This window comes from Muscardinus avellanarius, assembly GCF_963383645.1.
Source record: "Muscardinus avellanarius genome assembly, chromosome: 9".
Classification (NCBI taxonomy): Eukaryota; Metazoa; Chordata; class Mammalia; order Rodentia; family Gliridae; genus Muscardinus; species Muscardinus avellanarius.
The window spans coordinates 28504380-28576468 of record NC_137795.1 but is presented as its reverse complement, the minus strand read 5'-3'; the positions used below and the strand labels follow the sequence as shown (position 1 = coordinate 28576468).

The 72089-nt window shown below is 42.5% G+C and overlaps 1 protein-coding gene and 1 pseudogene across 2 annotated transcripts; both read right to left on the bottom strand.

Moving 5' to 3' along the window:
* Positions 1 to 40303: 40303 nt before the first annotated feature.
* Positions 40304 to 49465, bottom strand: TOMM7 (translocase of outer mitochondrial membrane 7; the record flags this gene model as incomplete). The annotated part of the gene is made up of 3 exons (XM_080701415.1): positions 40304 to 40478; positions 46100 to 46148; positions 49363 to 49465. The coding sequence occupies 3 exons, from the start codon at positions 49463 to 49465 to the stop codon at positions 40463 to 40465; spliced, it is 168 nt and encodes a 55-aa protein (XP_080557541.1). The 3' UTR covers positions 40304 to 40462.
* A 2423-nt stretch (positions 49466 to 51888) lies between these two features.
* LOC308266761 (lysosomal dipeptide transporter MFSD1-like) lies at positions 51889 to 68617 on the bottom strand (annotated as a pseudogene). The gene is made up of 5 exons: positions 68530 to 68617; positions 58387 to 58511; positions 56130 to 56221; positions 54703 to 54816; positions 51889 to 53190 (listed from the first exon to the last, which is right to left on the bottom strand). The product of its transcript is annotated as a lysosomal dipeptide transporter MFSD1-like (transcript).
* Positions 68618 to 72089: the final 3472 nt, after the last annotated feature.

Here is a 72089-nt window from a genome sequence, read left to right as displayed (position 1 = left end):
CTAATAAATCATAATCATGAGTATGGCTACATGCTGAGTACTATGAGCCCTTTGGTGAATTGCGACTCTGAGGGGGGACGTCCTGGGATTTCCAAAAGTGGTTACATTTTCACCAATGAAATGTGAGCAGTGAGCTGGGCGTGGTGGTGCAAGATCGTAACCCCAGTATCTGGGAGGCTGAGACAGGAGGATCACGGTAGACAGCCTCAGCTACTACTTAGTGAGGCCCTTTGCAACTCATTGAGACCCTATTTCAAAATAAAGAATTAAAAAATAGGGCTGGGGGTGTAGCTTGGAGGTAGACTGCCCCTGGGTTTCATCCCCTGCTTGCCTAAGAAGCTATTTGCACTCTATTTACAGTCTTTCATCTTTCTGTGGATTAGAGCAAAATGTGGTGATGAACCAGCTTCAATCATGTAAAAGAAAGCAATACCCAGAGATGCAATGTTTATATAGTACACAGTAGCCACACATGTCCATTTAAATTGTGTGTGTGTGTGTGTGTGTGTGTGTGTGTGTGTGTGTGTGTGTGTGCGCACATGCATTGGGAGCTGAACTCAGGAGCATTCTACTTCCAAGCTACACCTCTAGACCTGTTTTATTTTTTTATTTGGAGATAAGGTCTCACTAAGTTGCTAAAGCTGGCCTCAAACCTGCGTTTCCCCTGTCTCAGCCTCCAAGTACTGGGATTACAGGTATGTGCCATCACGTCCCATGCCTGTAATCCCGTTGACACCTGTAGCTAGTGGCTAACATACTGCACAGTGCAGTCACAGTGCATCTCCATCATTCTGGGATGTTCTACTGGGCAGCCTGTGCGAGTAGAGCAGAGATGAGTGGAGCTCTGAGCACTGACCGGCCTCGTGGAGCTGAATGGACTCCAGCCTGGACATGAACAATCACTGCACCGTGAGATGAAAAAAATATATTTCAATCTTAGGTAACAACTATATTTAGAGATAGTTTTGTTAAAGCAGTTAAACCGATATCCTAAAACTAACATAGTTTCCAAATTATTCTTAACTAATGACAAGAAACACAGAGAAAGCAATCATGCAGAACAGAAACAGAATGCATACCTGAACAGGACACCCCTGACGCACAGGCACTAGCCTGTTGGTAATACTGTCCACACGGCTAGGGTTTCCCTGCAGCCATCAGGCTCCATTCTTACTGTAACCATGCCCTTTTACAGGCACAGCCTGCATGCTCACTCAGGAAAAGCTTAAAAATGTATGTGCTTCCCTACAATTAAGAATGTATAATGCCACAAATTCCCCTGCCAGTACTGATTTAACTTTAGCGAGATATACTTTTGAATTCATTGAGACTTCTTTGGTACATACTTTAAAAGTGTGATGTTTAGTTTCCCGTTATCTAGAAGTTTTTCTGTTACGCCATTTTTAAAACTTTTGATCTCTCTGTATTTTTGTTTCTCTATTTTTCACTGTCCTGCTTTAAGCAGGTTACTTGGACATCTTTTAGAAATCTCCTTTATCTGTAGTGCTTTTGGGTGTTTGTACATCTCTATTAATGGTTCCTCTAGGCGTTACACTATAGGTGTATAGCTTATCACAGTCCACTGATGTCAGCACTGTGTCAGTTGAAGTGATGAAGAGAAACTTTCTATCCCTTTACTTTTCCCACTTATAATGTAGTTTTCTTACTTTCACTTTTTTGTTTAAGGATCATTTTATTATAAAATTCATAACAATTTATTGATAACAATTTAATTTATAAAATTCATAACAATTTATTAAAATGATCTCAGGAAAAAGGAGAGTTTCCTGGGAAAAATAACCTCTGGTTTCTCCCAGGCAGGGGCCTCTCCACTGGAATCTGTGTGGAGAAGCCCAGGGCAGTTGGCCATTGGAGCACGATATCCTGCAGATGAGTCTACTCTGGCTGACGTCAGGATCCAGGGAGTTGGTTTCCTCCACTTCTTCTGTCTAGTTTCTCTAAAGCAATTCTGTTACTCAGTAGTCTGGGGCACGTCTGCCCCCCTCTCTGGAGTAACTCCTGACTCTGGAGTATGTTGTGCGCTCCAGGGGCCAGCACAAAACAGCAAAACTGATGTGGGTAACAATTCTCCTGGTGACCCACCTCCAACCTGCCCTGTCATCCCAGGTCCTAAAGGCAGGCTCACGATGGGGTTTCTGGGTGCTGGCCTGGAGGGGAGCCTCAGGGCAACGTTGAGGGGGATGCTCTGGGAGTGGGTGTCCTCTTCGGGAGGCAGCTTAGGGGAATGGCAGGCTTGCTGGCTCTCTTCTTGTGCAGTAAAACGAAGGCAGAAAGATCTTCTGGGGATGGAGGTGGCATGACACACCAAACCTCCCGGTGGTCCCAGTGAGTAGGACACAGCCAAGAGTGTAGAGGATGACCCCCAGGCTCCAGAGGTCTACCTGGGGCCATATCCTTGGACCTCTAGGGTGCGGTAGCAGGGAGTGCCACAGAAGGTGGTCAGCTCATGCCTGGCCTTGAAGTGGCAGCTCAGCCCAAAGTCAACAACTTTGACATTTCCTTCCTAGTCCAGGAGGATGTTATGTGGCATCAGGTCCCTGTGCGGGATGCCTCTTGTGGAAGTAACACACCACACTCACAACCTACTGGAACATCCTCCAGCCCTCCTCCTCCTCCAAGCTACCGGGTGCAGCAGTAGCCCCCCTCACATGCTTCATCTCCAAGTAGACAAAGTTGGCTGTGTCTATGATCTCAAACAGCTGGACAATGGTCAGGGGCTCCACTGCCCCCATGATAGTGATTTCAGATCAAAGACATGGGTTGTCCCTAAACAAAGGCAAGACCTTCACAGCCACCTCAGTCCCAGTGAGGATACGGTGGGCCAGTTTGACCCGGGCACAATCACCCTTGTCTATGTCCCTCCAGACCAATAACTTCCCATGAGGACATCTTCACAGGGAGAGCTGGCTGCGAGGCCTGGCCAGGCCTCTCCACTCTCTCCTAGCACTGTCCATCAAAAACTACAATAGTAACTTAAAATGTTAGCTAAAAAAAAAAGTACAACAAAATAACAAACTCAAACAAATGCACACACAAAACAACAAAGCCAAAAGCCCAAACCAGTAAATCAGATCTAAAGCCACCAGTCCACCAAAAGCACTGTCTTAAAGTCTGACAGGTCACCATCAAGAGCTCCCTGTACTGATGGACAAAAACCAGCCACAGTGAGAGCTTTATATAGCCCATTCTGGAGACTCCTTCTCCATGGCTCCTTGTGAGGTCAGATGCCTGGGTCAATAGTCTGGGCACGTCTCAATAGTCTGGGCACGTCTGCCCCCCTCTCGCTGGAGTAACTCCTGACTCTGGAGTATGCTGTGTGCTCCAGGGGCCAGCACAAAACAGCAAAACTGTGGATGATGTGGGTAACCATGGGCTGGGTGGACCCATTGTGACCGTCTCACTTTGGGTCTCCAGGACTTTTCCACTTTAATAAGAAGAATTAGGCATATTCTAAAATCTTTTTTGCATTAGTGGGTTGTGGGGGCTGATATTTACTTGTTTAGAAATTAAAAGTTGTAGTATACTTCAATGATTTCATTTATTTATTTATTTGCAGTACTGGGGATGGAACCTAGGGGTGTTCAACTGATGAGCTATTCTTTATTTTTTTTTTTGCTTTTTTTGTTTTTTTTATTGAAAGTAAATGTTATACATTTAATCTGTATTTGATGCCCTCTCCCCCCTCTCATTTTCCCTTCCCACCTCCCGTCAATCAATACCCTGGCTAACCTTGCTATATTCATACTTTTACACCTATTTGGAAGTAGCCCCTCATCAATCAAGTTCAGTCTCCTTCCTGTATTCTTTATTTTGAAACAGGGTCTCACTGAATTGCAAAGGGCCTCACTAAGTAGCTGAGGCTGGCAGGGAACCGTGATTCTCCTGCCTCGGCCTCCCAAATGCTGGGATTACAAGCATGTGCCCCCATGCCCAGCTTAATGTTTTTTTTTATTTCAAGTTAAAAAAAATCTAATAATTTTTGGATTTTAAAGACTTCATTATATACACTCAAGGCACTCAATTTCTTTATCTTTCAACTTGAAATGACTGATGTCAAAATAATGGTAGTACATCACTCAGATTATGATAACAAAACGTTCTGTTCCCTAAGACACCATAAGAACATGATTAACATCTATGGAGCTGAGTAAAAGGGACCTTACATGCTAATTACCCCATAAGCTCCTCATTACATTTTTCATTTAGTTGTTTAAAATTTTTATTGGTGGCTGGGCGTGGTGGCGCACGCTTGTAATCCCCGCTCTTGGGAGACTGAGACGGGAGGATCGTGCAGGTTCGAAGCCAGCCTCAGCTACTCAGTGAGGCTTCCAGAAATTTAGTGAGACCCTGTTTCCAAATAAAATAGAAAATGGGTCTGGGAGCGTAGCCCAGAGGTAGAAAAGACCCTGGGTTCCATTTCCCCCCCAAAAAAATTATTGGTGCACTGTAATTATACATCACAGTAAGGTTCAAAGTGATACACACAGCACTTGGTGTTTTCCTTCAGCCTCCCTCCAGTGCCCCTTCCTCCCTCCCTGTTCATGTTAGATTGTTAGTGATACCTTAATGTATAGACATAGCATTATTTGTTTTAATGTACTTTTATTGGTGCATCATAATGTAATTATGTTATAGTGACATACATGCACATAGCACTTGGTGGGTTTTCTCCCAGCTCCCTCCCCTCCCCCCTGCCCCATATAGGGTATTGAGATTGACATTGGTATTTTCACATATTTAAGCAATCGTAGTAATTCCTTTATTGATCCTCACTCTTCCCCCTACCCTCTATTTTCTTTTTATAGTTTTTGTTTTGTTTTGTTTTGGGTATGGGGGATTGAACCCAAGGGCATTCTACCTTCAAGCTACACCCCTAGCCCTTTTATAATTTTTTTTTAATTAGAAACAGTCTTATGAGTAAGGCTGATATAAACATTGATGTGCAGATGTTTGTGTGGACATAAGTTTCCAACTCCTTTAAATAAATACCAAAGAGCACCACTGCTAGATCCTATGGTAAGAGGATGTTTAGGTTTCTAATAAATCATCAAGTTTCCTCCATAGTGGAATATGTAACATTTTCTATTCCCACCAGCAACGAATGAGAGAGTTCTGGTTGTTCCTCAACCTGGCAAGCAGAGAGAGTGGCGTCACATTCTGGCTCTGGGCCATCCTAGTAAGTGTACAGTGATATCTAATTGTTGTTTTAATTTGTATTTCCCTGATGACATGTGATATTTGATGTGAAACATATTTTCATATGCTAGCATTTTCCATATGTAAATCTTAAGTAAAATATCTGCTAAGGTCTTTGGCTCATGTTAGGAGGGCTGTTTGTCTTCTTATTGAAATTTTTGGGGTGTTTGTTATGGTACGGGGATTGACCCAGGGGCATTTTACCTCTGAGTTACATTCCCACCCCTTTTTATTTTTTTTTTAAACAGGGTTTCACTAGGTTGTTGAGAGTTTTGCTGCTGTCTTCCAACCTGTGATCCTCCTGTTTCAGTCTCCCAAGTACTGGTATTATAGGCATGCACCACCATGCCCAACTCTTACTGAATTTTAAGAGTATTTTGTATATTTTGGGGAACAAAAATGGTATGATTCCATTTATTTGAGGTATCGAGAGTAGTCAGAATTATAGAGACAGAAAGCAGAATGGACTGGGGAGAGATGAAAATGGGAAGTTGTTTTATAATAGGTACAGAGAAGCAGGGTGCTGAGGTACATACCTATAATCCCAGTACTATAATCCACAAAATGATCCACTATACTCCACCTATAAACCACAAGAAGAAAAGAAAAAGAAAATGAAAAAAATGGTTTAAGAGGTTCAGTTTCACAAAGTGAAGAGTTATGGAGACAGCTGGCAATAATAGTTGCACAATGTCATAAATGTTGCTATACTGCTATCAAACATATACTTAAAATAAGATAGTCAATTTTATGTAATATTCATTTATCACATAAAAATGGAGATAAAATAAGATGTAATGAATCAATGTCTTCAACATTCCTCTCAATTCAGCTAGACAATCAAGTATGAAAACAGAATAAAGATATTTTTAGAAATTCAAAAATCCACATCCCCTGTAGTCTTTTGGAAGTAACTAGTGAGTGCTGAGCTTCACCACAACAAGAGGATAAAACAAGAAAAAGGTAGTTGTGAAGTAATGAGGAATTGAAAGTGATCTGAAGGTAAATGATATAGAGATCCCAGGTCGATAACTGCACCCACGTTAGCAGATAACAGCCCAGATTACAGCAGAGTGACCTAAAGACAGTGCTGCTCTACAGGGTCTCTTTAAAAGAGGACTAGAATACCTGGGTGAGCCCAGGTGCTTTATTTTCTACCCTCAGCCTATCTTGACTTTACACTCTGAGCTCTTGCTCTCCCTCCACATCCTGTAACCATACTGGGGATATGTGAAATATGCTTTTAACCTGTATTTATCAATTTTTGGCATACATGGAAACCACAGGAGAGCCTGTTAAAACATAGGTTGTTGACTCCAACCTAAGATTCAGATAAAGTTGTTCTGAAATAGACCTTAGGTATTTTTTTTTCCTTTGGGGAGGGTGGGTGTCTGGGGATGGAACCCAGGGGCATTTGACCTCCGAGCCACACCCCCTGCCCTATTTTTATTCTTTATTTTGAAACAGGGTCTCACTAAGTTGCGGAGGGCCTCACTAAGTAGCTGAGGCTGTCCGCAAACCGCGATCCTCTGGTCTCAGCCTCCCGAATGCTGGGATTACAAGCGTGCACCACCACGCCCGGCGTGACCTTAAACATTTCTTTTTTTTCTTTCTTTCTTTTCCTTTTTTTTTTTTTTTTTTTTTTTTTTTGGTGGTACTGGGGTTCCTGGAAGCCCTTCTACCTCCGGGCTACACTTCCAGACCTATTTTTATATATTTCAAACAGGGTCTCTTACACCAGCACGGCTGGCTTCAGACCTGCGCGATCCTCCTGTCTCCGCCTCCCAAGCGCGGGGATTACAAGCGTGCGCCACCACGCCCGGCTGACCTTAGACATTCCTAACATATTCCCAGATGACGATGGTGGTGATGGTGGTGGTGGTGGTACTGGCCAAAGAACCATCCTTTAATAACCACTGTTTTTACCCACTCCTGGGTGGTAGGATTCGTCATGGTAAGGAAGAAAGCCAAACCAGCAGAGCACCGATTGTCTTCAGTTTTCCTCTGGACATCCCTGGCCCACATTCCTGGCCCGCCTGGCATTTTGACTTCCCCAGGACTCATTTCAGCCTTCGTCCACAGGACAAAAAGGTCTTAGGGTCTTTGGCGAACTATGTCTAAGAGACTTTGTTCAGCCTTCTGTCTGCAGGAAGACTTCTTCTAAAAGAAAAAACAAAACACTGAGTACCTGAGGAGGCTCTGTCAATAGAGCTGTGACTTGTGGTGACCTGGGGGGCTCTGCAGAGGACAAAAGGACACCCCTGAAAATGGCCTTGGAGGATGTAGCTGTGGACTTCACCCAGGAGGACTAGGCTCTGTCGGATCCTTCTCAGAAGAAAATTTACAGAGATGTGATGTGAGAAATCTACAGCAACTGAGCTTCTCTGGGGAAAAAAGTGGAAAGATGAGGACTTTGAGGAAAATTACAAATATTGGAGAGGAAATTTAAGCAATTATGATGTAGAGAGAGTGTGTGTGTGTAAAAAGCATCATCATGATGGAGAAATCTTTAGCCACGTTTCAAATCATAATCTGAGGAAGACAAGTATGCCTGGAGTAAACTACACGCTTACAGTACGTCTAGATTAGTCTCCACGTGACACTGATCTCCTAATTGGTTCCTGACACCAAATACAAGCTTTGTGAGACTCAGGAATATGAAAAGAACATAAAACTCTAAGCACTGTAGGAAATTGTTCAGCAATCACTACTTACAAAGACATGAAAGGATTCAGACTGCGGGGAAACCCTGTGTTTGTAAGGAAGGAGGGTGCTCGTTCACGTCTCATCAAAGCCGTAGAAGGCACATGCTGTTGCACATCCGAGTTGGTCGTGATCAATGTAAATTTTATGAGAAAGCATTTGACTGTCTCAGTTAGTTCTCAATCATGAAAGGACTCACACTGGAGAAAACTCTTATGAATGTAAAAATGTGGCAAAGCCTTCACCAAATCTTGTTATTTGCAGAAACATGAAAGGGCTCACACTGGAGAGAAGCCCTATGAATGTAAGAAATGTGGAAAGGCCTTCATAACATCTCGTTCTTTGTGGGAACATGAAAAAAATTCACACTGGAGAAAAACCCTATTTATGTAAGGAATGTGGCAAAGCCTCCCAAGCTACTAATTTGCAGAAACATGAAAGGACTCACACTGGAGAAAAACCTTATAAGTATAAGCTATGTGGAAAATCTTTCATATCTTTTGCTTCTCTCCAAGTCCATGGGAGGATTCACAGTGGAAAGAAACTGTATGAATGTGAGGAATGTGGGAACATCCTCAGGAAACTGAGTTATGTGTGGAAATATGAAAGGACCCACACTGGAGAGAAACCCTATGAATGTAAGAAATGTGAGGAAGCCTTCACGAGAGCCACTTCTTGGATGGGGAGGGAGCCGGGGGAAAGCCCACCAAGTGTTGTGTGCGTGTACATCACTATTAACATGATCTACATTATGATGTAAGACTATCATGTACCAATAAAAATATAAAAATTACTTCTTTGGGAAATTTTTAAAATAGAGTTGACAGAGACTATATGAATTTAAAGGAATATGTCAGAGTCTTCAAACATCTAGTTAATTGTGAAAACATGAAGGTATTCACAGTGCAATGAGAGCTTTTGAAGGTCAGGAAATGTGGAATTGTTGTGGGAATGCTTTTACAATATATTTTAATTTGCAAATACATGAAGAGACTCGCACTAGAGAGACAGCCCATAAAAGTAAAAACAGTGGAAATGCCTTACAAAATCTAGTAATATGCTGATCCTTGAGAGATAACACACCAGAGAGAAACCCTAGGAATGTAAGAAGTGTGGGAGAGCTTTCCCAAAATATAGTTATTGTGTGATACACGAAAAGACTTACTAGAGTGAATCTCTATTTACTTATGGAAGGAAATCTTCAGAAGTCCAGTTTTTGAGTCCATGAAAGAAAGGACACACTTTGCTTAGAAACCTGAGTAAGCAATATGAGAAACCTTTTAGGGGGGTTCATTTTTTTCAGGCACAATAAGAAGATTCACACTGGAGAGAATCCTTATCACTGTATGCTGTGTGGGAAAGCTTTCATCCACCCTAGTTGTTTATTTTTAGTAGTTCTACACCCAGTTGAATCCAGAGCATTCTACCTCTGAGCTACACCCTTAGTCCTATTTTATTCTCAAATGACCTTGCTCAAAGTTTGTGGTTGTTGTTCTTGTTTTGGTTTGGTTGGGGGGGGGGGAGATTTTGTTGTTGCTGTTGTTTTTGTTGTTGTTCTTTTTTTTCTGGCATTGGTTCTTGAACTCAGAGGCATTCGACCCCCAAGCTACACCCCAGCCCTACTTTACTTGTTATTTTGAGATAGGGTCTTGCTATGTTACTGAGAGTCGCTAAATTGTTGAGGCTGGCTTTGAACTTGTGATCCTTGTGTCGCAGCCTCACAAGTATTGGAAGTACAGACGTGCACCATCATGCCCAGTGTCTTAGTCACCGTTCTCACTGTTACGTCCTAAGTGACTAACCACACAACTTGGACGAGTATTTATTTGCTCACTGTTTCCTTGGAGTTCCTGGGTTCCATCAGGTGAGGCGGGGGATCGCAGGACATGGTGGCAGGAAGCAGAGAGAAGGAGAGCAGAGGCTCTGCTCCCCACATCATGGAGGCTGGGAGCAAGAGAGAGCAAGCGAGGAGAGGAGGATTGTAGTCCTCAAGGCCACACCCAGGGGCCCAGCTCCTCCAGCCACACCCACCAGCCCTGGCCACCACCCAGCTAAATCCATCATAGGTCAACCCCGAGCCTAATACACGAGCTCTATATCTAACCATGACATTCCTCCCCAACGCCTGAAGAGCTCATGACCAATTCAGAATGCAAACTGCATTTAGTCCATCTCCAAGAATCCCCAAAGTTCGAACTGTAAGTTTAATGTACATTTGAAGTGCACTTACATTCTAGTAGGGAAAGGCTGGGGGATAAGGGAGGAGTGGAAGGTTTAACATGCACTCGTCTCTCAGTCCTTCTCAGTCCTTGGTGAGTGTGGGCACTTACAGCAAAGAGTTCACCGTGAGTCTCAGAGGAGACTTTGAACTTTGGGACTTTTGAGCATTGCTGGAACTGTTAAAACTTTGGGAATTCTTGGAGATGGACTTAATGCTGGGTGTGTTGGTGCACACTTATAATCCCAGTGCTGAGAAGCTGAGACAGGAGGTTTATTTTTTTTATTATTTTATTTTATTTTATTTTTGGTGGTACTGGGGGTAGAACCAGAGGCTTTCTACCTCCGGGCTATACTCCCAGACCCATTTTATATTTTATTTGGACACAGGGTCTCACTAAGTTGCTGAGAGCCTCACTCAGTAGCTGAGGCTGGCTTTGAACCTGTGTGATCCTCCTGTCTCAGCCTCCCAAGTGTGGGGATTACAAGCCTGCTCCACCACGCCCGGCTGAGACAGGAGGTTTATAGCCAGCCTCAGCAACTTAGTGAGGCCCTCTGCAATTTAGTGAGAACCTGTTTCAAAATTAAAAATGAAATAGGGTTGAGGGTGTAGATGAGAGCTAGAATGCCCTGGTTTAATCCCCACTATACTCCCCCACACTGTGTGTGTGTGTGTGTGTATTATAGAATATATATTATATATGTTATATATAGTGTGTATATAATATATTATGTGTGCATATATTATGTATGTATATACATGTGTATATTATATATATAGGGAAAATAATACAAAAACTACTTTATCTTCTCACTCTTCTAAGTGTTACTTCTCAGAATGAGATCCCAAAACAGGCAGTTGAAGGCAATCTAGGATCAAATAATAACAGATGATGTTTCATGGGCGCTCATTCTCAAGTCTAGCACCATGCTAAACATTTGTCATTTATTATTTAATCCTTCCAATAATTAAGAGACAATTAACACATGTTTGCCATTTCAAAGGTGAAGAAAACTGAAACTTAATGAAGTTCAAACCTAGAGTAAGTGGCTCATATCTGTAATCCCAGTACTTGGGAGGCTGAGACAGGAGGATTGCAGGTTCGAGGACAGCCTCAGCAATGTAGCAAGACTCTCAGAAACCTAGCTAGACTCTATTACAAAATGAATTTTTTTAAGAGCTGAGGGTGTACCCTGGAGGTAGACTGCCTTTAGGTTCAATCCCCAGCACCACAAGAGAGAAAAGAGTCAGTAACTTGCCCTAGTCACAAAGCCCATAAGTGGTAGAGTTGCACCTCAAGCCCAGGTGAGCAGAGCTGGAGTTCATTTGGTCTCTGTTATGGTTCCAAAGTCACCTCTTTTCCTGCCACAGGATTAGCCACTCCCAGGATGAGAACCATGAGACAGGCATGGTTGCACACCTGTGATCCCAGTACTTGGAAGGCCAAGATAGGAGGACCATAGGTTCACAACTTAGTGAGACCCTCCGCAACTTAGCAAGACCCTGCTCAAACAAACAAACAAAAAAAAATTCATGCCAGGCTGGAGGTGTAATTCCCCTGTTTTAAAGTACAGAGAGAAAGAGAGAGAGAAAGAGAGAGACAGAGAGACAGAGAGAGACAGAGACAGAGACAGACAGAGAGAGAACACCCGTTTCCTTCAAAGAAAATGGAACCCATCCCTTTAAAAATCCACCAGAGGCTGGGAGTATGGTTCTGTAGTAAAGTACATGCCTAGCGTGCACAAGACCACAAGCTGATCCTCAGCAAGACAAGAAAGAAAAGAAGATTTCTCTCATTCTCATTCTTTAAGCTAACACTCTTTGTTCTTGATGTTGGAAGATTATAATGCTATTGTGTTGATAAAGTTAGCAACCATGTATGTCCTCTCACAAAAGATTCAAAAACACTTTTGAATGGAGTGTTTTTGAATCTCTTCTTTTGAAAAGATTTTTGAACTCCAAACACTTGGTGTCCGGAGGCCCTTGCCAGCGCCTCCCACTCCCGCACTCTTGCAGTCAGTTCAGCAGGACTAACATGCTCAGAACCACCCGAGCCAGGTCCTCGGCTCTGTCGCCCAGCACAGCTGGAGAGCCGGTGACGCATCCAGGTCTGAAGACCTGAGTCCCAGCTCTCACCCAAGAAACCAAAATCCTACAGCTTGTTTTATGACTCTATAAAACACATATTTATGATTTATATATGCAGAGGAGACTTAGTATAGTTATACATCACATGCAGTTATGACAGCAATCATCCCAAGACACGCGCCAGTAGGCAATTTTATCCTTCATGCAAACATCATGGAGTATAATTATACAAATCTATGTGGTATAGAGTAAACCACTCAACATGGCCATTTGCTCCTAAAGGGTTAACATGGCATTATTTATTTGGAAACAGAGTCTTACTAGGTTGATGTGAGTCTCACTACTTGCTGAGGCTGTCCTCGAACCTGCAATCCTCCTGTCTCATCCTCCCAACAGATGTTAGCCTCCATGCCTGGCTATACTGAACTTTAGAAGCTGCCAAATTATGTGGAGGAAAATAAAGCAGGGAAGAGAGGTAAAGAGTGGAAGGAGGGGTTGCGATTATCAACAGTGTCAGGAAACACATCGCCAGCAGTGTGAGTGAAGGAGACACAGGAGCAAGCCTGGCTAAGGAAAGAGCACTCGAGGCGGCTGGAGCAGGGATGGAGGGGAGAAGTAAGAGGCCAGGCGCTGCGGGGAGGGCGCAGTGGAGGAGCATGAGCGCTACCTACGGCTGTGTGAGTTCTTCACGGTGCAAAGGCACAGTGCCAAGGGGACAGGAGGTGCTAAAATCCAGCCCATGTCTGCTTGCATCCGGGTGCAAGGCTGATTCTTCCAAGAAAGTGGAGCCTTTTTTTTAATTCATAAAAAGACATACATGACCGGGTGTGGTGGCGCAGGCTTGTAATCCCAGCATTTGGGAGGCTGAGACAGGATCGTGGTGAGCGGCCAGCCTCAGCTACTTAGTGAGACCCTGTTTCAAAATAAGGAATAAAAAGTAGGGCTATGGGTATGGCTCAGAGGTAGAATGCCCCTGGTTTCCATCCCCAGTGCCACACACACACACAAAAGGCATGCATGGCTTAGGGTTGGACCTTAGAGGAGGAAAGTCAAAGAGCACGAAAGCTTTTGAGTAAAAGAAAGACATCTGACGCGTTTTAAGAGTATCACTTTGCTTCTATTGAAGAATACGTTGTGTGGGGAGTAGTGATGGCAAAGTGGAAGCACAGAGGCCAGCGTGGAGGTCAAGCTAGTAGAGTAAATGAAAGGTCAGGATCACAGTGGTGGGGAGGAGGGAGCGGCTGGACATCATGCATGTGCACATGTGTTATCTATACTTTTATTGGCGTGTTGTAATTATATAACACAGATTCAGCGTGACACGTTCATACATGCTCACATCACTTGGTGTTTTTTTTTATATTAAATTTATTTATTTTTTTTCAAAAGTTACCAAATTACATTTTATTTTTATTTTTTATAACAATTTTTTATTGAACATAAATAGTATATATTTACACTATATTTGGTGCCCTCTCCCCCCCGCCCCCATTTTCCCTTCCCCCCTCCCACCAATGGTTGTCCAGGTTAACCATGTCTTATTCATAATTTTACACATGTTCAAGTGTAGACCCTTATTAATCAAGACCGGCCTTCCTCCTCTCCTATCTTACCATCCAAACTTAGCTAGTATTTCCCCTTCAATATCTGGAGTCCCACTGATGTTCTATGTGTTTCCTAGTTTGGGCATATTAGAGGAAACATATGTATCTTCTTCTTCTGTGCTTGGCTGATCTCACTTAACATAATGTTCTCCAGGGCTTTCCATCTTCTTTCAAATGATATAATTTTGTTCTTCTTTATGGCTGAATAGAATTCCATTGTGTGTATTTCCCACAGTTTTGCTATCCTTTCATCAACCCAATCAAGAAATGGGCAAATGAACTAAATAGACACTTCACAAAAGAAGAAATACAAAGGGCTAATAGATACATGAAAAGATGTTCTTCATCACTGGCCATCAGGGAGATGCAAATCAAAACTACACTGAGATTCCATCTAACCCCAGTCAGAGTAGCAAGCATAAAGAAATCAAATAACAATAAATGCTGGCGAGGATGTGGGGAAAGAGGAACTCTTTTACACTGTTGGTGGGAATGCAAACTAGTTCAACCACTATGGAGATCTGTGTGGAGATTCCTAAGAAAGGTGGGAATAGATCCACCATATGATCCAGCTATACCACTCCTGGGTATCTTTCCAAAGGGGTTGAATTCAGAGAACTACAGCAACATATGCATACCTATGTTCATAGCAGCACAATTTGTAATAGCCAAAATATGGAACCAACCCAGATCACCACTTGGTGTTTTTAAAGGATAGTCATCAGAATCTATTGACAAACTGATGTCGAATAAACAAGAAGTTAAGGATGAATCCACAGTTTGGGGCAGGAGCAATGGGGAAGGATGAAGTTGCCACTAAGTGAAAGATGAAATATCCAGCTTTAATTTGATGAACTTGAATTGCCGGATGGATATCGTGGTGTGTGTGTGTGTGTGTGTGTGTGTGTGTGTGTGTGTGGTACGGGGGTGGAACCCAGGGGCTTTCTACCTCCGGGCTATACTCCCACACCTATTTTATATTTTGTTTGGAAACAGGGTTTCACTAGGTTGCTGAGAGCCTCACTCAGTAGCCGAGGTTGGCTTTGAACCTGTGTGATCCTCCAGTTTCAGCCTCCCACACGCTGAGATTACAAGCGTGCGTCACCACGCCCAGCTGCGGGATGGTTATCTCTGTGGTCATACAGAGTTGCTGAGTGGTATATGAGACTGTCATTCGGCGTAGAAGAACAGACTGCAGAAATAAGTGTGAGCATTGCAAACCTCATAGATGGTAAGTCAAGCCCAAGGTGGGGAGAAGTCACCAACAGAGAAAAGGAAGCAGAGGACCAAGGCCAAGGCTCTGCCGCTCTCCAGAACCAAGATGGCGGGGGAAGAACTCAGCAAGGGGCCGAGCTGGAGCAGCCAGCCTGACAGGCTGAAAGCACAGGTTTGCGCGGAAGCCCAGAAAAGGAAATATTTCGAGGAGAAAAGAGTGATCGACCCTCAATGTGCAGCAGGAAATGGTCTGAGAAGAGAGCTCCACGCTAGGAATGAGAATGAGTGTGTTTTCAGAGAAATATTCAGAACCTTAAGGCCTTTATTGTAAAGAAATATCAGAAACAAACATCCAGCTAGAGAAACTAGAAAAACTTTTTTTTTTAATGTGACTTTTTTTAGCCGGGCGTGGTGGCGCACGCTTGTAATCCCCGAGCTTGGGAGGCAGAGACAGGAGGATCGCACTGGTTCGGAGCCAGCCGCGCTGGTTTAAGAGACCCGTTTCCACATAGAAGATTTTAAAAAATAGGTCTGGGAGTGTAGCCCGTGAATGAATGAATGAATGAATGAATAAATAAATAAATAAATAAATAAATAAATAAATAAGAAAAAAAGAAAAAAAGAAATGTGACTTTTTTCCTCAAAAATCATAAACTAACAACTCTGAAAGGAAAAAAATCCTACACTCCTAGAATTGATAATTCCAAAAGTAGGTTATATAAAAGTGCTAATACATCAATAAAGAAACCTCTGGTAAGACTAAACAAAAACCAGAAAACACACGTACAATTAATGTTGAGAAAGTGGATGTCACCTAGTGTCAAAGGGTTAAGCATTAAAAGAAAATATGTCACGTACAACTTTAAGCTAATAATATTTTATTGATAAAATGGATTATATTTTGGGAAATTAAGTATTACTAAAACTAATACAAGGAAAAAGAAAAAAAGAACAGCTTAACACCCACTAAATCATTTTAAAAGACTGATAAAAAGTCTGTGTAAATGCTAAGCCTAGGTAGTCTTAAAACAAAGTTATTTTTATTAAAACTGAAAGAACACATAATTCTTATTTAACTTATTGCCAAAAAAAGAAAGTTAGAATAATCTAGGTACAAAGCTTGATAAAAATAGTACAAAAAGAAAATATTGTCATTTAAGAATAAAGATCAAATCTTAGCAAAATAAATTTAACAGATTAATAAGATACATTATTAAACAAATAGGATTTATGCCAAAACTGCATGGATGATGAAATACTACGAAACCTATCAATAAAACTCCTTGACATTCAAGAAATATCATATAATCGCCCTAATGGATTCCAAAAAGTCATTTGTGATAAAAAATGAGGCTATTTTTGTTTAAAATGTGTGTTCCTGACGAACAGAGAAAAAAGCACTTAAAAGGCTAAATACTAAACCATCTCTGTGGGGGATATACTTATTTTCTCTATTTTGTTTATTTAATCAACAAATATTTATTGAAAGCTTACCTTGAACCACACAGTGAATAATATTTCTGTTATCCAATTTTTATTGCATAACTTTAGAGCTGGTGGAAAGTATTTTATTTCATTTTTTTTAAAGTAATAGACACATGGTACAAAATTCAAGCCATGAGGGTCTAAAGAGTGAAGTGGTGAAGTGTCCAGAGGGAGGAAATTATATAGGTTTGTTAGAGCTTCCATCTTAACTCTGAAATTCATTTACTTATGTATGCATGTAGTATGTATGTATGTATGTAGTATGTATGTATGTATGTATGTATTGTGTGGTACTGGAATTGAACTCAGGAACATTCTACCTCTGAACTACTTTATTATTATTATTATTATTTTTTTTTTGGTGGTACTGGGGGTGGAACCCAGGGGCTTTCTACCTCCGGGCTATACTCCCAGACCTATTTTTTTTTTAATTTGGAAACAGGGTCTCACTAAGTTGCTGAGAGCCTCACTAAGTAGCTAAGGCTGGCTTTGAACCTGTACAATCCTCCTGTCTCAGCCTCCCAATGCTAGAATTAAAAGCGTGCACCACCACGTCCGGCTTATTTCTTATTTTTGAAACAGGGTTGTGGATGGCCTCACTTAAGTTGCTGAGGCTGACCTTGAACCTGCTATCTTCCTGTCTCAGTCTCCCAAGTACTGGGATGACAAGCGTGCACCGCTACACCCAGCCTGAAATTCATTCTTAAAAATAAATAATCTGGGCATGGTAGCACTTACTTGTAATCCCAGTACTTGGGAGGCTGAGACAGGAGTGTCACAGGTTCAACCTCAGCTACTTGTTGAGGCCCGCGGAAAATCAGTGAGACCCAGTTTTAAAATAAGAAGCCGGGCGTGGTGGTGCACGCTTGTAATCCCCGCACTTGGGAGGCTGAGACAGGAGAATCGCACAGGTTTGAAGCCAGCCTCAGCTACTTAGTGAGGCTCTTAGCAGTTTAGTGTGACCCTGTTTCCAAATAAAGTATAAAATAGGTCTGGGAGTATAGCACAGTGGTAGAAAAGCTCCTGTGTTCCACCCCCAATACCACAAAACTATAAATAAATAAATAAATAAATAAATAAATAAATAAATAAATAATAAATGGCTGGGGGTGTAGCTCAGATATAGACTTCCCTTGAGTTCAATCCCCAGGACCACGAAAAAAGAAAAAATAAATTAATATAAAGTAAACCCAGGGAAACTCTCCAATTGCTGTGTGCATGTATGTCACTATCACTACTTACTCCATTGTGATGTAAGACTCTAAGATTATAATGCACCAGTAAAAGTATAAAAATAAAATAAAACTATTCTTAAAATAGTCCAATCGGGCTGGGATATAGCTCAGTGGTAGGGCACTTGCCTGGCATGAACAAGGCCTTGGGTTCAATCTCTACTGATATGAAAATAAACAAAATAAAATAGTTCAACAGCTTGTAAAAACTCAATTCAAAATTGGGCAAAAAAAACTGGAATAAACATCCCCCCCAAAAAAAAAAATACAAGTAGCCAGTAAGCACAGGAAAAGATGGCTGTTCAATATCAGGAGCCATTAGGGAAATGACAGTCAACACACAAGGAGACGCTGCTCCTCACCCTTTAGGATGGCTGCTATGTGTGAGGATGTGGTGAGATGAAAGCCCTTGTGGGTTACTGGTAGGAACGCACACGGTGCAGCCATGGTGGAACGCAGCTTGCCAAATCCTCAGTTCAACTCAAGTAAATGCCCCAGAGACTTGAAAGCAGGGACTCAACAGATACTTGTCCACCACGGTTCACAGTAGTACACTCACAACAGCAAAGTGTGGGAACAACCTAAATGTCCACCAGTAGACGAGTGAATAATCACAGTGTGTACGTGTTCAATGGAATGGTACTGAGCTTTGAAAAGGAATGATGTTCTGATACGTGCTCTGACATGAATGAATCTGAAAGACTCAAAAGGCAATTACTGTATGATTCCACTTGTATGATTCCACTTGTATGAGGTATTAGAATAGGCAAATTCTTAGAGATGGATAGTAGAAAAGAGATTACTAGAGGCTGAGGTGAGAGGAGGATGGACAATTAATATTCAAGGAGTACAAAGTTTCTGTTAGGGCGTGAAAAAGTTCTGAGCTGGGTGTGGAAATGCACACTTGTAGTCCCCACGCTTGGGAGGCTGAGACAGGAGGATCGCACAGGTTCGAAGCCAGCCTCAGCTACTTAGTGAGGCTCTCAGCAACTTAGTGAGACCCTGTTTCCAAATAAAGTATAAAATAGGTCTGGGAGTACAGCCTGGAGGTAGAAAAGCCCCTAGGTTCCACTACCAGTACCCTCCAAAATTAAAAAGTTTTGAAAAATGGACACTGGTAAGGCTTGCACAACAGTGAGAATGCAATTAATGACACTGAACTGCAGTCCCAGTACTTAGGAGGCTGAGACAGGAGGATCACAGGTTCAGGAACAGCTTCAGTGAGACTCTCAGCAAACTAGTGAGATCTTTTTAAAAAGCAGTAAAAAAAAAAAAAGGCTGGAGTATAGCTTGGAAGTAAAACGCCCCTGGATTCAATCCTCAGAACCAAAAAAAAAATGGCCAGGTGTGGTGGTGCACACTCATAATTCTAGCATTTGGGAGGCTGAGACAGGAGGATCGCGGTTCGTGGACAGCCTTGGCTACTTAGTGAGGCCCTCTGTAACTTAGTGAGACCCTGTTTCAAAATAAAGACTAAAAAATAGGGCTGGGGTGTAGCTTGGAGGTAGAATGCCCCTGGGTTCCATCCCAGGACTACAAAAAAAAAATTTAAATGGTCAATTTTGTTATAAATATATATATATATACATATACATATACACACACACATATATATATATGTGCATATTGTGGTAATACATATTATATATTTAATTACAATAAAAACGATTTTTAAGGAGATGCTTGTATGTCTTTGGATGATTAAATGATCTACTATACTCTTCAAGGATGCGGCATTTGGACATAATATCAATCAACAATTTGGATTGTTGAACTTGAAAGCTTGCAAAATATGGTACATGCAGGATGGTAGTTATGTTGCTGTGAAAACTATAGGGTCAAAGCCTTATAGCAAAAGAAAAATTTTATATTTGCTCAGAAGTGTACAGCAACCATGTGGTTGGTTGGATTACATGAAGTCCCTACATAGTCAGTTATCAAAGTAAAATATTATATATATAAGTATATATATATATATATATACACATACACACACACACACACACACACACACACACACACACGCATATATTGTGGGTCTGGGGATGGAACCCAGAGGCATTCAACCTCCAAGCTACACTCTCTGCCCTATTTTTCATTCTTTTTCATTTGAAACAGGGTCTCACCAAGTGGCGGAGGGCTTCACTAAGTAGCTCAGGCTGTCCCTGAACCACGATCCTCCTGTCTCAGCCTCCCGAATGCTGGGATTACAAGTGTGCGCCACCATGCCCGGCTTAAATATTTTTTATTTATATGATAAACAGTAACTATTTAGGTCCTATGAAAATATAGTACTTGTCCTTAATAGAGCTTATATTCATGTGCCACTTCAACATGAATGAAGAAAATTCACTTATGGAAGTTAGTGACAGCTGGCAAGTTGTCCACCAAACTACTCAGACTAGTTTGTACTAGAAGAGTTTTGTTTCTATTTTTATTTTTATTAATTTTATTTTTAATACATATTTTCAGTGAGAGGTTTTTTCAACCCATTGGTTCTATTTTTTCTTGTATTTTTTCATTTTAATTTGCTTCATAACTTAAACCAAGTCTTTTCTAGTCTTAGTATCATTTCTCAATTTTGTGCTGATGGGCATGTTTATAAGAATGGAAGAGGAAATTTATTGGAATGAACTGACTTTCTGCATCCCCCCTTTCCTTTTTGACATGAATTTATGACTTCCCAAATGAAGAATGATGTTGCAAAGTACCATGCCGTGGCGAAGTTGACAGATACCACTAAAATGATATGATTGACTTTCTCCTGCTGCTCTGATCTGATAAAAGGTTACTCTATGGTGTTTTCCGACGTGGCCTTCTGTTCTTCTTTGGCGCCATTCTTGTTCGCCTCTTATTTTTGCCGGTGTACTACACCTCAGCCTTATAGAAATACAGAAATCTGAGCAGAAATAAGTCATAAAAACAAGAAGTAAAATGATGTTGTATAAGTTACCTTCCATGTCCAGTTTGGTTGGCTTGTTATGCAATATAAGTGAAATATCAGGTTTTTACTCTTGAGCCTTTTTATCCTAAAATTAACTCAAAATGTGCATTCTCTTATTTCACACTAACCAGGATATTGAGTGCGTTGAGGTTATGATTGAAAATTAAGTTATTTTACCATTCTTTAGAGTCACTACATCTTGATATAGTCTTTCTAGTCACCATGAAATCTTACAAATAAAATATTGAGAAGCTTTAAAAATATTTTTAATAGGCTACACATCTCCAACACCAGTAACTGGCGTAAAATACTCTGTAAACTAAACTTCCTGGCGGCATTAGGTTGAGCAGGAAACCCTTAATTTCAAATCTGTTAAAAACCTTTCTTAAACGTACAGCCTCATTTTCCTCCTAAAGAGCCTTGGTGGCTGAGAACCTTCAGCTACACAACAGTGATCTTGGCACAAGCCAGCAGCAGAGATTAGCTGACAGCTCCGCCTGCCTATACCTGGGTTTTATTGGATTGTATCACATTTCAAAATATTTTAATTTGCTATCTAGTAGGTTGGGTGGGACGATGGTAAGCGGCCCCAGGACATGCTGTTTAAAACAACCTTGCAGCTCTTAGAACTTGAGTTCATTGTGTTCACATGTGACTGTGAGCGCAGAGGCTGTGGCTCCTCTGACTTCTAAAAAGTGTTGGTCTAGATATTTATTGAAAGTTTTTATTTTATTAAAGTGACAATGGATGTACCTTCCTAATTGTATCGTAAGCTAACAATAAATTTGGAAAGCAAGATGGATTCTAGTTCTTTGTATGTGATCACAGATAAAATCAACTCAAATCTATTTAGCAAATGAGTTGTCAAAAAGAGATTAATTACTCATCCATCCAGAACTAACTTGTTACATTAAATAGCTGGGAAGACGTAATAGCAAATATGTATTCTCTTGGTACTTGGATATTGTGTAGGAGTTGAGGAAATGAGAGGAGACACAGAACACTGAACCTAGTAGGGGTGTGAACACCTGTAGATTTTAAGTCTTTGCTGCTACTTCTTAGCTGTGGGAAATTTGATAGCAGAATGAGAAAAATAATCCCTTTGAATTACACTGGTAAAAACAGGATGCACGTGACAACCCTCTGGGAGCAACATCCAACTGGGAGCTAGTACGTCTCTACAGTTTTTTTTTATAGTTCCCATTAGCTGAATGCTACTCAAAATGTGGTCTGTGAGCTGGTGCTGCTCTGTGAACTCTCTTATAGGCCCCCAATAAGATACATCAAAGCTGATGGAGCAAACCCTTTGAAACAGTGATCCGATATTGCCTCAACACTGGAGCATGTGATCAGTGGCTCCTTTCACTGAGCAAATTCAGGTTAACTCACAAGTTATATGTGGCATGAATTATAAACAGTTCATAGGGAACAGAATCACTCAAGGTTAAGCTGTCAAAAACCCTAAGATAGGAAAACCTAAAAAAGTAAGCATTTTTAATAAATAACTTATTTTTACAAGAAATTTAAACGTTAGTCAAGTGTTGTTTTTTTTTTAAAGTACAATGCCAGCCGGTACGTGGTGGCACACGCTTCTAATCCCAGCATTCGGGAGGCTGAGACAAAAGGATTGCGGTTCGCGGACAGCCTCAGCTACATAGTGAGGCCCTCCGCAACTCAGTGAGACCCTGTTTCAAAATAAAGAATAAAAAATAGGGCAGAGGGTATAGCTCAGAGGTCAAATGCCTCTGGGTTCCATCCCCAGACCCGCAAAAAATAAAAATAAAAAGTATAATGGCAAAATAAGTTTCCCAGAACACATTTGCCCCAACTCAGTCTGTGTGTGTGTGTGTGTGTGTGTGTGTGTGTGTGTGTGTGTTAAGGATGGAACCCAGGGGCATTCTACCTCCGAGTTACACATCAGCCCAATTTTTTATTCTTTATTTTGAAACAGGGTCTCCCTGAGTTGCAAAGAGCCTCACTAAGTAGCTGAGGCTGTCCGCAAACCACATCCTCCTGTCTCAGCCTCCCAAATGCTGGGATTACAAGCGTGTGCCACCGTGCCCTGCTTAAACTTAGTCGTGTGTGTGTGTGTGTGTGTGTGGTACCGGGGATGGAACCCAGGGCATTGTACCTCTGAGCTACACCAGCAGCCCTATGTTTTTAGTCTTTTTTTTTTTTTTTTTTGGAAACGGGTCTCACTGAGTTGCAGAAGGCCTAAGTAGCTGAGGCTGTCTGCAAACTGCGATCCTCCCGTGTCCGCCTCCCATATGCTGGAATTACAAGCGTGCGCCACCACATCCGGCTTCAGTCTTTATTAGAATATGAAAATAGCCGGCATGGTGGTGCACTCTTGTAATCCCCGCGCTTGGGAGACTGAGAAAAGAGGGTCGCACAGGTTCAAAGCCAGCCTCAGCTACTGAGTGAGGCTCTTAGCAACTTAGTGAGACCCTGTGGAAGGATGGAAAGCCTTCCAAGGGTGGAAAGCCTCTGGATTCCATCCCCAGTACCACCAAAAAAAAAAAAAAAAAAAGGAATATGCAAATAGTAGTTTACCAAATGATGATGGTGGAAGTGATTTTTTAAAAATTAAAAAACAGATTGAAAGAGTTTGCACCTGCTTTGCGTAGAATATGACCCCTCAAACTGAATCTGTTTGGCTTCGTAGCTGTAAAGGATGGTCAGTTGATAAACCACATTGCATTACTTGTAGAAACTAAGAAATCAATGAAGCCACCTAAACTCAACTTCAGTACTATTTGCATGAAAAATAAACAAATAAGTCTAAAATCACACACACACACACACACACACACACACTCCAACACTTCGTACACAGTACTTTGAAAGTTTCTTTTTATGCTTTTTAATGCATTATAATAATCATATCATAGTGAAGTGAATAGCGATACAAACATACATGCACACAGCATTGCTGTTTCCCTCCTTGCACTTGAGCTTGCTGAGACCAACAAACCATACACACCTGACATGAGTCAAGAAGAGTGAAAGACTGAATCTAAGATATTTACTCCCAACTGATGAGTGTACCTCAAAACATATAGCTCAGAGCCAGGCGTGGTGGCGCACACTTGTCATCCCAGCAGTTGGGAGGCTGAGTCAGGAGGATCATGGTTCATGGACAGCCTCAGTTACTTAGTGAGGCTCTTTGCAACTCAGTGAGACCCTGTTTCAAAATAAAGAATAAAAATAGGGCTGGGGGTATTGCTCAGATATAGCATACCCCTGGGCTCTATTCCCCCCCCCAAAAAATACCATAGCTCAGGTGTGACTTCTAGTGTACCACAGATTGATATATTCAGAAATTGGCTAATGAAATAAACTAATGTAATAAAAAATAAAGCTAGCAAAAAATCAGTGTTTTGCAGTACTAGGGATTGAACTCAGAGGCGCTCCACCAATGAGCCATATCCCCAGCCTGTTGTTTTTTTTTAAGACAATGTCTACTAGGTTGCAGAGACAAGCCTTAAACTTGAATCTTCTGCTTCAATCTCTTGAGTAGTTGGAATTACAAATGTTTGACAAGCAAAATATTTTTTATTGCAACTTGATGTAATTAACATTTAAAAATCTTTTTGCCGGGCATGGTGGCGCATGCTTGTAATCCCCGCACTTGGAAGGGGGAGACAGGAGGATCGCACAGGTTTGAAGCCAGCTGCGTGCGCTGACTTAAGAGACCCTGTTTCCAAATTTAAAAAGTATAAAAATAGGTCTGGGTGTGTAGCCTGGAGATAGAAGGGTTTCCAGGAACCCCAGTACCACTAAAAAATAAATAAATAAAAAATAAACAAAAATAAAAATCTTTTTTATGCATATGTATTCTGAGCATACTGGCAATATAAGAGAAGAATCTTTTTCTCAGCTTCACTGCTAACAAATGTAACTTGTTCTGGACTGAATAAAATGGTGAAAGGTAGCCAGGTGTGGTGGCGCACACTTGTTTTTTTTTTTTTTTTTTTTTGGTTTTTTTTTTTTTTTTTTTTGGTGGTACTGGGGTTCCTGGAAGCCCTGCTACCTCCGGGCTACACTCCCAGACCTATTTTTACATTTTTATTTGAAACAGGGTCTCCTAAGCCAGCGCGCGCGGCTGGCTTCGAACCTGCGCGATCCTCCTGTCTCTGCCTCCCAAGCGCGGGGATTACAAGCGTGCGCCACCACGCCCGGCAAGTGGCGCACACTTGTAATCCCAGCATTCAGGAGGCTGAGGACGGAGGATCACGGTTTACAGCCTCGGCTACTTAGTGCAGCCCTTTGCAACTTAGTGAGACCTTGTTTCAAAATAAAGAATAAAATACAGGGCTGGGGGTGCAGCTTGGAATTAGAATGCCCCTAGGTTCCACCCCCAGTATAGCAAAAGTAAAATAAAATAAAATAAAATGGTGAACGTTTACATTGTCTACAAACATGACTGGGAGTCTAGTTTCTGGGCACAGATTATTCCGATGGCATAGCTGCACGGGTAGAAACTTCCTCAACAAAACCTGCAGAGCTCGGAAAATTACGACAAGAATTAATAAGTAGGGTGGTATTAAACTAAAAAGCTTCTGCTCGTCAAAGGAAATCATTAAGAGTCTAAAGAAAAAGCCTGCAGCATGGGAGAAGATCTATGCCACCTACCCCTCTGATACAGAGGGGTAATAGCTAGAATACATAAAGTACTTAAAAGACTCAACACTAAAATAGAATAATCCAGTCAGGACATGGGCAACTGAACTAAATAGACACTTCACAAAAGGATTGTGAATTATTTTGGAGGCACATAAGATTGAAGGCAAAAAGGAAAGTTTGAATCTTTTAATTTTTTTTTGTTTGTTTTGGTTGTTTTTTGCTTTTTTTGTGTGTGTGTAGTACTGGGGGTGGAACCCAGGGGCTTTTCTACCTCCGGGCTATACTCTCAGGCCTATTTTATATTTTATTTGGAAACAGGGTCTCACTAAGTTGCTGAGAACCTCACTAAGTAGCTGAGGCTGGCTTCAAACCTGTGCGATCCTCCTGTCTCAGCCTCCCAAGCGCGGGGATTACAAGTGTGTGTCACCATGACTGGCAGTTTGAATCTTTTAAAATACAGAGTTTTTATAAGTTAACAACAGTTATCAGTGAAAAGAATAATGATCTTGATGTTCTGCATACATGAAAAATTATTATCTAATGTCTTATTAATTATATACAATATTTTTATTTTTGTTTTTCATCAAAAAAGTATAAGAGCTGGGCATGGTGATGTATACCTGTAATCTTAGCACTTGGGAGGCTGAGACAGGAGGATTGTAAGTTTGAGGCCAGTCTCAGAAACTTAATGAGACCCTCAATAAGTTAGTGAACCCTTATTTCAAAATAAAAATAAAAATAAAAAGGTCTAGAGATATAACTTGAAGGTAAAACAGCCTTGGGTTCTACAAAAAAAAAAAATGTGTAAGAAGTTCATGGATCCAGAAACCATTTATCAATAATGTTACAGAGTGGGTAATTGAGAAAACAAATTATACCTGTTCCAGTGACGGGAGGGAAGCCTTATGACCTGGATCTTAACGTTCCCCAAAGCTCATGCACTACGGATTTGTCCCGCTGACGGTTCTGTTGGGAAGTGAGGGAACCCTAAGAGTGGGTCATGGCTGGAGAAGTGGGGCCTCTCCCTTCTCTCCCCCTCCTGCTGCTCTTCCCCTCCTCTTTCTCCTTCTCTCTCTCTTTCCTTCCTGGCTTTCATGGGGTAAGCAGCTTTCTTCCAGGATGGAAGGCCTCACTAGTGGCCAGAAGTCACTGGGTAGAAACCTCTGAAACCATGGGCCAAAGTCAGCCCGTCTCCTGCTAAGGTTTTATCTCGGTATTTTGGGACATGTGACAGAAAACCAACACAGCAAGGCTATGTAAAATACACACTTTTTCAGCTTAAAAAAGTAAATCCAGCTAGGCACGCTTGCAATCCCAGTACTTGGGAGGCTGAGACAGGAGGATCGCACAGGTTCAAAGCCAGCCTCAGCTACTTAGTGAGGCTCTTGGCAACTTGTGAGACCCTGTTTCCAAATAAAATATAAAATAGGTCTGTGAGCCGGGCATGGTGGCGCACGCTTGTAATCCCCGTGCTTGGGAGGCAGCGACAGGAGGATCGCGCAGGTTCAAAGCCAGCCTTGCTGGCTTAAGAGACCCTGTTTCCAAATTTAAAAAATATAAAAATAGGTTTGGGAGTGTAACCCGAGGTAGAAGGGTTTCCAGGAGCCCCAGTACCACAAAAGAAAAAAGAAAAGAAAAAAAAAAAGAATAGGTCTCTGAGTGTAGCCAAGAAATAGAAAGCCCCTGGGTTCCACTCCCAATACCACACACACACACACACACAAAAAAAAAAAGGGTTGGGGGGGGGGTGTGACTCGGAGGTAGAATGCCCCTGGGTTCAATCCTCAGTACCACACACACACGCACACAAAGTAAATCTACCAGGCATGGTGGCACACATCTGTAACCCAGTACTTGGAAGGTTGAGATAGGAAGATCACAAATTTGAGGACAGCCTCCACAACTCAAAGAGGCCCTTCACAACTTAATAAGACCCTGTTTCAAAATAAAAAATAAAATAAGCCTGGGGTATAGCTCAAAGGTAGAATGCTCCTGGGTTCAGTCCTCAGTAACACACACACACACACACACACACACACACACACACACACACACACAAAGGGAACCCTCAGTTCCTCAAAGAATTCATCCATTTAGACAATTTTATTGCCAAGTATATTAAGGAATTTCTACATAGCACCAGAGCACAAAATTTACACAATTAATATATTACGGTTAGACAGACCAAGCACTATTTAAAACAACATACAAGCCAGAAATGGTGGTGCACAGCTGTATTACAAGTACTTTGGAGACTGACACAGAAGGATTACAAGTTTGAGGCCCGCCTCAGCAACTTAGCAAGACCCTGTTTCAAAATAAAAATTTTTAAATGGCTGGAGGTATAGCTCATAGGCAGAACGCCCTTGTGTACAGATTCTCTCCCACAAATCACTGGTATAACATAATCACACCTAGCAGTGTCCCTTCTATTCAGATTTTGCTTCCAAAAGGACCAGAGATGTTAAACAAGGTTCTGAATAATTGCCTTGCTAGGACCTGGTTAAACTTGGTCAAAATAGTCAGACATCCATTCATTCATTTGTAACTTCTTCAGCATGTCCTTGACATGAGAAAACATGAAGATGTAGTTTGCTATAATTAAATGAAATATTACTGTGAGGGGTAAATACCCAGGCACCATCTGTACAAAATCTACCTTGAGTGGCCAACTGAGAACAGCTCCTCTAACCCAGGTCCCAGGTGGGTAGGCTGTTGACCTGGATCCAGTTTATTCTGGACACTGCATAGGAAAAGAATGGGATTAGAATGAGGTACAAGATTGGACAGGCAGGTGCAATAACTCAGGCAATTCAGAAAAAAGACCATACTGCAATAGTTTAAGGAATCAGAGTTTTCAGAAAGTAAAAATTACACTCTGGGGTAATTTTGGGGGTATTCTTGACTCTCAAGTTTTCCAACAGTGAGCATCTACTTTTTTTAAAAAGTTAGGAACTGTATTATTTTGAAAATACAACATAGCCGGGCGTGGTGGTGCACGCTTGTAATCCCCGCGCTTGGGAGGCGGAGACAGGAGGATCACGCAGGTTCAAAGCCAGACGCGCTGGCTTAAGAGACCCTGTTTCCAAAAATAAAATAGGTCTGGGAGTGTAGCCCGGAGGTAGAAGGGCTTCCAGGAACCCCAGTACCACCAAAAAGAAAGAAAGAAAGAAAGAAAGAAAGAAAGAAAGAAAGAAAGAAAGGGAAAATATGACATAAGTTTTGTTCCACAAAAATTCATTTAGATATATTTCTTCTATTTGGTTTTAATGAATAACATTTCTTGATACTTTAACTTTTCAAAACTGATTTACTAAGCTAACAATGATAAGTCTTGGTTTATGTGAGTTTCTAAATTTAACATCAGTAACCAAATGTGCCTAATTTTTTCATTATTTGGAGATGAATTCTTGGCAGTATACCCTCCTAAATCCCGTGGAACTCTTATGTCGAAAGAGTTGCTTCATTTCCACTAAATAATTAGACCTACCCCCTGAGTCAGTGGAGACGCTCAAGCCTGAGTCCGCCTGGATGCCAACCCAGAGCAGAAGGAACAGGGATCTAATCATTTCTCCTTAGCCCATAGCAAATCAAAAGGAAAAATGTGTTGGTTTCAGAGACCAGAAAACAGAAAAGAGAGCAGATCTTCTTGGGAGATGAGTTCAATTGGCCACGAGATATCTTGGACTTCTCTGCCTCAGACGACAATCTTCTGAGTAATCAGGATATTTAGCAATGCATATTTACAGGCGTGTAAAGCACAGGTCCCTATCCCAAAATATCTCCTCTGTGAGTGCATGTTATACCACGTGTCTGCTCCTTCTATCCAGGCACTAGCCAGAAAAGCTGTATTCCCCTAACTCTACCAGAATTTAAATTCTAAAACTCACTGCGCCCACTCCTGCCTGGAGTGTCATCTGCTAATATTTCACTCAGCAGTTAATTCCCAAGTGAGACTAGCTGAGGGACAACTAGAGAAAAATCACTTTGGAGAGCTGGAATTCAGGAGGCACTGTGGACCACAGCTGGAAAAGAGAGTGCAAAACTCCAGCATCGAGTTCTTCCCGGCTGTGTCTCCCTCGTGCCCCTCCTTCAGGCGCCCACTCCTGCCTGCTTGGGCAGGGTCAGCCAGCCTTCTTGAGGATATGACATTGCCCCTCCTCCATTCTGACAAGCTCAATGCCAGGCCCCAGTTCATAGCTCCAGACTTCAGCCACAGTTCTGAGCTCCATTCATCTTTACATCCCACGCTAGTCTTAGCTTTCAGTCACAGTTGCATTCCTGCTATCTGTCCAAATGTCACCTCTGCAGCCCAAACCTATCTCCCCGCTCCCAAGGTGTACAAGTCAGTTGCTCAGCCGTTGGGCTTCTTGAGACCCTCGTGGCCTCACCAGCCTCCTGATCTGCGGCACCTCTCCCTGTCCACCTCTGCCATCTACTCTCCATCCACCATGTGTAACATGCCAGGAAAGGCCTGGTTTTTACTGCCTACCATTTTCTCTTTCTATTTATGACTGGTCACATTCCAGAAAAGACTTCAGATAACACATACTCTGATCTAGTTATGTTTTCAGGGGTGCAGTTCTTGACCTCTGCCACTTCTCACTCCATCTGCCCTGTGAAAAACCATGGGGGTTCAAAGAGTGTTTCTCTGTGACTTCAATTTCTGCCCCAAATGAGACAGGACTACAGTAGTGACAGAAGCCATTGTTTTTGTAGGAAAACAAAGAAATGCCCTGGTCCTGAACCACAGGTCAGAGGGCAAGTAACATCCTAAGACTCAAATAGCACCATGACGTCATGGTGCCTGGAGCTCAGACCTTTTCACTGGACAGATGCTGTTCTCCCATGCCCCCTGCTGGACACCCAGTTTCTGCTGAGACATTCAATACCTAGAGGGCCAGGGTGATGAGACACCCATTTATGCCTCTAAATATATAGACTAAGCATTGAAAAGAAGCCAGACTTGATAATGAAATTTTATCATCTTCAATGTTATATTATAAAAAGAGAGTACTCTCAGTGGAAAAGGGCATGAGCCACTTGCCAGACTGGTGCTACTTATTATTAGAAAAGTTATTCTTTGTGGCACATGCTTGTAATCCCAGTACCTGGGAGGCTGAGACAGGAGGATCACAGGTACAAAGCCAGCCTCAGCTCTTTAGTGAGGCTCTCAGCAACCTGGTGAGACCCTGCTTCCAAATAAGAAATAAAATCAGCCTGGGGGTGTATCCTGGAGGTACCTCTGGGTTCAATCCCTAGTACAGGAAGAAGAAGAAGAAGAAGAAGAAGAAGAAGAAGAAGAAGAAGAAGAAGAAGAAGGAGGAGGAGGAGGAGGAGGAGGAGGAGGAGGAGGAGGAGGAGGAGGAGGAGGAGGAGGAGAGGAGGAGGAGAGGAGGAGGAGAAGGAGAAGAAGGAGAAGAAGAAGAAGAAGAAGGAGGAGGAGGAGGAGGAAGGGGGAGGGGGAGGGGAGGAGGAGGAGGAGGAAGAGGAAGAAGAATTCTGAGTGCTTTTGGGTGCTATGATTTGAATAGCGTTTGTCCTTCCAAATGTCCAAGTGTTCAAAGGCTGATTCCTGGTGTGGTGATCTGGGAGGCAGTGGGATCTTTAAGAGATAGGGTCTAGTGGAGGTCTTTAAGTCATGAGGGCACCAGCCCTGGAAGGGATTAAGGTATTTCCCATGGGGCCCTGCTTACTTCTTGTGTTATGGACTGGGCCCACCTAGTCTCCGGGGCGTCCATTTTTGCGTTGTGATCTCTTCTCATACATGCATTCCCACCATGATGTGGAACAGCCAAGGGGATTCTCATCAGAGTTGAGCCAACACCGGCAACATGCCATTAAACCTTCAAAACTGTGAGCTAAATAAACCTCTTTCCTTACAAAGTTAGCCTGCCTTGAGTAATGCAAAATTAACCGATATCCTGGGCTCCAATTTCCCCAACTGTATTATGCAGATGGTAATACCCACCCCATGTAATTGCTGTGATAATTATATGAGAGTCCTTGCGATGGTGCCCAGCCTGGCTCAGGAACCCAATTGTTATTGTCTCTCCTGACCCCACTGGCTGACACCTAACCTCTCAGCACCCCCAGTGACTTCATCCTACTTGTAAGGGCTGGTTGAGCCAAATGGCAGAATGGATATGTGTCAAAGTACTCTATAAATCATAAATATCATGCTAATTAAGTTCATTAATAACTCCGGGTATGATGGCACATGCCTCTAATCCTAGCCACTTGGGAGGCTGAGGCAGGAGGATTGCAAGTTCCAGGCCAACCTGGGAAAATTATAGAGACCTTATCTCAAAATAAAAAGTAAAAAAAAGGCTGGGAGGCTGGGGATGTAGCCCAGTGTTAGAGCATCCCCTGGTTCAATCCTCAGTACCATCAAAAAAGAAAAAAATAACTGATGACAACACCTGTGTGACACTTTGAAGAGACAAAGATGACAACAGAAGTTTGGGTTCTTGTGGAGATTTACAGATTTTTTTTTTTTTTTTTTTTTTTTTTTTTTTTAGTAGTACTGGAGATGGAATCCAGGGGGCATTCTACCTCTATCCTACACCCCCAGCTCTTTTTTTATTCTTTATTTTATTTTATTTTTGTGGTCCTGGGGATGAGACCCAGGGGTTTCTACCTCCAGGCTATATCCCCGACCTATTTTATATTTTATTTGGAAATGGGGTCTAAGTTGCTGAGAGCCTCACTAAGTAGCTGAGGCTGGCTTCAAACCTGTGTGATCCTCCTGTCTCAGACTCCCAAGTGCTGGGATTACAAGTGTGCACCACCACGCCCGGCTTATTCTTTCTCTCCTTTCTTTCTTTCTTTCTTTCTTTCTTTCTTTCTTTCTTTCTTTATTTTTGGTGGAACTGGGGGTGGAACCCAGGGGCTTTTCTACCTCTGGGCTATATTCCCAGACCTATTTTATATTTTATTTGAAAAGAGGGGCTCACTAAGTTGCTGAGAGCCTCACTAAGCAGTTAAGGCTGACTTTGAACCTGTGCAATCCTCCTGTCTCAGCCTCCCAAGCGCGGGGATTACAAGCGTGCGCCACCACGCCTGGCTTTATTCTTTATTTTGAAGCAGGGTCTCGATGAGTTGCAAAGGGCCTCACTAAGTAGCTGAAGCTGGCCGCAAAACACGATCCTCCTGTCTCAGCTTCCCAAATGCTGGGATTACAAGCGTGCGCCACCATGCCCAGCCCCAATTTACAGATTTTTAAATGAAACGTACATGCCTAAGAAACATATTAATTATACAGAAAAAAACAATGGACATACCAAGGGGGAAAAGTTGATTTGTCTGAGGCAGAGAGTAAGACAAGAATCACAAATGGCTTTGTGACCAGGTCCTAAAGACAAGTAAGATTTCAGTCAGTAGAAATGATGGGAGGGGCTCCCAGACCCAGAAAAGAATAAGAATAAAGCTGTGAGGAAGGGTGGTTCTGAGGATACTGAGATCTCATTGCCTGCAGCCTGGAGCAAGAGGGGACTTAGAAAGACAAGTGGGTAATCCCAGCATTCAGGAAGCTGACCAGGAGGATCACGATTCACATACAGCCTCAGCTACTTAATGAGGCCCTTTGCAACTCAGTGAACACTGTTTCAAAAATGAAGAATTAAAAATAGGGCTGGGGCATAGCTCAGAGGTAGAATGCCCCTGGGTTCCATCCCCAGTACAGGAAAAAAAAAAAAAAAGACAGGTGGGACACTATCGTGTTCTGTGTTGCTGAGGTGAGGAAGAGCCCTCTAGGGCTGTGAGCAGCATGTCTGGGGAAGTTTACCAAAGACAAGAGGAAGGATGGCACGAAATGGAGAGTTAAGGCAAACACACACAGGAAGGACTAGTGATTGTCAAAGAGAGATGAGGGCCCGAGGTGATTCAGAAAATACAAGGGAAAGAATTGACAGGAAGGGATAAATGTAAGGTATTACAATCATAGAATTGAAGACATAGAGCTACATACTCATTCTATATGTACCAAAAAATCAGAATATCATGAGCTCATATTAATCTAGTTCTTTAGCAATCTACAAAAAGAAACTGTAAAATGAAGTTATAAAAAATGCTTCTCTTACAGACTAAAATTAATAGGGCACAAAGAGAAGGAGGGATAGTGGAGTTACTTAGTGTCTGAGTAGGTAAGTTTCAGGGGGGAAAATCAGCAATCTGCATTCAGTCAACATATACCTTGGTATCTGCTTTGACTGAAAGGTTAATAATGTTTTACAAATTGTGTTATGCTAAAAACATATGAGAGCAGCAGCATATCAAGTCTTGCTTAGGACCCATTCACAACCACTTCGCACAATGGGAATTTTACTTGCTGCTATTTCCGGTAGATTTGAAAATAGCCAGTGAAAATAACCCTTGTGGCTTCATTATTCACTAAACTGCCTACATTGAGAAAACAGAGATGCACCAAGTGGAATGGCCAACTTGAAACAAGGATGAGACTCTTATTTCCTCAGTATACTATCTGTTAACAATAATTAACTGATATTAAAATAAGCAATCCTCTTATGCATATGTCCCCTCATTAAATGCCTACTTGCTTATTTCATGATAATTCATAAAAAGTATTTTTTCAATTTTTGCAATCTTCAAAGTCATACATGCTCATCTGGTTATTGAAAATACTGCAATAGAACCTTCCCATACTAAAAATCAAAGTTAAAGAATGAACCGAATTATCGAAGGATTGTAGAATATTACAAAACACAAAAATGTTGATACTAGAAGGAAAAGAGAGAATGGACAAAATAAATATTTGAATTAATAATGACTGAGTTTTTTTCAATTATAACATACACCAAACCTCGGATCCAGGAAACTCAGAACACCAGCAGGTTAAATACCAAAATACCCCTATACTTATGCATGTCATTCAAACTGTAGAAAACTAAAGAGAAAATCTTGAAAGAAGAGGGAAAAGTATCTTACCTATAGAGAAGGATAAGAATCACATCAGGCTTCTCTTCAATAAGCATGCAAGAACACAGTGCATAACTTACTAAAGGGAATCACAGAATTCAAACCACTGTCTTCTCATGGTTATATCTTATTAGTGTGAAAGGATACAGTTTTATATCAGCCCAGGACAAAGACACATAGGGTGTAGGCCAGGGGAAACCAGGTACAAGTTTCTAGTGCCCTCTCTCCCCCAGGGTTACGCAGACCATGCTTTATCCTGTGATGATATGAGCGTGTGTGAAGGTTGCCTCCTGGGAAAGCTCCCCTAAGGGTTGGCGTCCAGGGCTTTTATTGAGTGCCACACGACTGAGCTTAGCCAGGTTCTGGAACCACCCACCAGAAGTCCATCCAGCCCCAAATCCCTGGGGAGGGGAAGGTGTTCTTCTAGAATCACATTATCTGTTATGACCTTTCATCCCAAGCATACAAATACACTCTTATTAAGTAGGCTATTCCAAGATCTTAAAGGTAATCTCCTGACAAGTGGTCAAGGAACAGTCCTAAAACCTTTGGGCTTAGACCCGGGCTGTGTTAACCTGCACTGCACAGGAAGCCATCAGGGAAAGTCAACTAAATAGGAAGAGGCTCACCAGGTGGTATGGATGGGTGCTGTGTGCCCCTTTCTCATGCAGGCAACACACCCTCAATAAAACATGTACTGGGACATGGCCATCCAAGCGGGAAGGCACCCATGTTCCTACCACCTCTCTGAAAGGTCTGTCAGGGAGAAGAGGACCTCAAAGGAGCTTCAAGCCCTTTGAAGCTAAGCTAAGCTAAGGAGCTAGGTAGAATGTGAGTCTACTAACATAGAAAGGAATCGTAGCCTCTGAATGAGGACTTCTGACCTGCCTGTCATTTTGTCTAACTGATAAGATCCTTATCTGAAAATTTGTTCTGCCCATAGGCAGGATGCAGTATTGCATGGCAAAGCAGAGTGGGGGTCAAGGCAGGCTCAATGGGCGCCACCTGCGCAGCCAGACAGACACAGCACTTGGGAGAGCCCTGACCAGCCCACGTGGTACACCTGTGATCCCAGAAGCTGAGGCAGGAGGATCAAAAGTTCAAGGCCAGCTTCAGTAATTTAACAAGATCCTGTTTAAAATGAAAAATGAAAAGGGCTGGGGGTATAGCTCAGAGGTAGGATGCCCTAGGTACAAAAAGAAGAAAGAAAGAAGAAAGAAAGAAAGAAAGAAAGAAAGAAAGAAAGAAAGCAAGAAAGAAAGAAAGCCCTAACCTTTGTCTAACGCTCTTCTGTCGCCCTCTTGACATTTTTTTTTTTTTTTCTATACCAGGGATGGAACCCAGGGGCATTCTCCCTCCAAGCTACACCCCCAGCCCTATTTTTTGGTCTTTTTATTTTTGAAACAGGGTCTCACTGAGTTGCAAAGGGCCTCACTAAGTAGCTATGGCTGTCCACCAACCGTAATCCTCTGGTCACTGCAATCCTCTTGTCTCTACCTCCCGAATGCTGGGATTACAAGCGTGTGCCACCATGCCCAGCCTCTTGACAACTTTTAGATAAGAGGCCCATTTTCTTTCAGGGAACTCACAAATTATATCTCCTGGTGCCAGGTCTGGAGTCATCCTCTGGGATCAGTTCCTGCTCCATCATTTTTTAGGTTATGACCTAGGGCATATGATCTAATTTCTTTTAAATCCATTTCCTTTTCTGTAATCTTAGGATAAAAATAGATTGTTGTGAGAATTAAAGGAGATGATTTATGGGAAAATGGCTTTGTACTACACATAAAGTCTTAAGTGGTAACTATTATTTGTTCTCAACAATAATAAACTGAGGATATATTAGTTATCTATCCTTGTAACAAATTACTACAAAACTCAGCGGCTATTTCCTCATAGTCCCTATTGGTCAGAAATCCAAGAGCTTAGCTGGGTCCTCTGGCTCAGTCTCTTCCAAACTGCAATCAGGTGTCAGCCAAGACTGCTGTTATTTCAAGGCTCAACTGGGGAAAAATCTGATTCCGAGTCCACTCATGTGACTGTTGGCCCAACTGAGTCCCCTGTGGGCCATTAGGCTCACAGCCTCAGTTTCTTGCTGGCTGCTGGCTGAAGAGCTCTGTTTCTTGCCACGTGGCCTCTCCATGAGCCAATTCAGAGTATCACAGCATGCTTTCCTCCAAACAAGCAAGAAGAGCCAGGAAGAGAGGGAGATTTGATGAAGACAAGTCATAGTCTTTTGCATGGTGACACCAAAATTGGCATATCGTTTTTACCATATTTTACTATGAGTGTAGACCCAAGAGAAGATTACAAGAGGGTGTTGTTGTGGGCTGAACTGAGTCACCCTAAATTTCATATGTTGAAACCTAGCCCTCAGTGCCTTCGAATGTGACTATATTTGGAGATAAAACCTCTAAAGAGATAATGAAGTTAAGTAATGTCATATGGATGTGTCTTTCTCTAATGTAAGTGGTCTCTTAAGAAGAGAAAAACGGGACGCACATGTACACAGGAAGAGAGATGAAAAGACATTTGCCACCAAGCCAAGGAGAGAAGCCTTAGGAGGAAGCAAAGCTGCCAACACATTGATGGTGGACTTCTAGTGTCCACATTAAGCCACTCAGTCTCTAAGACTTTGTTGTGGTGGTCCTAGAAAATTAATATGGGCAGGAGTATCAGGAGGGATACCAGGGACCCCTGGTAATCATCTCAGAGGCTGCCAAGTTTAGCATCAGGGCACACTAAGAGATTCTTTTGCTTTTGTAGAAAAAGGCATGTTTGGCACTTTCCAAAATGCAAAAGTAGACGGAGGCCCTTTGAACCATCTTAAATGAATCTGTCCTTCAAAATTGAAGTTCTGAAATTTACTGTCACCTGAAAAGGAGTCAACTGCTGGAATTAACACTTATAAATTCAAAGCTTTAGTATATGCCAGGTGTGGTGGTGCACGCTTGTAATCCCAGCATTCGGGAGGTGGAGACTGGAGGATCACGGTTCACGGACAGCCTCAGCTACTTGGTGAAGCCCTTCGCAACTCAGCAAGACCCTGTTTCAAAAAAATAAAGACTAAAAGTTAGGAGCAGGGGTGTAGCTAGGAGGTAGAATGCCCCTGGGTTCCATTCCCAGTACCACAAAAATAAAAAAAAAACTTTAGTATAAAATTGCAGAGCATTAAGATGTGTATAATCCCCGCGCTTGGGAGGCAGAGACAGGGGGATCGCCCAGGTTCGAAGCCAGCCTCACTAGCTTGAGACCCTGTTTCTAAATAAAACCATAAGATAGGTCTGGGGGTGTAGCCTGGAGGTAGAAGGGTTCCTCCCCAGTACCACCAAAAAAAAAAAAAAAAAAAAAGTTTAGATTCACCATCATGGGTCCTCAGTTCAAAAGCCTGTTTTAAACCTGTTATTATTTTTACATTATGCATATCCTAGGCATTATCTAATCAGATAGAAAGGCACAGTAATGTGTAATGCACTTTCACCCTCCCCCTCAGCAAAAAGAAAAGAACTAGTACTAACACAGGATTGTCATATGCTAAGTTTCCTACAGGTACAGCCTTTCAAAGAGAAATCTAAGAAAGGCTAATTATTTATAGACCTTTTGAATGTAAAGTAATTCATAGGAGTTCTCTCTAAAACATTTTTAAATTTTAATAATGTAGCTACCCACCCAAATCAACAGTTAAAAGGGGTGTGTGTGTGTGTGTGTGTGTGTGTGCGCGCGCGTGTTACTGATTGAACTCAGGGGCATTCTACCTCTGAGCTCCATCCCAGCCCTTTTTACTTTTTGTTTTGAAACAGGTTTTGGCTAGATTGCTGAGTTACACCAAGATCCTGGGGCTGATTTCAATCTGTGATCCTGTCTCATCCTCCCAAATAAGGGAAGTACAGGTGTATGCCACCACATCCAGTTAGAGCCTCTTTTTACTTATAAGGAAGTAAATGCCAAAAGAGAAATATAACATGGAAAGCATATAAGCCAACTCCATCTCTCATCGACAACTGTTAATTAAAAAAAAAAAAAAAAAAAAAGTTGTCTGAGCCAGGCACAGGCACATGGGGTATGCCTGTAGTTCTAGTAGTTAGGAGGCTGAAATAGGATTGTAGGTTTGAGGCCAGTCTCAGGAACTCAGACCATTAAAATAAAAACAAAGGTTGGGGGTGTAGTTCAGAGGTAGAATATCCTGTGGGTTCAACCCCTGATATCAAAACTAAAAAAATAAAAGTTGTCTTAAACTTTCAGTTCATAACATAATTAGGTCCTATCAGCTTGATGGTTTTCCCTGAGCAAATCCAGGTTGGGAATAATCTTAGTCATAAGTATTCTAGTGTCTAGCACAAAACACAGAACCTAGATGTTTGTCTAATTGGATTGCATTGCCCTAAAACCTAAAATTGAGTAAAATGTAGAAATTTAGTTTCAAACATTTCAAAAACTTTTAAGACACACACACACTAGCGTGTGGTATTTCAGCTCCTATTCTGTGCCTTTTCAACAAGTACTTAAACTTTGTTCTTTAGCTTCTTCACATGACACTCTCTGAATTACTTGCTTTAAAATCCAGACAGCTCCACAGTAATCCTCAAAGAACACAAAACTTTTAAGTTATGCTTACTATCTGTGTTACTATCTTGCCAAAGTGGACATTTGCCACTGCTTTACTTTTTTTTTTTTTTTTTTTTTTTCAGTACTGAGGATGGACCCGAGGCATTCTACCTCCAAGCTACACCCCCATCCCTACCTTTTTAGTATTTTTATTTTTTGAAACAGGGTCTCACTGAGTTGCGATGGGCCTAAGTAGCTGAGGTTGTCCGCAAACCACGACCCTCCTATCTCTCCTTCTCATATGCTGGGATTACAAGTGTGCACCACTGCGGCCGGCTTACTCGATTTCTAGAAACCCTGAGTGAAAAGGGGAGGAAAAGGGTACACCAAAATACTGTTAAACAAGAATTCACTGACAATACACTTAGAAATGAAAAAGCACAAGCTTAATCAACTCTGGGATTTAACTGTATTTTTAGCAAAATCATACGTGCCTAGATTCAGAGATGGTAAAGCAACTTACAGTAAATGCTTGCCAAAAATGTCCTCTTGTAGTTCTTAAGAACTCCATTTAAAACAAAACCCCCTTATGCAACAAGCCTCCAGTCTCCTCCATCTCCATGGTAAAGTAACAAAACTTGAGGAAGTGGACTTAAATAGCAAAGAGGCCTTTACCTTAGAAAAGAGAAAAACTTTTTTGGTAATGACACATCCAGACACCTGAGAGATTACATTCACAAATGATCATTCTGTGCTTCAAGAATGGATGCTTGAAACATCTAACCATCAGGCCCTTCCAAACTAGCCTATCTTCTTTTAGGTTCTACTTTTGTTCATCTCCCAAACTAAAAAAACACAGCTATTTTGCTCAAAAAGTAGAAAACACTAAATAGCAAAGTAGGCTTCAAGTACAAGTAAAGGTTCCAACAAACTAGTGCCTAGAACTGAAAACTCACTCTCATTAATGGCCTCGTCTGCCTCTAGAAGATCAAGTGCCATGATGCTGCGTCCTCACCTGGGGCTCTTGTCTGGCCAGCTACCACCACTGGGGAAAATCTGACTCATATTTAACCTACAAATAAATCACACAATCCCCCAATGTCAATCCTATCACTGATCAACAGAGATGCCAAAACCCTTATTACCTCTGGTCAGGACTTTATTTCAATAGGATCCAACTGCCCAGTTTGTCACAAACTCAAAGTTCTCTCCATTCTGACTACCTCAGAACATCCTGAGTAAACATCCTCACTGCAAAGAGAAACTGGAATCCCTTTATTTGTTCAGTGAGTGGCCAGGAATTAACTTGGGAATATTTTTATTTTTAAAGGCAGCATGTAGGCACATACATAGATTCCCTGTTTTGAAAAGGTAACAAAATATTAATTTTTACATAATAGTCCTAGTATGATCAATTAAAAAAGACTGAAGACATACATTGTTAAAAATATTTATTTTGATAGTCTATCATAAATAAGTCAGTAAAAGTTCCACTCGGCCTCTGATGCATCTGAGAAGAGCTCTGTGTCATTCATCCAGCGGGTGACCATCTGAATGAAGTCCCATTTCTTATCCCAGCCACAGCACCCTCGGTCCGTGTTGTCACTGTTCGATGGCTGCTTCCAAATGAAGATGATCACATGGTCCTTTATCCCCAAAGTAGGCTAAAGTGTTTGTGAAGAAGAGAAATAAATTTAACTGTAAAACAAAAATTTCTATGCACAGCTTAAAACCTAGATTTTATAGAAGACCAAGGATCAATCTCATGGAGAAAAAAAAAAAAAAAACATACAGAACTATAAAGAAGTAAGTTTTGTCATTTTTGAATATGGATACCTATTATAAACTATTGTAGCCAGGCATGGTGGTGCACACTTGTAATCCCAGCATTCAGGAGGCTGACAGGAGGATCGCGGTATGCAGACAGCCTCAGCTACTTAGTGAGACCATCTGCAACTCAGTGAGACCCTGTTTCAAAAGTAAGAATAAAAAATAGGGCTGGGGGTATAACTCAGTGGTAGAATGCCCTTAAGTTCCATCTCCAGTACTAGAAAAAAAAAATATATATATATATATAATATTAAATTTAATATAATATTAATTTAATATTAAAAAATTGGGCTGGGGGTATAGCATGGAGGTTGAATGGCCCTGGGCTCCATCTCCAGGACTGCAATAAATAAATACAAATAAACTATTGTAAACAAAAAGGGAAATATAAGTTAATCCTATAAAGTGAAGCCAAAAAAAAAAAAAAAAAAAGAATAGACTTTAACAGGACATGGTGGCACATGCCTGTAATCCCAGTACTTAGGATGACGAGACAGGAAGATTGCAGGTTCAAAAGCCAGCCTCAGCAACTTAGTAGGACCCTCATCATCTTAGCCACACCAGGTTTTAAAGTAAAAGTAAAAAGGGTTGAGGATGTAGCTGGGTGGTAGAATGTCCCTGGGGTTCAATCTTCAATACAAAAAAAAAAACAGGCTTTATATTAAAAACAGTAAATTTTTATATTAACAAAAATCATGGCATATACAATTGTATTCATTTCAGGGTACAAAGTAGATAACTCAGAAGACTAGGTGCAGCCAGCACAGCACATGAGATTCTGTAACTAGATAACCCTTTTCAGGCAATCAGATTTTTCCTAAGACACAAATATACCTATGAAATAAAATAGAACACACTTCTAATGAGAAAATATTGAGAGTCAGTACAAAAAAGGAGAGAAGCATTACAAAGACATTAAAACAAAGTAAAAAAAAAAAAAAAAGTGGGCCAAGCATGGTGGCACACACTTGTAATCCCAGCATTTGGGAGGCTGAGACAGGAGGGTCATGGTTTGCAGTCAGCAAGAGCTACTTAGTGAGGCCCTCCGCAACTTAGTGAGACCCTGTTTCAAAATAAAGAATAAAAAAATAGGGGTGTAGCTCGGAGGTTGAACGCCCCTGGGTTCCATCCCCAAACCCTCAAGGTGGGTGGCGGGATTTAGTGAAGAGGCAACGTTTGAGATTGGATTTTTCTGGAGCAGGTTTTCATCAGGTCAAAACTGAGGGGAAAGCATTCCATGCGGGGGAAGCACAAGCACAGGGCAACGGAAGGAAGACCCGGCTCGCTCCAGGACCAGCGTGTAGTATGCTGTGACTAGAGCATGTTCTCATACGAGAAGGCAGAGATAGTAGGAAACGACAAAAAAAAGTAAGAATTACTATTAAGTTTGCTGATCACATTACCTGATAAGTACTGTCAATGCTTTCCATACAGTACCCTTACTCAATCCTCATGGTGCCTTATGAGGTAGGCATTATTAATGCCCAATTTATAAAAGGAGAGTACAGCTTAAAAAGGTTAACGGCCTCCTGTGGAAGGTGCTTGAGAATGTTCACACAGCTCAGCCCAGTAGTCCCATCTATGGCATGTGCCCTGAGTCATGTTTCCCTAAGGAAGTATTGTTCTGTGGTCACTCAGCTAGCCAGGAGCAGATATGTGACCTCAACCAATTTTACAGAAAAGGAAATCAATAGTTTAAAGAACAAGGGCTAGGAAAAACTGAAGTTCCTGGGAGCTCTGAAAGCAGTTTTAAGAAGCCATGTCATAAACATTAAAAGAAAGGGAGATGAGCTGGGCGTGGTGGCGCACACTTGTAATCCCAGCACTTGGGAGGCTGAGACAGGAGGATCACAGATTTGTAGCCAGCCTTAGCTACTTAGTGAGGCTCTTCGCAATTTAGTGAGACCCCGTTTCAAAATAAATAATAATAAAATAGGGCTGGGGATATAACTCGGAGGTAAAATGCCCCTGGGTTCCATCCCCAGTGCCACAAAAAAAAAAAGAAAGAAAGAAAAAGAAAGGCAGATGAAGAAAGAATGCGTGAGTGAAGGCCATTTGTTGAAGAACTTGATCAGGGAAGACAGGGTAACTACAAGAGAGGACCAGTTAAAGGCACATATGGCGGTACTCTCTAAAGAGGCCAGTGAGGCAGAGGGGGCCGAGGAAAATCATATCAGATGGCGCTGTGCTAAGACATAAGACTACTTGCAGGAAGTCTGGGTGAACCAGCGGAAACGATACGGGCTTTGGAGACAGACGCGCCACCACCTACCAACTGTGCAACCTGCTCTGAAGGACTGAAGTGAGAACAACACATATGTATGAATCACCTAAAACTATAACCGAAACGCTGGCTGTAACTGAATATTGCTACAGGTTAAGCATCCCTAATTAAAAACTCTGAAACCTAGAACATTTCTGGATCCACACTTTTTTTTTTTTTTTTTTTGGTGGTACTGGGGTTCCTGGAAGCCCTTGTACCTCCGGGCTACACTCCCAGACCTCTTTTTACATTTTTTTATTTGGAAACAGGGTCTCCTAAGCCAGCGCGCGGGGCTGGCTTCGAACCTGCGCGATCCTCCTGTTTCTGCCTCCCAAGCGCGGGGATTACAAGCGTGCGCCACCACGCCCGGCCCACACATTTTAAAAAAGGAAACTCAGCCTGAATCTTCTGCTCACTCTGAGAAAAGAAAATAAAAAAGAAGAAGACTTAGAAAAGGACTTTAAAGAAACTGAAGACAAGTCTATTAGGACAAATGATCAGAGATGTCTGTGAGGCTCAAGCTAAAATCCACAGCACCAGCATACAGTGAACATCATCAGCGCAGTGCCACAAGTTTCAGCTATTCTTCCATAATAAGCCGTTTGTTTGGTACATGTATACATACATACTGTTAGAGCTTAGGTTTTGAATGTTCCCCAAAGGCCTATGTGTTCAAGACCTGGACACCAATCTATGAAACTACTGGGAGGTGGTTCAACCTTTAAAGACAGAGTCTAGGGGAAGCAGGGTCACTGGGGGTTGCCCCTGAAGAGGATATTGGGATTCCAGCCCCTTCCTTCTTTGTTTCCCAGCCACCATGAGGTGAACAGACCTCCCTTTAAATGTATTATGCCACCACAGGCTGAAGGCAACAGGAACAAGTGATCATGGACTAAAAACTCCAAAATTTGAGAGCTAAAAACAAACCTTCTTCCTCCTTATAAGTTGCATACCTCAGAAATTTTGTCACAGTAATGGAAAGCTGACCAACATATGAATATATTATCTATGTGTATATATTAGTATGAAGTGTGTATATATGTGTCTGTGTGTGTCAATGTGAAAGAGAAAGGTTTTTATAAAGTGTTTATCCAATACCAACAAAGTTGTTTTAGAAAAAGAAAAATGACAGTCCATTTTCAGAGCCATAAATATTCATATACTTTGACTTACTAATCCTGTAAGAATTATCATAAAGAAGCTGGGTGTGGTGGCACATACTTGTAATCCCAGCATTCGGGAGGCTGAGACAGGAGGATTGGGATTCACAGACAGCCTCAGCTACTTAGTGAGGCCCTCTGCAACTCAGTGAGACCTGGTTTCAAAATAAAGAATAAAAAATAGGGCAGGGGGTGTAGCTCAGAGGTAGAATGTCCCTGGATTCCATCCCCAGACCCGCCAAAAAAAAGAACTTATCATAAAGAAATAAATCAAAACCTATAAGAGCTATGTGCATAAAAATATTAGATTATGTAAAATAATGAAAAATTGAAAAACATAAGAAATCTACAACTGGAAAATACATATCAACTCTAAGTTTAGTAAATAAAATATAATCCTATGTACCCTTGTTAGAATAATGATGTCAAAGATTTTATAGTTATCTGAATAAGGAACATATAAAATCAAAATTCTCAAATTTTTTTTTTTTTTTGGTGGTACTGGAGGTGGAACCCAGGGGCTTTCTACCTCCAGGCTATACTCCCAGACCTCTATTATATTTTATTTGGAATCAGGGTCTCGTTGAGTTACTGAGAGCCTAAGTAGCTGAGGCTGGCTTCGAACCTGTGTGATCCTATCTCAGCCTCCCAAGTACTGGGATTACAAGTGTGGGCCACTTGTAGCAGGATAATTAATTAGGTTTGTTTTCCCTTTTTCTTTTCACTCTGAAGTATGTGGGGTGGGGTGTACTAGGGACTGAACCCAGGGGCATTCTACCTGAGCCACACTCCCAGCTCTATTTTTTTTTAATGGTACTGGGGATGGGACCAGGGGCATTCTAACCTCTGAGCTACACCCCCAGCCTTATTATTTATTCTTTTATTTTGAAACAGGGTCTCACCGAGTTGCAAAGGGCCTAAGTAGCTGAGGCTATTCAGCCTCCCAAATCCTGAGATTACAAGTGTGTGCCACCATGCCCAGCTGTTTGTTTGTTTGTTTGTGGGTCTGGGGATGAAACCCAGGGGCATTCGACCTCCAAGCTACATCCCCTGTCCTATTTTTTATTCTTTATTTTGAAACAGGGTCTCACTAAGTTGAGGAGGGCCTCACTAAGTAGCTGAGGCTGTCTGCAAACCACGAATCTCTAGTGTCGGCCTCCCAAATGCTGGGATTACAAGCGTGGGCCACCATGCCCGGCTTAATTGTGTGTGTGTGGGAGGGGGTACTGGGGTTCCTGGAAGCCCTTCTACCTCAGGGCTACACTCCCAATCTATTTTTTGTACTTCTTTTTATTTGGAAACAGGGTCTCTTAAGCCAGCTGGCTTCGAACCTGTGCGATCCTCCTGTCTCCACCTCCCAAGCGCGGGGATTACAAGCGTGCGCCACCATGCCTGGCCTTAATTTTTGTTTTGAAATAGGAACTCGCTGAGTTGTTGAGGCTGGTCTTAAATCTGCAATCTTCCTGTCTTAGCCTCCCAAATACTGGGATTACAGGCATGTAATACCACACCCAACTGTTTAATTTTTTCTTTTTAAAATATATTTCATTATAACATGATATAGTAAATAAAAATTTGGAAGGGGAGAGAAAGTAGAGAACCAGGAGACTGGCCCAAAAGCTGCCACCATTTTCCAACAACTCAAGACAGTGACTAGTTAAGTGTCACGTCAATACCTACTACTATTAACATGTTATATATGTTAATACACACACACACTGGGCGTGGTGGCACACACCTGTAATCCCCACGCTTGAGAGGCAGAGACAGGAGGATTGCACAGGTTCGAAGCCAGCCGCGCTGGCTTAAGAGACCCTGTTTCCAAAAATAAAAAAATTGGCCTGGGAGTGTAGCCCGGAGGTAGAAGGGCTTCCAGGAACCCCAGTACAACACACACACACAAAATACACACACACACACACACACACACACACACACATAGCGCTATCCAATACCCAATGCAAAAGCTTCCCAGTGACTCAAAACTAATATATAAGCATTTGACCTGAAATGTTTATTTATAAAACAGTACCTCAAAACTGTTGGCTCAGGCATTCCAGGATCAGCACCCCTTTTAAATCCTGAAAGGGGAATGGAGAGAAAATAAAATTAAAACTACAGTGGACAAAAAAAGAGATAATCAAAACTTTCGTTTTATCATTATTATTTTTGGTGGTACTGGGATGGAACCCAGGGGACTTTCTACCGCTAGACTATACTCCCAGACCTATTTTATATTTTATTTGCAAACAGGGTCTCACTAAGTTGCTGAGAGCCCCACTAAGTAGTTGAGGCTGGCTTCGAACCTGTGTGATCTTCCTGTCTCCGCCTCCCAAGTGCTGGGATTACAAGCCACGCCACCACGCCTGGCTAAGACTTTTGTGTTAATCTGACTTAGGAGAGCTAGAATGATACCCAGCTCTATCTATCAACACTATCTAGATTTACCTATGCTACAGAGCAGTTTCCAGTCTTCCCTAGAAAACAAAATTATGCCCAGGACTAATCAGCAAAAATAGCAAGCCACCCTATTTCTATTATGTACACAATTAGCTCTTAGCATGTTCTACTTTTCATTGTTAGAAATTTCCCAGAAATAAGTTACCACAACTTGCAAATCACACTAAATGAAAAACTATGAAAAGCTCAAAGATTTTTAAAGAAGCTCATTTTTCTTGAAAACACAATTAAGGATATCCTATTTTCTCTCCGACAAAAAAAATATATATATATATATATATATATATATATATATATATTTTTTTTTTTTTTTTTTTTTTTTGGTGGTACTGGGGTTCCTGGAAGCCCTTCTACCTCCGGGCTACACTCCCAGACCTATTTTATATTTTTGAAACAGGGTCTCTTACGCCAGCGCGGCTGGCTTCGAACCTGCGCGATCCTCCTGTCTCCGCCTCCCAAGCGCGGGGATCACAAGCGTGCGCCACCACGCCAGGCCAAAAAATATTTTTATAAAGCAAAGATTAGTGCTAGAAAAGGGGATAAATCATTCAACAATCTAGTTAAATCAACTCTTATTAGAGACTATGATTAAATAATCTTTTACTTCTTAAAATATAAGTTCATTTGAAGACATATATCCTAAACTTGGCTGAAAATAGAATGTGAAGAACTGTGAGGCATCTGAAATTTTACCTTATTTTCAAGACAGCAACCTAGCCTGCCAGTTTACAAACACTGATAGAGTGCACACCTGGGTCAGAGTCATAGACAAAGGAGTTTATTACTCCTGGCAGTAGCTGTAGTCAAGAGTATAATCACATTAACTTCAGTAACTCAATATCCAATGCAAAGCCCCAGATACAGGGCCAGACAGATGAATCTCGAGTTTAGAGAACCGGAATCTTTTGTAATAAGTTATGTGTCTCTCCTGGGCTCTGGAGGGAGGTATTATTTAACAAACAGCCTCAAAAGATAATATAAAATCAAGGGTCATCAGAGCCTCTCCACATAAGATTTTCAGAAAGAAACTATGGGGAATTGTCTTCCAACTGGTGACTCACTGAAACCTTTTTGTAGGTAACTGTCGAAACTGTTTATCACAATGTCACTTTCTGTCACATTGTAGAGCACTATATTCCCATAAAAGGCACGTTTGAACCTAAATTGTAAACCTACACAAGGAATTAAACTACGGTTGTAGGTTTTAGAATCTGGAAACTATTCTAAAAGACATTGGTACATCGGTTGTAGCAACTGGCTACAGCTTTTCAGCAGTTGAAAAGGAATCTCGAAAAGGGGAGGAGGAAACGGTAGATAAGACTTAAAGCAAAGAAACCACCGGACAAAGGAAGCAAGAGCAGGGTAAACATGATTCCACATTCTCAACAACAAAAAAGAGTAAAGAAAAGGAAGAATCAAGCCCCCATACCTACTTTTCTTAGCTAAAAAGGAAAACTAATCCCATTGTTTGGCCATTAAATGAAAAAGTGGGAGTGGAAGGGTGCTGCCAAGAAATAGGGATGATAATACAGCCTGTAAAAACAGGCTGTCATAATGACTTGCTCTAGCTGGACGTGGTGGCATGCACTTGGAATCCCAGCATTCGGGAGGCTGAAACAGGAGATTGCGGTTCATTCACTACAGCCTCAGCTACTTAGTGAGGCCCTCTGCAACTCAGTGAGACCCTGTTTCAAAATAAAGACTATAAAATAGAGCTCAGGGTGTGGCTCAGAAGTAGAATGCCCCTGAGTTCCATTCCCAGCACTGCAAAAAAAAAATAATAATTAAAACTCTAACATTTGTTTTTTGTTGTTGTTTTGTTTTGCGGGTCTGGGGATGGAACCCAGGGGCATTCGAAGACCGAGCTACACCCCCTGCCCTATTTTTTATTCTTTATTCTGAAACAGGGTCTCACTAAGTTGCAGAGGGCCTCACTAAGTAGCTGAGGCTGTCGCCGAACCACGATCCTCCGGTCTCACCTTCCCAAATGCTGGGATTACAAGTGTGTGCCACCACGCCCGGCTTGGTATCTATACAAAGTCATTAAAACTTGGGACGGTGATGCTTTAAAACAGGGGAGAAAAAAAAAATCTTTTAAGTTCAATGTACTGAAGTTTCACCAGATTATCTGGTTCACAATCCATGTTGTGACTCACAAGTAGAATGCCTCTGGGTTCAAACCCCAGTACAAAAAAGGGAAAAGAAAAAAGGAGAGAGGTAGAATAAAGTCCCAGTGTGCCGCCCTAGGTGACAATATTTGCCTGGGCATTTACAAGCCCCTGCAGTAGGGCATACTGGTTAAGAATATGGGTCCTGAGGCCCCACTGCCTAATTACACAGCCCCCTCACTTAGCAAAGCTGTGTGACATTGGGAAAGAAATGTACGGCTTTTCTATGGTTCGGTTTCTTCCGCTATAAAATGGGGCCAATAATAAAAACCATCCAAATCCTTCACTATACAAGTAAGAAAGCAAAGGCATTTAACAATTGGCTTGACCGTGATTCAAGACAGTGGCGTATCCCCGAGGCCCAGGCTTTCTACTTAAGCCCCCCTGGAAGTGAGGGGAAACTCCCTGAAAAACCAGAGAACCAAGTAGTCACTTCCACAGAGTAGGTCCTGCTCCCACTTTGCAGAACGGGAGGAACTGCGTTCTTACAGAACACCCAACGGTAAAGGGAGAACCTGAACTCAATTCGATCCCACTAAACCAGACTGCCCCAGAGGACGTGAACTGACCACTGCTTCCTCCTCCCGCCCCCAAAGACCAAAGATGGAGTCGCCGATTCCACCAACCCCGTCCCTCCGGACTCCTCCCACGTGCTTCTCCCACTGACCCAGGTAAATCACAAGAGGAATAAAGCCCCAACGGATGGCAAACTGGCCGCCCTTGAAGAGCTGCTGCAGCCTCTGCTTGGCCTCTTTGCTCAGCTTCACCATGGCGACGGCCGGGCGGCGCGGCGAGGACCCCCAAAGCAGCAACCGCGTCGGAAACCGCGAGTGAAGAAGTGCGCATGCGCGGCGCGCGGGCTTTACGGCAGGCGTCGTGAGCGTCACCGCAGACGTCGTAATTCACCTTTTGTCACCGGCCTGTGCTCCGTGGCTCCCCCAGTGGCGGGCACGTTCCTGGTTAGCTGGCCTTTTTTTTTTTTTTTTTTTTTTTTTTTGGTGGTACTGGGGATAGACCCCAGGGGCATTCTACCTCCGAGCTACATCCCCCCAGCCCTATTTTTTATTCTCTATTTTGAAACCGGGTTTCACTGAGTTGCAAGGGGCCTCACTAAGTAGCTGAGGCAGGCTGCGAACCTCGATCCTCCAGTCTCAGCCTTCCAAATGCTGGGATTACAAGCGTGCGCCACCACGCCCGGTAATCTTCACTTTTCACCTGGTTCTGCTGGCCGCAGTGCAGACTGGAGGTGCTGTCTTGAAGGTTCTAAGGATTGAATCTAGGGGCATTCTGCCTCCCACATACACCGCCAACTCTTTTTTTTTTTTTTTTTTTTTTTTTTTTGAGTCAGGGTCTCAATTACTGCCGTGGCCTTGTACCTCCGATCCTCCTGTCCCATCCTCCCAAGTTCTCAGCTGGCTGATTGCTGTGTAATCTTGTACAAATTAATAAACATCTCAGACCCAATTTGCTTCTTCTAGCTGGAGATTGAACTCCACGGAAGGTTACAACCATTAAATTACTTACCAACATTTTCAAATTTGGGGAATTTCGCGTGAAATTCTGGACTCTTCTCAAAGAAGCTGACAAATTACATTGCAAAAAGCTAAGGAAGTTGATAGGAAGTGGCACTCTTGTAATCTTTTTTTTAACCTGATTTTTTCCATTTTTTTATTTTTTATTGGTGCACTGTGTTCATACATCATAATGGGATTAAAAAAAATACTTTTGTAGACATACATGCACACATTGCCCAGTTAGCCCCTACCTGATCCCCACCCCATTCCCTCCCTATCCCTAGTCTTGCAATCATTGGTTTGGAATTGCAGTGGTTCTTGACTCTGGCTGCACATTTGAATTATTTGAGGATATTTTAAGCCATATTCCTTCCTGCTACTCCTAAGCATTGACAATCTAGGAGTCGGGGGACTGGCCCTTGGTTTGCCTTTGAAGTTCCCCCATATGTAGCTAGAGTCCCCATCTGATACAGTAACTGCCTGTCCACTCTCATATTTGAGCTTTTGACTCTAGGTGGAGAATTTCTTGATTTCTAAGAGATTTCTAAGGCTTTAACCTTGAAGACTTTCCTGATTCCTTGCCAAGATACACGTTCACATTTTCTGTGAAATTCTCTTTCCCCCTTTTACAGTGTTTTTATTTCTCTATATGGATAATGATCATCATAGTTATTAGTTATTTAGTTATTAACTTCTACAAGAAAAAACTGTGCAGAGAGTTTGTACTACAAAATTATGTCCCTAGGAAGCCAGGCATGGTGGTAGACCTTGTAATCCCAACATTTAGGAGACTGAGACAGGAGGATCACGGTTAGCAGTCAGCCTCAGCTACTAAGTAAGTAGCTCTACGGCTCAGTGAGACCCTGTTTCAATATAAATAATGAAAAATAGGACTGGGGGATGTAGCTTGGAGGAAGGGTTCCAACTCCAGTACTGCAAAAAGAAAAAATTATGTTCCTAAGGATTCAGGTTCTCAATCACAGAAAGGTGAACTCACTCCCAAAGGCAGCACAGCCTGATCTGCCAGTGTGGACAGGACAAAGGATATCTACTCCAAGGCCATCATTTATTCTGTATAAATAGCTCACAGGCCACATCCCCAAGATGTACTGAGTGAAAAGTATCTCTACACAAGAGCCAATGTTTCCCACTACTAACTGTCCTTCCTGAAGTTCACCTGAGTGGTCCAGGGCTTTTATCTAAACTGTTCACTGCTGATCTGCCTGTCCTTAAGTAGCATTCATCAGCCACATAATACAAGAGACAGGCTAACACAGTCCTCACAAATACACTCTGATATAAACATGTCTGAAATATAAATATGACTTTCTGGTCCGTTATTTTTCCTAATGACTAAACTCTAGATATAAAAAAGATATATGTGAGCCGGGCATGGTGGCGCACACTTGTAATCCCAGCATTCGGGAGGCTGCGACAGGAGGATCGCGGTTTGCAGACAGCCTCAGCTACTTAGTGAGGCCCTTTGCAACTCAGTGAGACCCTGTTTCAAAATAAAGAATAAAAAATAGGGCTGATGGTGTATCTCGGAGGTAGGATACCCTTGGGTTCCATCCCCAGTACCACAAAATTAATAAAAAAAATAAAAAATATGTATGTGCCGGTTCCCAAATCAATGGTGTGTGTGTAGAGCATTTTCATGACACAGTCATTTAAACTTCTCACTCAGTATGAGAAAGTTTTATTTCTTCCCTTTGTCTTGCAGAATAATTTAGGTTACCTACCTCAGGCAGAATTCACCAAATAAAGTAAGACCACAGGTAAGAGTGACAAAGAAACAACAGGCAATAAAGAAAGCCCCGAGTATGAAGTATCATGCCAGCAATGATGGAAATGACTGTCAACTCAAGGTTCGGAATGGACTGCATGAAGCCATGTGCAGTTCCCAGTTGATGCTCAGGAGCTGCAACTGCCACCATTGGCCACAATGCACAAACAAGTAATGAATAAGAGTCCCAGGAGACACATAGCAACCCAAGGGCTCCACATCGTAAAGGCCAGCATCATGTGGGACACAGGGTGGTGGCTGCCGCACACAGAACCCGGATGATGTTCCTCCCTGTTTTATGCACCAAGAGCCCACATACCAGGGATATGAAAGCCGATATGCCATATATAATGCTGTTAATTGCACTATATAGAAAACCTTCCCAAGTCCAATAAAAGGGAACACCACAACATAATAGCAGACACAGGTGATAAAGATCAGCCACGGGGTAAGGAGAAGTCCTTTATTTCAGTTCATTTCATAACTTCACCTGTTTTCCCACGTTCTTTATGAAGAATTCTCTCAGCTCTCTGACCCAAGCAGGCAAGGACCAAGGCACTGATTACTGAGAGAACACACGTTACACCCCTGATCATGAGTGTGGTCCTGAAGGTCATGTGGCCAGGAGAACCCAGGGGGAGCTTCAGTCTTAGAATACAGCCATCCCATGAGGTTCACGTTCACCATACTACCAATCTTAGCCATGCTCGGCTGCAGTCCAAACACAAGGGTCAACTCTTTGCCTGTAAACCAGCTCATGGCATACGTAATTTGGGCAACCACCAAAGACACCCCACCAATCCCAAACACAAAACTTCCAAATTCCATCAGCCAAAAGGCATTAAATATTGCACCTAGAGCAAAAAGAACCCATCCAATGCAAACAAAACAGCTAAAAATAATTGTGCCCCATCGTATTCCAAACTCTTGGTTTATCAAAAAGCCACCCAAGAAACACAAAACTACATTGGGCCAAGAATGCCAGGCATACAGCAGCATGAAATTTTGTGGTATTCACCTGTATATCCTGCCTAACCTGGGTCTTAAGAGCAGAAGGACTGTCATAGCAAAAATAGCTGCTGAAGCTGAGCAGGCACAGCAGCAGCAGCAGCAGCAGGTGCGCCAGGTGGCTGGGATCCAGAGAGCCGGCAGTGCCTGGAGTGTCAGGGCCACGGTCCAGTAGCTACGCCGCCTCCTGCTCCATCAGTGCAAGCTGGGACAGCTGCCACAGCAACTTCAGGACTGAACAGGAAGCGAGTCTGCCGCTTGGGCTTATCTTTAAGATGCCCAATGGCTACTAAAAATTATGGATATTTCTGTACAACTTCATAGTAACAAAGCCTGTGTCTCCAATGTCTTTCTCCATGTTAAGAGCTTTGGCCGGGTGTGGTGGAGCATGCTTGTAATCCCAGCATTCGGGAGGCGGAGACAGGAGGATCGCCGGTTCGAGGCCAGTCTCAGATACTTAGTGAGGCCCTTTGCAACTCAGTGAGACCCAGTTTCAAAACTAAAGACTAAAAAAAAAAATAGGGCTGGGGGTATAACTCAGAGGTAGAATGTCCCTAGGTTTTATCCCCAGTACTGTAAAAAAAATTTTTTTTAAATCAAAAGAAGGAAATAAAAAAAAAATAGCACTGGGGATGTAGTTTGGAGGTACAGTGTCCCTGGGTTCCATCCACAGTACCAAAATTAAATAAATAAGTAAATAAATAAATAAAGCAAGAAAGCAAGAAAGTAGGTCTGAGGGATATAGCTCAGAGGTAAATGCCCCTAGGTTCAATCCTCTGAACCACAAAAGAAAAAGAAAATAACACTGAGATTCAGATATTAAGTAGTTGATCCAACATCATACAATTGGCCTCTGCTCTTTTTTTTTTTTTTTTTTTTTTTTTGGTGGTACTGGAGGTGAAACCCAGGTGCTTTCTACCTCCAGGCTATACTCCCAGATCTATTTTATACTTTATTTGGAAACAGGGTCTCACTAAGTAGCTGAGGCTGGCTTTGAACCTGTGCGATCCTCCTATCTCAGCCTCCCAAACGTGGGGATTATAAGCATGCGCCACCACACCCGGCCTCTGCTCTTAATTATATTGCCCCTTGCTGTTATCTGAAGTCCCCCAGAAGAGACTGGTTTCTTTCTCATCTTTTAATTCAAATGTCTAACACATAAGAATGTGGTGAATGTGTCATTTAAGCTAGACAACACCAAGGTCATTAGCCTCCCTTGCTCATTGAGCCTTACTATATGCTAGGCACTGGAGGCATATGATTTTTTTCTGGTATGTGCATGCTGGGGATCGAACCCAGAGCTTTACACTACACTTGCTAAACATATACTTTGCCACTGAGTTACAACTCCAACCCAAGATTTTTTTTTTCCTAAGGAGGTATTGCTCTCAAGAATTTTATTGTTGTGGGGCATGGTGGCACATGCCTGGAGTCCCAGTACCTGGGAAACAGAGACAAGAGGATTGCAGATTTGAGACCAGCCTCAGCAATTTAGTAAGACCCTGTTTCAAAATAAAAAATAAAAATTGCTGGGGGTGTATCTCAAAGGTAGAATCCTCCTGGGTTCAATCCCCACAGCTACAAAAAAAGAAAAAAAAATTCATTGCTGAGTAACAGCTGATTCAAGTGCAGTGTGAATATACACTCAGTCCTACAATAAGACTTATAAGATGGAGGATTGGAGGATGCCTAACATTGCCTAGGGAAGGCAAGGAGCCCGGCTCCTTGTATACATTTCTTGTTCAAGGAAAAAGGGTTGAGAATCTCTTTTATTCTTGATGTGTCTTCTAGGTGCAGGTCCACGTAGCTTAGGCTGCACAGTCAATGAGCATACCCAGAAAAGGCTAAATTAGTCAAATCAACCAAAACAGTAGGAAGAGAGAGCTATTCTTGTGAGCTGAATCAGAAAAAAAAAAAATATTTGCAAAGATCTTGGTACTTAGTTATTACTAACTGTTACCGATTGGGGAGAGTATGATTGTGGGGAAATTAACATAGCTAAAAGTAATTAACAAGTCAATAGGAGAGGAGAATTCGGCCTTTCTCTACCTAAAGACAGATCTACATGATAATCTAGGGAGGATGGAGCAGGGTTTGACCTTGCCCTTCATGAAAGGAGACACCTCGCCACACCTTACTGGAGGAGGTACTTTACAGGGTTACTACGTCAGAATTACATAAACAAGATGGAGGTCGTGGGTATAAAAAGTCTGGTCCATGTGTGATCCCTTTAGTGTATTCATTCGAGTCACCCCTCCATGCCAGTGTGGTATGGAGCTGTACCTATCCTCTGTATTTCTATCTTTCTAATAAACTTCTTTAAATCTCCAGCAACTGTCCAAGCTATGCATATTTATTCTTAGCTTAGTACAAGAACCCGTGGTAATTTTCTGGGTTTGGTCATTTTGGGTTTTGTTGTGGTTTAAGGGAAATTGTGTCCGGGACCCTAACAGGGGTCCCTGAGAACAGTTTCCCCACAACCATATTCTCCCAATCCGTAACATCAGAAGTTTTTTCTCTAATTCTAGGGCTGCCTTACCCTCTGAGAACTGGCTGTGGCTACTGTGTGCAGGGTCATCAAGGGAGGAAAGAAAAGAAAGAGAATCTGTAATATAGGAATAATGGGACTAGTCCTCAAGGACTGTATCTAATACTCTGTCTCCATTATGTTACGATTTGGGAATAAATGTTAACATTTGGGGGAACTGTCCCCAGGGACCTCTATTAGGTTCCCGGAGACAATTCCCATAAAACCGCAGGTTCTTGTCCTTGACTAAGGACCGATGTACACTAGTCAGGACTCTTGCTGAATATTTAAATGAGTTTATTAGTACAAAGATAGTAATAAAGAATACAGGTAGAGCCCTATATTACAGAATAATATTGGGGGGGGGGGCGAAACAAAGTCACTGGAATACAAAATGCTGTTATACTCAAAGCCCAGGACCCCAGGATGACAGAGACCGCCAGCGCGCACAGTAATGCAGAAACAGGACAAGGTTTATTGGGAAGCTAGCTCACAGAGGTTATCTTGAGTAAGGAGGAGCGCTTAGTGACCTTTGATTGGTTTATGGCCCCTGGGGTAGCTAGGAATTTTCCACCCCAGGCCCAGGTTTCGAGACTGACCAGTTCTGGGAAATCGAAACTTGGGCCTGGCATGTTTTCTGCAACCGTGGAGCCTGTCGTGGCTCCGCCAGGGTTGTGGCTCTGTTAGGGATCTACATTACACAACAGCTCTTAGAGACATAAAGTCCGCCATCTTGCTCTCCTACATAATCCTGACATAGGTAAAGTCCACCCCTTAATTTCCTGCCTGTTGGTCCTAGGTTTCTTTGTGTAAACCAGAACATTCACAAGGTCAAGGGTCATGTGGTAGCTATTCTCCTTTCAGGAAGGCCAGTCTCCTCCTCCCATCCTCTCTGGAATAGCTAGATATCCTTTATTATGCAAATAATAAATAGAAAGTGGAAGGTCCTAAGACCCAACCCCTCTTATCTATTTGCTAATTATTTTAAGGAGGGTAACTTGCATTATAATAGCTACCAGGACTGCCTGGCAGTAACCTGGCCCGAGCCACCCTTCCCTTTTACAGGTCTGCCCTCCATTTTCTATAACTCAATTTATTTTAATAACCACAGCTTGTTGTTCGACTCTTTTTAGGCCATTCCGAATACTGGTACACATTAATTTTTTTTCTTTTTTTTTTTTTTTTTTGCGTTACGAGAAATGGAACCCAAAGGTATTCTACCTCCAAGCTACACCCCAGCCCTATTTTTATTTTCTTTCTTTCTTTCTTTTTTTCTTTCTTTCCTTCTTTCTTTCTTTCTTTCTTTCTTCATTTTTTTCTTTCTCTCTTCCCCTCCCCCACCCCCAGTACTGGGAGTGAAACCTAGGGGCATTCTACCTCAAGCTATACCCCTAGCCCTATTTTTTATTCTTTATTTTGAAACAGGGTCTCACTATTTTGAAACAGGTTCTCACTAAGTTGCAGAGGGCCTCACTAAGTAGCTGAGGCTGGCCTTAAATCTGCGATCTTCCTATCTCAGCCTCCCAAGTACTGCTGTTAGATCTTAATACAATGCTATTGTACCAGTATTGGAATGGCCTAGGAAGATTTGGGAAAGCTCTGATTATTAATATATTTCAAAAGAAAATAATTGGTATATTTCAAAATAGTTGTGTCAAAATGGCGGCAGAGATGGGTAAAGAAAGGACTTGGTTTCTGCCTAAAACAGGCAGCTATTCCAGTGTAAATCAACCTAGCTCAAAGTAATTAACAAGTCAATAGAGGAGAGCAAGGGCTTCTACTTTCTAAAGACAGATCTACAAGATCCTGGGAGGATGGGGCAGGGTTTGACCTTGCCCTTCATGAAAGGAAACACCTCACCACACCTTGCTAGGGGAGGTACCTTACAGGGACGTTCACTACGTCAGAGTCACGCAAACAAGATGGAGGTCATGGGTATAAAAGTCCAGTCCACGTGTAAGCCCTTTGGTGTACTCATTTGAGTCATCCCCTCATGCCATCTTGGCATGGGGCTGTATTTCTATCTTTCTAATGAACTCCTTTAAGTCTTCAGCAACGGTCCAAGCTATGCATATTTATTCTTAGCTTAGGACAAGAATCTACGGTTCTTTCTTCTGTTTGGGGTCGTTTTGGATTTTGTTATGGGTTGGGGGAAAGTATGTCTGGGACCCTCGCAGGGGTTCCCAGGAAACAGTTTCCACAAACCATATTCTCCCAATCCGTAACACTATGAAGAGCACAGGCTTAGCCGGGCGTGGTGGCGCACACTTGTAATCCCAGCGCTTGGGAGGCTGAGACAGGAGGATTGCACAGGTTCAAAGCCAGCCTCAGCTACTTAGTGAGGCTCTCAGCTACTTAGTGAGACCCTGTTTCCAAATAAAATATAAAAAATAGGTCTGGGAGTATAGCCTGGAGGTAGAAAGCCTCTGGGTTCCACCCTCAGTACCAAAAAAAAAAAAAAAAAAAAAAAGAGCACAGGCTTAGAAATCGTGTGGATCTAGGATCATACCTGCCAAGATTTGAATCCAGTTTGGCTATGTACTCAAAATGAGGCCCTGGAGAACCAGTTGATAACATACATATCAGAAAGACTAATTAATTCACCATGGTTACCAGGAAAACAGGCTCGGTTTCTAAATTGCAGCCAACTAAATGAGCCAAGAGAAAAGGAAAATTGTTATTATTTTGTTTCTCGGAAATGTTATATTCAAAAATTTTCAAAAGCGATGTGCCTTTTTGGGGTTTTAACTCTTACCTGGTCCTCGTTTATCTGCTGAGGTGTTTTTGAGCATCATAAATGGCTTCTTACTGCTGTGTTACAGCCTGGAATTCTTAGCACATCGGGCAAGCAGACACACGGAATCGAAGCTTCGCAAAGAGGAGGTTAGTCAAAAGCAGCTGGCACATCAGCTCAATATAAGGCTCTGCCAGGAAGATGGAGTTTAAGAAGACGGCCACACTCGGCTCCAGTTCTGTCTTCTCTGGGGACAGAATGCACATTAAGACTGGAGAGGGCTGGATAAAGGGAGTGGGAGGGCGACTATGCATGGTTCAGGAATTGAGAAGAGGGAGTGAAGGGTTGGGGTGGAGCCCAGGGCTCTGTACAAGGTCGACCAGCTTTCTCTCACTGAGCTAAAGCCTGGAGCTTATTTTTGATGGCTGGGGAAGAAGAAGAGAAGACAGAAATGCCAGAATGTGCATCATTTAAGAGAGAGAGAGAGAGAAAGAGAGAGAGAGAGAGAGAGAGAGAGAGAGAGAGAGAGAGAGAGAGAGAGAAACACTCTAGGTTGAACAGAAACTCCAGGCAGGAAATAAAGAGACCACATTACAAAAGAAAAAAAAAGAAAGAAAAAGAAAAATGAATGTCAAGTTAAGAACTTTGGATTTTAGCCAGAGAATATCTGAAAAGGTGCTGAAGATTTCAGAGGAAAAAATTTTACAAAGTAAAAAGCATTTTTAAGATTTAATCTTTTTCAATTTATTTTGTTGAAAGGGAATTAAAATCACATAGTCTAGCGAGCCTGGTGGCGCACGCTTGTAATCCCCGTACTTGGGAGGCGGGGACAGGAGGATTGCGCAGGTTCGAAGCCAGCCTCAGCAACTTAGTGAGGCTCTCAGCAACTTAGTGAGACCCTGCTTCCAAATAAAATATAAAATAGGTCTTGGGGTGTAGCCCGAAGGTAAAAAGCCCCTAGGTTCCATCCTCATCCCCAGGACCTCCCCCCAAAAATATCACAGTCTAAATTCAAAAGTGGAAGGTCTCCCTCCCACTTCTGTCTATTATCTGACTATTTTTCTCCCTACAGGCAAACCAAAACCAATGTCACCAGTTTCTCACATATTCTTCCAGAGACAGCTATGAATATGAAGGCACATATAAATGCCATTCCCTCCTCCATATTTTGCAAATGGAGTACATACACACTTATTATTCTGCATTTTTCACTAAAAAATATAACTTAAAACATTTTTTTTGAGCCAGGCATGCTGGTACAAGCTTGTAATCCCAGTACTTGGGAGGCTGAGACCAGGATCGGGTTTGCAGCCAACCTCGGCTACTTAGTGATGCCCTTTGCAACTTAGTAAGACTCTGTTTCAAAATAAAGAATAAAAAATAGGGGTGAAGCTACACCTGAGGGTGTAAGGTAGAATGCCCCGGGTTCAATTTCCGGCAACACACACACACACACACACACACACACACACACACACTTTCTTTTGTATGAATATATGAAGCAGCATTATTCATTTTTTAATTGGATAGATTACAATAAAAGAATACATTTTTTAATTGGGTAGATTACAATAAAAGAATGGTTAGCCAGGCGTGGTGGCGCACACTTGTAATCCCCGCGCTTGGGAGGCGGAGACAGGAGGATCGCGCTGGTTCGGAGCCAGCCACGCTGGCTTAAGAGACTCTGTTTCCACAAAATGTTAAAAAATAGGTCTGGGAGTGTAGCCCGTGGGAGTATATACTGGAGGTAGAAGGGCTTCCAGGAACCCCAGGACCACCAAAAAAAAAAAAAAAAAAAAAAGAATGGTTAAAGCCCTCTGCCTCTTCTGTACATTGCTGTCTAGTTCTCCCTAGGAGCCCCCCAGTCTGTCTAGTTTCTTGTATATCTTTTCAGAGGTATTCTAGGCATATGGAAATGAATACACACACACATACACACATACACATATACACATACATATACACACATACATACACATAGACATACACACATACATATACACACAGACATACATACACACATATACACATACACGTACACACACATACACATACACATGCACACACATACACACCCTTCCCATCTTTTGAATATGTAATATGCATACTTATAGGATATACTCACTATCTCACATTTCTTTCTTTCTTTATTTATTTATATTTATTTATTTATTTATTTATTTATTTATTTATTTATTTTAATGGTACTGGGGTTCCTGGAAACCCTTCTACCTCCGGGCTACAGTCCCAGACCTATTTTTACATTTTTTATTTGGAAACAGGGTCTCCTAAGCCAGTGCGTGTGGCTGGCTTCAAACCTGCGCAATCCTCCTGTCTCTGCCTCCCAAGCGCGGGGATTACAAGCATGCGCCACCACGCCCGGCCTCTTTTTTATTTAAAAATATTTTTCTAAGCTGGGCTTGGTGGTACATGCCTGCAATCCCAGTACTTGAGAGACTGAGACAAGATAATTACAGGTTCGAGGCCAGCCTCAGCAAAGTAGCAAGACTCTCATCAATTTAGTAAGACCCTGTTTTGGAAGAAAAAATCAAAATTGAGCTCGGAGAGTAACTCAGAGAATGTCCCTGAGTTCCATTCCCAGTACCAAATATATATATTTGGAAACAGGGTCTCACTAAGTTGCTGAAAGCCTCACTAAGTAGCTGAGGCTGGCTTCGAACCTGTGCGATCCTCCTGTCTCAGCCTCCCAAGAGCTGGAATTACAAGTGTGCGCCACCATGCCCTGCGCAAATAAACACATTTTTTAAATAAAAATATTTTAGGAATTCAAATTAAGACTTTGAATTAATAATAGTGTATCAATGTCAATTTTCTGGTTTTGATGATGTATTATGTATAATGGTATTGGGGAAGCTGAGCGAAAGACACAGGAACTCTATATTGTTTTGGGAACTTCTTGTGAGTCTTGAAGTGCATCGAAATAAATGGTATTATAAATATTTCTTAGTGATCATTCCATGTCAATATACAGCTTCTTTTCCTCTAAAACTGGTAACAGTGTCTTCGGCATATGTCTAGCCTTTTAATCCATTCTTTTTCTTTTTTTTTTTTTTTCTTTTCTTTTTGCGGTACTGGGGATAGAACCCAGGAGTATTCTACCTCTGAGCTACACCTCCAGCCCAGTTTTTTTATTCTTTATTTTTGAAACAGGGTCTCACTAAGTTGCGGAGAGCCCCACTAAGTAGTTGAGGCTGTCCGCAAACCGCAATCCTCGGGTCTCAGCCTCCCGAGTGCTGGATTTACAAGCATGCGCCACCACGACCGGCGTTTGAATTCATTCTTAAGACTTAAAAGTGGACCCAGAGCCGGGCGTGGTGGTGCACGCTTGTAATCCCAGCGCTTGGGAGGCTGAGAGAGGAGGATCGCACAGGTTCGAAGCCAGCCTCAGCTACTTAGTGAGGCTCTCAGTAACTTAGTGAGACCCTGTTTCCAAATAAAATGTAAAATAGGTCTGGGGGTGTAGCCTGGAGGTAAAAAGCCCCTGGGTTCCACCCTCAGTACACAAAAATAAAATAAAATAAAATAGGTCTGGGAGTGTAGCCCGGAGGTAGAAGGCCCCTGGGTTCCATCCCCAGTACCACCAAAAATACATACATACATACATACATACATACATACATACATACATAAAATAAAATGACGTTCTGGGCCCTTCTGTTTTCTAATTCAGTCACTGTCCAAAGACAACCCACATAGTAATAATGATAAATAAAATATTTGCAGTTTATAGCCATTCTGTACCACCAAACTGGACAGTTTAATAGCCCCATCCAACAGGTTGACTCCTTTGCAGCAATATAAAAGCAAATCATATGATTGTACATATTAAGAAGAAATTTTAGTTTAAAATCAAACATTCCAAAGAGGTCTTGCTCAGGGTGATAGTTAAAATATTACTTTCCACCAATCCAAAGGGTCCCACTGGTTAACAAATGGCAAACTCACAGTGGTTAATGTAGACTGGGAAGCAAAATGCAGGTTTTATTTACACACACACACACACACACACACACACACACACACACACACAAAGGGAACTTCAATTGACTTTCTCCAAGAATAAGATAACTATGTTGCCAATATTTTCTTTAGACTGTTTCAAGCTAAACATTTTCTCTCCAATATCCTATGGCACCCGACTTGGAAAGATTCCGTCTTTTTTCTAAAGAAATACGGAACTCTTCCTGCAGAGTTATTTGCTGCGCACAGCTTGCCCAAAGTCGACACCCACTTTCCCAAAAGTAATGATAACTTGTTATTTAAAATCTTCTCAGTCAGGCATGCTGGTGTGCACCTGTAATTCCAATACTTGGGAGGCTGAGACAGGAGAATCCCAGGTTCAAGGAGATTCAGCAATTTAGCAAGACCCTCAACAACTTAGCAAGGACCTGTTTCAAACTAAAATAATAAAAAGGGGCAAGGGGTAGTACATTGGAGGCAAAATGACCTTGGGTTCAATTCCAAGTTCCACAGTTAAATTAAAACATTTATGTGTCATTCACTGGGCATGCCATTGTTGATGTTCACCAGATAGGCTTCTCACAACTTAAGGAGATTACAGACAGTTTGAGAGGGCCCGGAGCTCACTGTGATCATCTTGACTGTCCACCTCGCCTACGGAAATGGGTCCCGGGCACTTTTGTCCAATGCAGTCCACTTTGCTTAATAAAACATGGATTCCAGCAGGGCGTGGTGGCGCACGCTTGTAATCCCCGCACTTGGGAGGCTGAGACAGGAGGATCGCACAGGTTCGAAGCCAGCCTCAGCTACTTAGTGAGGCTCTCAGCAACTTAGTGAGACCCTGTTTCCAAATAAAGTATAAAAATAGGTCTGGGAGTATAGCCCAGAGGTAGAAAACCCCTGGGTTCCACCCCCAGTACCACTAAAAGAAAACCCAAAAAACATGGATTCCCTAACTCAAAACACAGCCAACCAGAGACAGGCATGGTGGTGCATGCTTGTAATCCCAGCATTCGGGAGGCTGAGACAAGAGGATCGCGGTTCATGGACAGCCTCAGCTACTTAGTGAGGCCCTTTGCAACTCAATGAGACCCTGTTTCAAAATAAAGAATACAAAAGTAGGGTGTAGCTCAGAGGTTGAATGCCCCTAGGTTTCATCCCTGGTACTGCAAAAAACCAACAACAACAACAGAAAAAAAACAACACAGCCACAGCCAATCAGATCCATTCTCCTAGAATATGGAATTGGGACAAAGAGACTCATTTCAGTTAGAAGTGGGTTCTTGAAAGAGATATGTAATGTATAGTGTAGAAAAATGGAAGGTAGCCATCCTCTCCCACCATGGGGCCCTGGGAACAGAGAAAACCTAGCAATGCAAGAAACTTGTAGCACACGCCGAGGAGAGGATCCAGGAGAGCCTCCTCCGCCTGGTGAGTCTGGTCCTCCCCAGGCCTTGCCTCCCTGCCTGCAACACCCTCTCTGACATCACTGAAAGTTCTCTAACTGGCTCAAGGTAACTTGAATTGGTTTCTTACATCTAAAAACTGTAACTAGAAAATAGCTTAAAAAGACATTCATTGCAGCAAGATTTGCAACTTGGAAACATCCTTATTGTTCAGTCACAGGACAATGGTTCCCAGGGCTGGCACACAGAGGTGGGCAGCCTTTTAAAACATTACACATAGCCGGGCATGGTGGCGCACGCTTGTAATCCACACGCTTGGGAGGCTGAGACAGGAGGATCACGCAGGTTCAAAGCCAGCCTCAGTTATTTAGTGAGGCTCTCAGCAACTTAGTGAGACCCTGTTTCCAAATAAAATATAAAATGGGTCTGGGAGTATAGCCCAGAAGTAGAAAGCCTCTGGGTTCCACCCCCAGTACCACCAAAAAAAAAAAAAGAATAAAAAAAATAGGGCAGGGGGTATAGCTCGGAGGTCAAATGCCCCTGGGTTCATCCTCAGACCCTCAAAAAAAAAAAATCATCACACATTGCACAGACCCTGTAGCAACAGAGCTCAAGGTTGGCACAATGTGACATTTCTTGAACGCCAGGATTGCAACTGTATAGAGAGAAGTGAGAGGCTGGAAGAGAAGAAACACAAGAAAGGTGGGAGTAGGAGGTGAGCATGGCCGCAGGAGGGGAAGAGACTGTGAGAACATGAATGAAGCCTTGACAGGAGGCAGGCATGCAAATGCACACTTAAGAGGTCTTTTTTTTTTTTTATTGTGAGTGTTCTGATGCTATTAACACAAACAGAAAAGGAGGGAAAGTAGGCAAGCCAAAAGGTAAGAGGAAAGTATTTCTGGAGCAAGTGCCCTGCTACTGTGGGAGGATCCACATTGTTTTGTTAGACATGGAATCATGTCTAGCAAACCCAGAGATCTCCTGGTTTTCACTCTACAAACGGAGAGCATGAGGGACCCAGAGATGAAGCCACCTACCCACGTGACCTCGCTAGGACCTATGAGAGCCACAACATTACATTTAAGTCCAGCCGGGCGGTGGTGCATGCCTGTAATTCCACCACTAGGGATGCTGAAAAGGAGGATCACAAGTTCAAGGCCATTCTCAGCAACTTAGATCCCCAGGAACCTAGTGAGACCCTGTTTCAAAGACAAAAAATAAAGGGCTGGGAATGTAGCTTTGGAGGTAGAATGCCCCTGGGTTCAATCCCCAGTACCCCCCCACACACACACAAATCAAGTCCAGTGTATTTATGTACACCACATTGATGTGGAATATTGAATACTGCCCATTGTTCCATAAAAATAAAATAAAAATACTAAGGCAAAGATTTTTTTTGTTGTTTTTTGGGGGTTTTTTGGTAGTACTGGGGTTCCTGGAGACCCTTCTACCTCCGGGCTACACTCCCAGACCCATTTTTTAAATTTTTTATTTGGAAACAGGGTCTCTTAAGCCAGCACGGCTGGCTTCAAACCTGCGTGATCCTCCTGTCTCTGTCTCCCAACCGTGGTGATTACAAGCATGCGCCACCACGTCCGGCAAAGATTTTTTTGTGTGTAGTACTGGGGATTGAACCCAGGGGCATTCTACCTCCAAGCTACACCCCCAGCCCTATGTTTTATTCTTTATTTTGAAACAGGGTCTCGCTGAGTTGCAAAGGACCTCACTAAGTAGCTGAGACTGCCCTGAACCGTGATCCTCCTGTCTCCGCCTCCCAAATGCTGGGATTACAAACTTGCGCCACCACTCCTGGCTAGACTAAGATATTATTTGAAAAACTTTCCCATTCATCTGTTGACAAATTAAGCTATCATTTCATAGTCAAATTCTTCCCTGAGAAGCACTGTTATTAAAAAATACTGACTATAGGTGATTATGAAGGTTTATACGTTGTTCCGGTAAATGACAAAATAACATGTCAAAGTGATTTTCTTTCTAAGAAGGATAGATCAAGGTGGGAAATGAGGACAAGATATTTACAAGAAAGTTCCTCCTGGCAGGAAGCACTGGACAGAGTAGAGTCCAGGTGCAAACGCCGGCCTGGCAGATCACCAGCTTTGGAGTCTTAGTGTAGTCTTGAGTGTTATACAGTAAGTAATCCAAAATATTAAACTTTATTATGGTTCCAGGTTAGGCATTAGGGGTGAGTTAGGGTCACTTGGGACAAGCGAGTGTCCCTAAACAGTCCCAGGAGAGGTAGATGGGTGAGTAGACAGATTAGCGAAAATTTGAGCAACAGCTCATACTGGTTTCCAGCAGTTCAGAATTCTATTTAAGGGGCAGATTCCAGTACAGGGAAGGATTAAAAAGCTCTCAGCTTAAACCTTGAGAAGGACTGACACAGCTGATGGTGGTGTTGATTGGTTGGGAGAAAGAAAAAGAGCGATGCTTTTCTCTGGACACAGAAGCAACCCAGTTGCTTATCAAAATCAAACTGGCTATTTCATTTAGAGTCTTAGAGATGACTAGTTAAGAACTCTGCAGGGTCAGAACATTTTCTCTACTTACAAACTTACAAGTATTAAAGTAAATTAAAGTGGAGGCTGACATGGAGAATCCCTGAACAGACAAAGCCAGTTAGGCTTCATACATGACTTAATCTTAACCTCATTTGCCAACATCAACAAAGCTAATTTGAGCTTTTCTTATAAATGCCAATATCAAAGAAAAATAGAACTTAGGCAGCCAGCCAATTTACAGTCATATAACTCGAGTCTTTCCAATGGCAAAAATCAAATAAAGCACCTGTGACTGTAGTCAAATGTCCTGGCTGTCCTCTCATGTTTCTCCTGTAAAAGCCTTCCCGTCACATTCCCTGCATGGAGCTTGCAAACCAGTTCTGGTTTGGGAGCCGCCCAGTTCATGGATTGCTATTTGCTCAAACAAATGCTTTAAAATATTTGTTGTGTTGCCGGGCGTGTGGTGGCACACGCTTATAATCCCCACTGGGGAGGCGGAGACAGGAGGATCGCGCAGGTTCGAAGCCAGCCTCGCTGGCTTAAGAGACCCTGTTTCCAAATAAAAATATATTTAAAAAAATAGGTCTGGGAGCATAGCCCAGAGGTAGAAGGATTTCCAGGAACCCCAGTAATACCAAAAAAAAAAAAAAAAATTATTGTGCCTTAGTTTCCTTTATTTGCAGTACTGGGGGTTAAATTCAGGGCCTCATACATGCTAAGCAAGCACTCTACCACTGAGCTACATCTCCAGCCCTCTTATTTTACTTTTTTTTTTTTTTTTTTTTTTTTTTTTTTTTTTTTTTTGCGGGTCTGGGAATGGAACCCGGAGCATTTGACCTCCAAGCTACACCCCCTGCCCTATTTTTTATTCTTTATTTTGAAACCGGGTCTCACTGAGTTGTGGAGGGCCTCACTAGGTAGATGAGGCTGTCTGCGAACCACGATCCTCCGGTCTCAGCCTCCCAAATGCTGGGATTACAAGCGTGTGCCACCACGCCTGGCTTATTTTACCTTTTTAACACTTTTTTTTTTTTCCAAAAGTCAAATGATTCATGGGTCAGATACCAGGAGCTTTAATGTGAGCAGCAAAAGAAGTAGCCAGAGCTCCGTGCTGCTCTGCAATGACTCACGGTGTCCACCTAACTAGATGATGGTGAGAAAGAATCCGTCAAGGACAACTGTCCAGAGAATTGTGTTATAAGAGAGAAGGACTGGGATTGGGGTGTGTGGAGGGGTGCACTGCTTTTATAGTGAGCAGAAGAAAACCTGTTTTTTGTCTAGGAAGAAACACTGCCTTCTCCTAAGAGCACTTGCTGCAAACATAACCCCAAACAATGGCCTGAGCAAAGAACAGTGAAGGCCTTACATTCTTAATGTCCTCTGCAAGAATATGGCGTGGGTGTGTGTGGCTCAGGGCACAAGTGTTTCTCCTAATGTATTCTTAGGCCAGGGTGGAAATTAAATTAGGGTTGATTTAAAAATGAGGCTGGTGGTGACGCACGCTTGTAATCCCAGCATTCTGGAGGCTGAGACCGGAGGATCGCGGTTCACAGACAGCCTCAGCTATTTAGTGAGGCCCTCCACAACTCAGTGAGACCCTGTTTCAAAATAAAGAATAAAAAATTTGGCAGGGGGTGTAGCTCAGAGGTCAAATGCTTCTCGGTTCCAGCCCCAGACAGGCAAAATAAAAATAAAAAATAAAATAAATAAAATAAATAAAAATAAAAAATAGGGCAGGGGGCATAACTTGGAGGTCAATTGCCCCTGGGTTCCATCCCCAGACCCATAATAAATAAATATTTATTATTTAAATAAATAAATAAATATTCCTTTATTTATTAAATAATAAATATTTATTAAATAAATAAATTGATAAGGCTGAACTAAGGCAAAAGGGAGAGACTGCAGAAGTCCAAAAGTTGAGAGGTAGAAAGGGCAGATGGCTCAGGGGCTGACTCTGGAGACAAGAGACTGGAGACAAGGATATGCATATACAAGGCAGAAGCCACAAAAAAAACAGACAAGACCTTCAAGGGAAAGAATGCAGAGGGGGACGCAGCAGAGAAGGACACACAGGAAGCACCCAATCGAGAGGGCTGGACAAGAAGACCAAGGTAGCTGGGTGAGCAGAAAGCACAGGCAGGAGGAGAGCCGGCCATGCAAAGTCAGAAGCAGAGCACACTGGAAGGCTAAGGGCAAGCTCCCCTGACCCACCCTCAGCTGGGAGAGGCTCCCTCCCGGACATCTCCAAACACGCCACCTGCTCCGCTATCACCAGACTGTGCTTCCTCTCAGAACAGTGTGTGTGTGTGTGTGTGTGTGTGTGTGTGTGTGTGTGTGTGTGTCTTCATCTCAATACCTGGAGTTTGCAGCAGAGCCCGTCGTGGCTGGCCCTCAGTGCATGGCCTTGGAATCAGGGAAAGGCAGGTTGTTCCTGGAATCCGCATTATGTGGGCCACGATACCTGATTCTGCAGGTAGGTCTTAAGGTGAAGGCTGAGGGCAAAGCCATTGCTTTTGGAAATTGGGAAGTCATGGGTCACAATTCCAGAAGACAGTTTTGTGGAACTGGAAGTACAGAAACCAGATCTTCAGAGATGGGGGAGGAGGGCAAAAGCCAAGGGAGTGTTTGCTTTACTCTTTATATGCCCTCACCACATATGTGATGAGAGTGAGGCATCTGCTTCGCCTTAAAGAAAAGTAGAATTGTTATAACTGAAACGGAAACAAGGAAATAGTCAATTTTAGGTTGGTTTTTTGTTGTTGTTGTTGTTTTTTGCGGGTCTGGGGATGGAACCCAGGGGCATTTGACCTCCGAGTTACACCTCTGCCCTATTTTTTATTCTTTATTTTGAAACAGGGTCTCACTGAGTTGCAGAGGGCCTCACTAAGTAAGTAGCTGAGGCTGTCCGTGAACTAAGATCCTCCAGTTTCAGCTTCCCAAATGCTGGGATTACAAGTGTGCGCCGCCACGCCTGGCCGCTTTTTTTTTAAAAGTGGGTTTTGTGAATGAAAATATCAGTCCTGGGGAAGAGGTGGCAAACAAAGTACAAAAGTAACAAAAAAGCACAGGGTTTTGCTTGGCCCCTGACCCCGGGTACTTGGGGAAGACCAGGGTGAGAGATGGGGACCAGGAACCTCGACCTGGGCATAAAAGAGCCTGCTTGAGCATGACACGCTGGGGGCCATATAAAGAGACCATCAGGTTCCCACCTCCCTGGTGACCCCAGATGTGAGACTCCCATTCCTCCCACTGATGGCACCTCTGCCTGGGACGTTCTCCCTGCAGCCCAGCCCCTCATATTCTTCAAGTCTCTTCACGAATATCAGCCCCTCAGAGACACCTCCCTGACCATGCTGTCTACACTAGAAACCCCTTTCCCGCCGCCATTACATTTCCCCTTCCGAACACTTACAACACAGTTCAAGGACACATTGCCACCAGAGTCCCTAACTGATTTTCTCTTTCAGATAAAAATCTAAACAGGAACAAACAAAAATATATAAGGTCCTGCAATATCACATACACATTTCTCTCTATTTTGAAGAATGTTGTAAGCTGGGCATGATAGTGCACTCCTGTAATTCCAGAACTTAGGAGGCTGAGACAGGAAGATAGCAGGTTCACCTCAGCAACTTGGTGAGACAACTGTTCCAAAATATATAAATAAGCCAGGTATGGTGGCACACTCTTGTAATTGCAGTAGTTGGGAGGCTAAGACGGGAGGATCACAGCTTTGTAGCCAGCCTCAGTTAGTTAGTGAAGCCCTCTGCAATTTAGCGAGACGCTGTTTTAAAATAAAGAAGCCAGGTGTGGTGGAGTACGCTTGTAATCCCAGCGCTTGGAAGGCTAAGACAGGAGGATCACACAGGTTCAAAGCCAGCCTCAGCAACTTAGTGAGACCCTGTTTCCAAATAAAATATACAATAGGTGGGAGTATAGCCCGGAGGTAGAAAGCCCCTGGGTTCTACTCCCAGTACTACTAAAATAAAATAAAATAAAATAGGGCTGGGGGTATTTCTCAGAGGTAGAATGCCCCTGTGTTCGATCCCCAGTAACATAAATAAATAAATAAATAAATAAATAAATAAATAAATAAATAACCTGGGTGTGTAGCTTGAAGGCAGAATACCCTTGGATTAAATTTCCAGTAGCCCTCTTTTTTACCCTGTCCAAATTAAAAAAAAAAAAAATGTATGCTTGCGACAGGGAAATGCTTCTACTGGAAGGTAGGAGCAACCATTTTGGGATCTCAGATGAAGAAAGAAAACTTGAAATTGGATATTGTCATAGACAGTAACTTTGGTTAAAAAAAAAAATAATAAGTTGCAGCTAGGCCTGGCAGCCCATACCTATACTCCTAGTACTTGGGAGGCTGAGACCAGAGGACTGCAGGTTCAAAGCCAGCCTCAGAAACTCAGTGAGGCTCTCAGCAACTTAGTAAGACCCTGTTTCCAAATAAAAAGACAAAATAGGTCGAGCCATTTCACCGCTTGGGAAGAGGCCAGGTCACATCTAGAGAGCTTCACATGGAAGGCACTCTTTCTGCCCTCCTAAGCCTGGGACACATCGACAGCAGGGATTCCCCGCTATTCAGGCTTCGGTAATAAAAGCGACCTCTCCAGCACAGGGACAAGAAACCAAGGTGGTTAGTGTCTTGTTAAATAGTCATAGTTCTGCCTTCTAAAAGAAATACTACACAGTAACAAGCATGCATTATTTCTGAGACGAAAAAATATTTTTAAAATTTTAGTTATTTTTATTATATTTCTCCCAGAGAGAATCCCTTTCTCATTGCCTTATAAAAAGAACCAATTCATTAATAACATAACAGTGTCTCGAGGAGAAGAGGGACTCTCCCCATCCCTAGCCAGAGCCGATGTCGGCAAGCCAGCCAGGCCACTGCGAACAGGCGGGTGGAGGGTCGGTTTGCTTCTTTGCTATGAGGTTAGTGTCTCGTCAGCAGGGCTTGCACGGTGCCTGTGGTTTTCCTACTGGAAGGAGACTCATTTTTGTTCCAAGACTTTGAGTCCTTCTAAACTGTCACACATGAACCCAAGTTACCCAGCCACCCCCTAAACAGACTTGGGATCTTCATGCCCAAAGAGATGGAGCCCTTACATTTTACTTGGGTGGGACTGGACAGAAGTCAGACCCTTCCCTGCTACCTGTGAGGCCACCTCTTTTCCCTGTTTGCTTATTGTGAACCCCTAGGTGAGAATTCAACAAACACGCTGGGTGCAGTTTACATGCCTGCGATCTCAGACACTTGGGAGGCTGAGACAGGAGGATGCGGGTTTGAGGTCAACGTCCACAACTTAGCAAAAGCCCCATTTCAGAATTTTTAAAGGGGGGCTGGGAGTGTAGCACTGAGGTAGAATGCCCCTGCGTTCAATCCCCCGTGCCTCCCCCCAACCCAATATTAAACAGACAGTCATCTTGAGTCTAATCCTGGATGGGAGCTGTGCTGAGGAGGAGAGGGTGAGTCGGGAGAAGAGTGGACGGAGACAGTTTCATCACACTGTAAACGCTATTCAAATCCCAGCCCGTCCTTTAAGTTCTGAGCTTCTTATCAGAGAGGTTCATCTGTTTGAGCAGTGACTCTGCCATTTCGTGGGGTGACCCGGGGCATATTTGGGGAAAGGACTTTGAATGAAAGCAGCCAGGCAGAAGAGCAGCTAGGAGCAGGAGGGGCCAACAGGATGAGCGCCAGAAAAGGAAAGGAAAGGAGAGAGAGAGAGAGAGAGAGAGAGAGAGAGAGAGAGAGAGAGAGAAAGGGAGAATGTCCTCTTATAAATATATATATTCTACCTCTAAACTACACCCCAGGGATTGAACCCAGGGCATTCTACCTCCAAGCTACATCCTGAGCCCTTTTTATTTTTCATTGTGAAATAAGGGCTTACCAAGCTACTGAGG